This window comes from Lepisosteus oculatus, chromosome 3 (genome assembly GCF_040954835.1).
Source record: "Lepisosteus oculatus isolate fLepOcu1 chromosome 3, fLepOcu1.hap2, whole genome shotgun sequence".
Lineage (NCBI taxonomy): Eukaryota > Metazoa > Chordata > Actinopteri > Semionotiformes > Lepisosteidae > Lepisosteus > Lepisosteus oculatus.
In genome coordinates, this window is record NC_090698.1 from 39198723 (window position 1) to 39270811 (window position 72089).

Here is a 72089-nt window from a genome sequence, read left to right on the forward strand (position 1 = left end):
TTAGCAGACTCTCACAGGAAGCCTAGTAGAGAACAAATACCTTGTCCCCAGCCAGATAAACTCAGATATCTGGGGTGCTATTTACCTAATGAATATGACCCATGACCTTCTATGACAGGATCCAGCAAACAAGGAAGTAACAGGTTGGAAGCACCAGAAGGTGAAAGATTCACACAAAGATGTACATTGTAGTCAACTTGAAATGCAAAAGGTAATGTTTACTACTGGTTTTCAGTGGTACACACGTCCTACCCCCAGGTGCTGGGCTGCTGTGTGAGGTCGTAATTACCTGGTAAAGCAAGAGTGTCACCTCCCCTTCCATATACATTCTCCAGCCACAGGCAACTCATCTTCCTAATGAGTCTAAGGGGAGGGACAGCACAGTAGCATTTGGAAGAAAATGCCTCAGGCTAAACTGTTTTGTTGGTTAAACATGATGGCACAGATGATTGCATTTGATAAAAACAGCGGAGCCTATCCTGAACCTAGGCATTGTATGCAGATATGTGACTGGATTTCATCTGCCGTAAAGTCGATCTCTCAATACAGCTTGTGTGTCACTTTCTTAAATTTCAGAGGCTTTATCGTCAAGTATCTTTTACTTTTTATATGATAATTATAAATACAACAACTCATTATATTTATCAACAGATACATTCAGATACTCTGATTTTGAATGATAAAAAATAGTTTTGGTGGTTCCCGAGAGAAGTGTGAAAAGTTCATTTATCTGTTATGTACACGGGGGAGGAGATGGCTCATTTTTCTATACCTGTTTGAGATTGTTCCAGAAATACACAGAGGGAGTGGCAGGATGGTTAATTATTGTATTGATCCATAAGCTCATGTTTGAGAACTGTGAACATAGTTGTATCATGTGCTGTTGGGATGTTGTAGGAGGTATTTGTTTTACCTCATTGGTAAGACCAGCAGAACCTTGGCAACTAGAAGACTGAAGCTTAGATTACGTAACAGTGTGTGAAAAGTAATTACATGCACTTTCCAAAATCATTAGATCTATTGCTATGAAAAGACATACGTTTAAAAAAGATGTAATGGACATAAGTTATTAATCACACTGCAGAATATACATAGAAACAAATCTAAATTGTGTTCCTAATGAATTAACTGCACAGTACAATTGCAATTTTATTTTGAACACACTTTGTTGTTTTGAGTTTGTTCTCCTTTATGAGGGAAAATGACTGGTAAGTGTCCACAACATGGCTAATGTGTAGTTGATATATGTTCTCGAGTTTTGCAGTGGACCTGTGTAGCTGTTTCCATGGCAGCCACAGGCAGTGTATGTACATGTTTGTTTTTTTTATTGTGCATGCTGAAGAATGTAATCTGAACTGTAAGCCTGTCTTAAAACACATGTAAACTTAAAAGGACATCACTGGCCAGATTGTTCAGTAAAAATGCACAAATGCATTGATCAAGAAAATTAAAAACATATTTGCAGAAACTTTACAACTAAATTTCCTTATATAATTAATGTTTAAATCATACAGACATCTTGCTTTTAATATTGTTCCTTCAACATGTCAATAGAATTGTTCTCATGTCAGACTGTTTGTTCATATGTCACTGTGTTGAATTTACTTTATAAAAAATGCTATTAGTATAACGCTAAATGAATTGTAAATTATGCTCAGTGAGTTTATTAAGTTGCGTCCGACATACATTGCATAAACAGTGCTTATTTTGTTTTGTTTTTGTTTAACTAATTTGGCAAAACAGGACAAAAACAATGCAGATTTCAATGGCAATATGTGTTTTAGTAGCGTGTGCTTTTCAGTGACAATGTTGGTGTAACTGTTATGAAATATTTGGTTTCATTTCAGTTGGCTTATAAAGTTCAAAACCAAACACTTGTAAGAGTATATTTTTAAAAATCCCCTTGTCAAATTACAGATTTAAACTTTCTTTCCAGTTAAAATTTATCCACTTTAACCTAAGAAACCCACACCTTTTATTGATTTTTAAAATGTTGTCAATTTTTGTCCTCTCTGGTTATCCTTACCATGGAAACTAAATAAATATTATCTTGGAAATTACTTGTACCTATAAATTATTTTACAAAAACTGGAATATAGTGCATGAAGGGGCCATATATTACATCCATGTTCTGTGAGCAGTTTTGATATACCTTTATTCTAATACAACACCAAGATAACTGTTGAAAGCTGAAATCCTTTATTACAGGCATTCAGTATTTGTGCTAAAATTGTTCCACTTTGTAGTTTTGTGGATGATGTTCTTGAAGCTTGTTTAATAAAAATGTTGGTTGGGAATTTGATTGAAATTATGGAAACTTCTTTCCTGTATTACCACTTTTTAACGTAATCTAAAAAAATTAGCTGAAAAGTATTCCATAAAAGTAGTAAATAACTGTGCATCAGTTATTGTTTCAAAAATGGTACAATATTAATGTCTGTTATTTCAAAAGTGTAAAAGATTCTGTTATGCCAGGTTAATTGTTTTTTTTTCTTTTCAGTTCAGATATGTGATAGCAATTTATGTTCTTGTGTGACTCCACTTAAGGCTGTCAGAAAATCTTTAATGCCCGCAAGCAGTGCATTGTTGGGAATACAACCTGTGTGTTCCACTGTGGCAAATGTTAACACTTAATGGTAGTTTTTATGGGACTGAGGCTGCTTAACTATAATTTTCAACTATTAAGGTTGTCTCATTCCTTATGTCCGTTCAAATGATTTTGCTTAAATTCCTGAAACATTTTTTTTACTGTTCTAGACTTATGCAGTATATTCACAGATACAAAAATACATTGTCATAAGATAGATATATTTACAGTATATCTGTGATAGTTCAAGATAAATTGAAAGAAGTACAAAGACAAAACAATATACAGTACTGTATACATAGGAGGTGATTGTGAAAAATATTATGTTTTGTTGTTTCCAATGTTTTGTGTCTTTACTCTTAATTTGTTATCTACTGTAAAAGTAACATTTTCAGAAACATGAAGGGTTATGTGTCTTACCTTTGATAGAATCAGATTGATTCAGTCTATTATTGATTTGTCCGAAGTGTGAAACCACTTCTTATACAAATTCAGTAATTCCTTTTTGATTTCAGTCTTACAAAAAAGGACAAACGTTGTACAAAAGTATTTTAGATATGTTAAAATAATAACATGAGCAGCTGCTGTTTTACTGAACTTTTGGTTTACTTTTGAAACAGAATATACTCTTAGCACAAAATAACCTTTTTTTTCTTTTGTGAGGTTGCATAGCTAATCTCAAATAGTTGATGAACTTTGGCATGCAGAAATGAATATTGGATATGAACACTTCATCTGCATAGATAAAAAAGAAATACTTTTTCTACCTATTGCAAATGTTCTAACTGCCCCTTTGCAGGTTTTTTTTCTCCAAATATATTTCAAGTGTCTTCAAAATAAATGAGATATACTTTTGCGAGTAGTTGGTTGAATTCATTCTTTATTCATCACACTTCTAACATAAATTGTTGTTCCAATAAAAGCTGATATATATTTCCATTAAAAAGAGCCATGTCAAATTTCAGACAAAAGGCAGATTAAAAAGTGGTTATGAAAACAAGAATTATTATTAACCCCAGGGCATGATGTTGTGGTTGCATTAATGATACCTGTCAGTTTATAATATAAGTCATTTAAATGCCAAATGAAAGGCCAGCCCAGATCAAAAAAATATAATGGGTACATTAGAGAGTGAAATACTATTGCATTTTTTTATCAAAAGTTCTTTAAGCCATAAAACACAATAAATTACATCTAGATAATTAATTCTTTAATCTTTCCCAGGCTCAGTCCAATGCTTTTGTATGTCCATACCCCTCCACATAGAATCACTTCCTCACCGCTTTAATCAGATATTAAGATTAATTATATTACATACACAGTACAAAACAGTCTGAAACCACCTTTACACTTATTAGAAACAGACAAAAAAACATATGATCAAACATTTTATGAGAAATATAAAATATATTTAGATAAATATATAGAAATAAAATATATTTTAAGTATTTACATTATTGTATTACTTATTACATATGTGGCATTTATTACAAAGTATGTTAAGTATTATAAAAACATTTAATAATATTAAAACTGTAAAAATATGAAATATCTGCAAGAATATTTAGAGGTGCCTCTAAACTGGTAGTGGTTAATAAGCTTGGGGCTTGGTTTTACATAGTTCTGCAACATGAATAATTACTTACAAATGAGAATTTTGTAATTGTCTGATTTTGTAACCAGAAGAAACTTGTCAAATGCACTTTGTAACACCTAAACCAGCAGGATTGTTTTGCATAATTTACATTTTACAATTATGATTATTAATATTTTATGTATTATTCCTGTACAAAGGAGCCAACCATGTAGTTGGATTCGCAAGAGGCCTTATTCTTTGGCAGGGTATATCTGTACTGGATGATCTGTTCGCTTTTTCTGTAAGAACATTCACTCATTTTACAGTACTTCTACATTAAGTGCATTCACTTTTCTTAAATGTTTAGCATCATATTTTAATTAAAATAAACATATACATGTGGGTTTACTTGAGATTTACTTCTCTTGTGAGATTGATGGAATGTTCTATAAATTTTGCTTAATTGTTTATATAAAAAAACGGATTCACATGTTCTGCAAAGCAAAATCTAAAAATAGTTACAATTGTTTTTACAATTAGTTTTAAAGGTAGTGAAGTATGTATGTTTCTGTATCTATTCATAAACTAAAAAATGTTTATTTAAATTTTCACATAAAAGCAGAAGAAATATGCAGATTAAGTTTTCATAGTAAATAAGATATGACACCATAATGATATAATTCTCCTGGTGATTTGTACTCTACTAGTACAGTTCCTGACAAAGGGGAAAGGTTTTATCTTTGTTATGCTCAGACCTTTCACTGATGCACTAGATTTGAGTGAATGGCACCATGTCGATGGTCTTTTACTTCTAATTGTATGAATAAACAAACACTGCTGAAAGATACAACTATTGTAGTGATATCCATAGACATACAGGCTCCTCCCTAATTTTTAGACTGTTAAAATGCTATGTGAAGTTAACTCAAAGTTTATTTTTTGGTGGTGGTAGCAAATTCACATTTACAATGAAATGAAAGTAACATTATGTTTTCAATTCAATTTTAGCAATGTAGTTGCAGCCTGATGTTAGGTTTAAAATGTTATACAGGATTCAAACATAAAGAGATTTTCTATAGTAGTGAAAAGCTAAAACTTAGTCAAGCCTATGGACTATTATTCAGCCAGTGAATAGATAGCTCTCTGAGATCACTTTGAAAGCTGAGATCGTTGCAATCAAAAGCCAAATGGACAAAAAAGGAAAAAAAAAGGATTACCTCAAAAGCACAAAATCAGGATTTCAGCAGACATCTCACAAGAATGCCAAGCCAAGCTTCTGTGCTCTTAAAATAGAATGTTAATAGCTGATGTCACTCTCATGTTGACAGGCCAGGAGCGAGAGACAAGCAATCATAGTCTGGAATATCTAGAGCTTAAAAACAGTTCCTAAAAGTAAGATCAGTAATGGTCTGTCTGGAAATTTCAAAAATGCTTTAATATGATGATGAATTGTAATGGAGTTAGTGAAAACTATAAAGTACATATTAAGTATTAAATACAGTCTTTTTTATTATACAGTACATAGTTAACAAAATAATTGCACTTTAGTCCATCCAATGTATCTTATATTTGCCCTTTGGGCTAAGGAGACTTACAGGGAACTGTAAAAAATAATTTTAATTGGCATTATCAAGGTATGATGTCACCAAGGTTATCGTCTGAGGTTGACCTCGTGAATTTGGTATCTGTGACTGAGTTATAAAAGAAACTAGAAATAAGACATAAATCTGCCAAAAAGCAAGTAACTGACTGCTATGACAAATGGGACAAACTGATGTCATATGATGAAACACAAATTTCATTTTTGTACATTTTCACCAGTGGCATGATTAGCACAGAAAGGTGACACTTTTTGTTGAGAAAGAATGGCATCCTGTCTGTGACGAACATAAATTGTGCTGTTCAGCTTTAGGATTGTCTTGCATCAGCTGGCGCAAGTTATAATTTGACAACAAACAGATTGCAAAGTTTAGCCCCCCAAAAATGTGGTGGCTTCTATCAAGAAGTTCAAGCTTGATCACAAATAGACTTTACAACAGAAAACCAAAACATACATTGAACCAGGAACATACAATGCACAACTTGATAAAAGAGCATACAACAGTGCTCTTGTTTGGTCCTAATGGTTTTTGATGGATGACTTGCTTTACATTTACCTAAAGATAGCAGATCACAAGTGTAAGATGTACAACTTGGGGGAGCTGGAGGTCTAGAGGGAGGAGAGGTTGAATATAATTCATGAGAAGTTTAAGAACTAATTAAACAGCTACAGCAAGTGCCTCATCATGATTATCAAGAAAGAAGGTTTGATAAAATTCTAGCTATCTGAGTATGAAGAAATTTGAAGAGTACACATCTACAAGATTAGAAAATCTTAATTAAACCATATTTTAATTAAAATCCATCAATGGTATGGATACATTTGGACGATAATATAGGTACACTTTTTTGTAAGTGCTGTAATTAGTCATTTTTATGTTTACACTTTGTAGTATGTTTCACATTTGTTTCTTACTTATTGTTATGATTGTTTTCTTGGCCTTAGTAACTACATAATTAGAAAGTGTATTTGATTATTGATGATTAATCTTTTGGGAAACTTGTTAGTCTGTTGGGTTTAAGCTGGAAGTTGCTGAAGTGTTCTAGATAGAATACTTAAAATTTAGTAAACATTTTGTCTTTTGACTGCCTTTATTAAATTCTTTAGCTAGTACCAAGTAAATCGTCTGATTACTTGATCTATCACTGTATTCATAAAGTGCTTGTCTAAAGATAAATGGGTATCATGTAGAGTACTTCTAGTCTCTTACTTTTAATTTGTCCCATTTTAATATCTAAATGCATGTGGTCTGTAAAGAAATTGTTAAAAACTCTTATAATCGATGTTAAGAATGAGAAAAGTATGTTAATCTACTTGTAAAAATAATTTTCAAGAGTAGATTCTTTAAAGTATTTGTCCACAAATGTTCAGGTTACCTTATAGTTTACTTTAGGTTATTTTATAGTAAGAAAAAGCCTGAAGCTTTGTTTTTTTTTTCTGTCTGGAAAATCAACAGTAACATTTTAGCTCACACACAGCAGACATCATTCATACTCATGCACTGAGGCAGGTAAAATATATTCATGACTTGAAATAGTATCCTTCTATTATCATGAAAAACCCTGAATGTTTTATACAAGTGTGTAACTAATACTGTGGGGAATATTGGGAAATGAAAGAGCCAAGGTATCTTATTAGGCATAAGCATGAACTGCTGCATGTCATTGACAAATGAACAGATGATCTGTTGCACTGTCCACCAGGATTGGTTTTATCCTCATTTGTATGCTGACCGATGTCACTGCAAAGTACAAATGGATCCTTATTAGAAGCTTGGGTAACACTTTAGTTTGCGTGCATATTACAAGACACGCTTTTCATACTTACATTATAAATACAGTTATAAATATCTGGTATATGCCTTAATAGAAATGTAAAGAGAATGTAAGAATGATTAGAAATAAAAGAAGGTCTTTTGGCCCATCTATTCCACCTAATTTCTTGTAACTAATTGATCAAAGCTCTTATCCAAGCTATTCTTGAAAGAAGGCAGGGTATCACCCTCAACAAGGCTGGTTAACTTCCACCATCCTTAGTGTAAAGAAGTCATACTGTTGTGTTTCAAATGGTGTTGCATGTATTTTACATACTTGCGCCCTTTGGTTTATGTTTTGCTATTGATTCTGTGGTAGTCCACTTTGTCAATGCCTTTCAGGATTTTCAATATTTGAATCAGGTCACCTCATTTTTTTCTGTTCAAGCCACAAATATTCAGTTATTTTAACCTCCAGGTTAGGACATCCCTTTGAATCCAGGAATCTGACTAGTTGTTCTTCTCTAGGAAGAGCAAAAATATATTGTTATGGTGACCACATCTGGTTTTACACATTGATTGTACAAATTTAACATTACATCTTTTAATTTAAGCTGAAAAAATATATACATTTAAATATCCCCTTTTTTCATTGTTATTACTTCCCTGCAGGGAATATTACTTCCCTCTAGGAAATAAAATTAATATGTCAACATAAATGTAAATAAGGCTTTTTTATTAATATTATAACCTTGTAAAGCATACAGTATCTTAGTTTTAGGTACATAAAAAGAAAATGTATACATTTGCTATCCATGATGTTTTAAGTGCTACTTTAATGAACAGAAAGATTATCACATACCTAATTTAAAGTCTATAGCTTGTTCATGTAACAATCAGTTCTTTCCGGACCCTATGCGGACGACACAATCCAGAATTGTGAGGAAACACTAGGGAAAAATCATGCAGGAATATGAGAATGAAAACAGGGGGGGCGTGTCCAAAGTGCGCTGGTGCACGGGGTAAGTGTGGCCAAGGCAAACAATCCAGAAGAAATCCAAAGGGAGAATCCAAAATGAAAGCAAAGGTCCATGGCCGTGTAATCCATCCAAAAACCAGGGATTAAAAACAGGTGCCGGGTCGTGACCAGCGGGAGGAACAGGAACAGGCACAGGAAGATAAAATCATAACGGAGCCAGGCTCCGGGCTCGCACAATGCGGAGATCAGATGCAGAGCCTCTGGTAAAGTGAGCGCCTGGCTTTTAAAGCCGAACTGAAACAGGGTAGAAACAAGGAACCAGTGCGAGGAATGAGGCTAATGAGGAAGGGCTGGAGCGCCCTTAAGAGGAGGGGTTTGCGATCGTGACAGTTCACACATACCAACACCCTATGTTAAAAACAGTATAACACCTTTACTATGCAGTATATTTGTTGCTCATACTCCCAGATGCCAAAGCCTGCTTGTACTGTAGACTTAAGTCCCTGTTGTAAACACTGCTGTTAAGTGAGGGCACTTTACCCCAGTTGCTCCAGTCTACCCAGCACTGCTGGGGAGTAAAACCTATGTTAGACAAGAGTTAGCTTAAGGTGAGTGTTACATGCTCTATGGTCAGCCTAATGTTACAGAGCATTTAACTGTTGTTGTATGAACTTTGCCTTTTTTATACTTTACAATATAAGCTTGAGATAAAATTATTGCATTGTTTACAAGTGTTATAATTTATTTGGCTGACACTTTTATCCAAAGCAATGCATGTTTAAACCTATTTATTTAGTTTTATTATCCTCAAGTATTTGAGAGCCTCACCCAGAATTTAAACCCACAACCTTTCTGTTATTTTTAGAGTCCTAAAAAGTGCTGCTGTAAGTGTGTAGTACATGAAAAACTTTAACAAACAAGTCAGATAAATTTGACGATTACCTTTGTAGTCTGAACATTCACAGAAAAAAAGAGATAAGAAAAACACAACACTTAATTCATTATTTAAAATAGTATATATTTTTGTCTGCTTTCCTCCATTAACCTGAAAATAAAGCACATTTTTATGGATGGACCTCCATAACATTTCAGTAATAGACTGTGTTTAGCAGTTTGTGTAGATAAGTGTCAAAATAAAGTGATTGACAATAGTTCCAAAAACAGTGTGCTTCATACATTAAAAAAATATCGACCCCAGGTGCAAACAAAACAGGACAAAATAAATAATTGAGGGATTCTTCACAGCATTACCCTGAGGACACTGAATCATTGCACAACAGTACTTCCAACACATCCCATCCATGTTTAATGGGTCTGTAATCAGGTGGCTTCAGATGATTGATTTATGAATGAGATTCCTCAACCTCCACATTATTTAATGTAATTCTCAGTGAGAGAGTGAAAATCAATTTGAACAATGGATAGAAGGGTGCCATTCTTGTATGTAAGAGCCGACAACCTGGAGATCAATCAGGACCTCCATCCATTTTCAATCTACTTGTTCTGGTGATGGTAGCTGCTCAATCAGACTTTTCATACTGGTTTTCTGCACATGTTTTGTAGAGCAGATCTTGAAATGGTCAAACTATATCTAGTTTCTCACCATACACAAAGCACTGAAAACCTTTTTTTTAGGAAAGAATAATGATTTATTAATTAACAACGACCTAATGATTAAATATCTGACTGTTTTTTAATCACATTCTATTTACCTTCTGTCATGCATATCTTAAATGTCTGAAAAAGTCTAATCTCTAGGAATGTTCCCACAGTCACACTTTTTCCTGGGACTACAGATCTTTGGACAGTAGTTTGCTGCCCATTACAGAAATTGACAAAGTTACCCCTGACAACTAACATCTAATGTGACATCTAATACTTCTGTAACGGAACAGCTGTCTCTCTAAGCTATCTGTGGTAGATTGAGCTGCAGGTGCATGGCTTAGAAAACCTTCAGAGAAAAAATAGGCACCACAATATGAGAACTGAAGCCTGTTCCAGAAGCTCTACTGAACATATATTTCAGAAATATCTATCTGAAATGAGCTGAAAATAATCAGATCAACAGCTATAGCCTCCAACTTAGTAAAAGAAACACATGATTGTTACACTCCCTCAGCTCCAGTCCACTGTATCCGATGTATAATTGAATCTCCGGTACAGGTATGTACAGGTGGAAAAACTACTGTATCAGCTCAGCCATGCCCTTGCTGAGAGTAGAGAATCTTCACTCCAGTTTCCCTAATGAAACAAGCCAAAGGGTAGTAAAAGAAAACCAACACAAGAATCTCCAATTTAAAAGAAGAGATTAAAAGAAGAGTGTTAAAGAACCCACTTGCTGGACAAAAAGAGAGCTGAGTCAAGGAGCCTCCAAACAGCACACAGGGAATGCCCAGAGCTGCATGTTACTGAGATGGAAGGAGTGGGGCAACATGCACTTCGGGGACTAGCAGGAGGCTTTTCACAGACTTGCAGCTGAGGCGTGCAGGCAGGTGTGGTGCTAGGGAATCAGAGTTTGGGGCAGATAAACACAGTCCAGTAATCCAAAACAAGTGAGAATCGTAACTGAGAATCGCAAAGCACAAGGGATGTCTGGGAGACAGGTCGACATCCAGTCCAAGTTCAAAGCCAGGGTCGAAGCCAAGAGACACACAGGAAACAAAGCTGAGGAGAAATCTGGGAAGGGGCTGGGAGACAAAGCAGGGGTCAGAGTACAAACAAAGCTACACACAGGAATAAACACAGAGACAAAGCTCTAGGGGCTCAGTGTTCAGACTCAGTGACAGAGCCTCCAGCTTTGTCAGGTCCAAGTACTTATTCTGAAGAGCACATGGAACGAGTGTGTATGTTAACCAACTATAGGTGTTCTGAATCTCTAGACAATGAGATTCTGTGGCAATCAGCGAAGGAAGACAGGTTGACAATGACATTTCTGTCTGCTGCAGCACAGCTAACGTGCCCCACAGAGCTGCATAAACATGATTCAAAATCATGTTCTTTAGCTTGAACACCCAGAAATCAGTGAAGCACTTTTCTGAAAAATCATTGCAGGAAAAGAAGAAGTGAACTATGCTTAGACAGAGAAGGATGTTGCACAACAAAAGCTGAGGTATTCGAAGAAAGAGATGATGGAGGTGCCTCTGATGTTTTTCCCTCAGATTCCCATAGGCACTGCTCAGGAAGATCAGCTACAGTAATTCAATCAGTTAACACAAGTCATCATTGTTCAAGCTCAACAGAACAGTGGCAGAGGTTTCTCAGGACAGATTACAGATGGATTGCAAGAAGTACAAGAAGTATTCTTGGAGATACTGAAGACATTGCAGTGGCTCTATGGCTAAGGATCTGAGCCTGTGGTTGGAAGGTTCCCGGTTCGTATCCCACAGCCGGCAGAGGAATCCTACTCCGTTGGGCCCCTGAGCAAGGCCCTTAACCCCAACTGCTCCAGGAGCGCCTTATAAATGACTGACTCTGCCCTCTAACCCTAAGCTTCTCTCCCTGTCTGTGTGTCTCATGGAGAGCAAGTTGGGGTATGCGAAAAGACAAATTCCTCATATAAGAAATTATATATTATAATAATAATAATTGCTTACACTTATATAGCGCTTTTCTGGACACTCCACTCAAAGCGCTTTACAGGTAATGGGAACTCCCCTCCACCACCACCAATGTGCAGCATCCACCTGGATGATGCGACGGCAACCATAGTGCGCCAGAACGCTCACCACACATCAGGTATCAGTGGGGAGGAGAGCAGAGTAATGAAGCCAATTCATAGATGGGGATTATTAGGAGGCCATGATTGGTAAGAGCCAATGGGGAATTTGGCCACGACACCAGGGTTACACCCCTACTCTTTTCAAGAAACGCCCTAGGATTTTTAATGACCACAAAGAGTCAGGACCTCGGTTTTACATCTCATCCGAAGGACGGTGCCTGTTTACAGTATAGTGTCCCCATCACTATACTGGGGCATTAGGACCCACATGGACCACAGGGTGAGCACCCCCTGCTGGTCCCACTAACACCTCTTCCAGAAGCCTTAGTTTTCCCCAGGAGGTCTCCCATCCAGGTACTGACCAGGCTCACACCTGCTTAGCTTCAGTGGGTTGCCAGTTGTGAGTTGCAGGGTGATATGGCCAATAAAGTGATCTGATCTCATTGGAAGACCTTCAGAGAAAGGCTGAAAAGAAGAAACTGCCAGTCCTCTGAGGTGAGAAAGAAGCAAGCCCAGTCACCGGGGCCTGACGCCAAAGAATATATGCCATGGCATAAATACCGTGAGGGGAAAAGTGTTACAGGGTCTCAGGTTTCTGTAGTCCCAAAGGTAGAGTGGAAGAGCTCTAATGCTTTCCATCAGGTCTGGACTATTGATGAAGGCTTTTTTCTGGACAATGTATTTGGGGAACAGATAAAGTGTGCATCCATGCACCACATAAAGTCTCAGATGAGAAACTTACATACATGGTCCAGTCCCCAAGGGAAGGTGTTACCTTCCAACTTTTTTTGCATTGCTACTACATCTTTTGCCTGAATTTGGCTGGACTTCACGTGTAGTTTCTCTGGATTTGGTAGAAGCAGAGAGATTATAGGCAGGAATATTCTACTGTACGTGAAAAGCATGTACTATTTCATAGCTTTATAGTTTCATTTAATTATTTTATGTGTCTGGTAATTACATCTAAATTATAGATATTGCTTAGAAATCACTAGACTTAATATTATAAATACCTACCAAATAATGTTTTTAAGTAGCAAAAACAGTTTTGAAGTATTTGCAATCTAGACCAATTCCATTTTTCTTACAAGGTTAGTTCTTTCAGTTGGGAATTGAAAGTAATTATGTATAACTTTGAACAGCACACAGTACACAGAAAAATCGTATTACACATATGAATATAAATATAGATGTAAATATAGATATAGATATAGATATTAATATAGTTGTAAATGTATTGCATAGGTCCCTGGCATATATTGCACAAAAAACAGTTGTAAATGGGAAAAGAAAAAGAAACAGATGTAGCAGTAGATGTGTAGATGCGTTCAGTCCAGAAACAGGTCACTGTCAATGTTGCCTCTGCCCAGACGCAAGGTGGATGCGTTGTACAGTCTTATGGCAGAAGGCAAGAATGACCTCCTGTAGCGCTCTCTGTCGCACCGTGGATGAATCAGTCTATTGCTGAACGTGCTCTTCATTTCTGCAAGCCTGTCATAGAGGGGATGGGAGATGTTGTCCATGATGGCCTCTAGTTTGGACACCATTCTCCTCTCAGCCACTACCTCCAAGGGGTCCAGGTCAGACCCAATGACAGAGCTTGCTCTCCTGATGAGCTTGTTCAGCCTTTTAGAATCCACTGCTCTAATCCCAGAGCCCCAGCACACCACTGCGTAGAAAATGGCACTCGCTACCACCGACTGATAGAACATATATAGCATCTTACTACACACATTGAAGGACCTGAGCCTCCTCAAGAAGTTAAGTCGGCTCTGTCCCTTCTTATAGATGGCCTCGATGTTCTTAGACCATTCCAGTCTATCGTCGATGTGCACTCCCAGGAACTTGTATGAGTCCACCATCTCCACGCCACTCCCATGGATGTAGACAGGAGTAGGTTTGACCTTTTTCCTCCTGAAATCTACCACCAGTTCCTTTGTCTTTGTTACATTCAGTTCCAAGTGGTTCACCCCACACCACTCCTTGAAGCTGCTGACCAGTCCTCTGTAGTCCTCTTCTGCTCACCCTTGATACATCCCACAATTGCAGAGTCATCTGAGAACTTCTGCAGGTGGCATGACTTTGAGTTCTACTTAGTCCGAAGTATAGAGGGTGAAGAGGAATGGAGAAAGAACTGTCCCTTGAGGTGCACCTGTGTTACTCACTACCTGTTCAGACACACAGTTCTGAAGTCTCACAGACTGTGGTCTGCCTGTCAGCTAGTCAGTGATCCACGAGGTCATGGAAGCATCGACTTGCATCTCCTCCAGCTTCCTCCTTAGAAGTAAGGGCTGGATGGTATTGAAGGCACTGGAAAGTCGAAAAACATGATCCTTACATTGTTGCCAGCCCTGTCCAGGTGTGAGTAAGCCCTTTGCAGCATGTAGATGATCGCATCCTCCACACCAACACTGGGCTGGTAGGCAAACTGTAGGGTGTCCAGTGATGAGCTGACCAGGGGTCTCAGGTGGGATGACCAGCCTCTCCAGTGTCTTCATGACGTGAGAAGTCAGTGCAACTGGTCTGTAGTCGTTGAGGACAGAGGGGCGCCCTTTCTTTGGTACCGGGACCAGGCATGATGTCTTCCAGAGCACCGGGACTCTCTCCAAGCGCAGGCTCAGGTTGAACAGTCACTGGAGCACTCCGCTCAGCTGATCAGCACAGGCCCTCAGAATTCTGGGACAGATGTTATCCAGTCCTGTGGCCTTACCCTGATGCAGCCTCTTCAGCTCCTTCTTCACCTGGTCAGCCGTGATGGTCAGCCTGGCCTGGGGGATGGTGCCCATAGAGCTTTCAGTGCTGCAGGTGTTAATGGTGGAGGTGTTGGAGAGTGGCAGCTGTGGGGAATGGGGGGGTGAGTAGCTGTCGGTTTTTGTAGCTGGCGGTCATGTTTGTGGGGGGATGGAGGAGGTGTTGGGCAGTCGCAGCTGTGAAGGCTTAGGGAGCGTGTGGCTGTGGGGGGATGGGTGTTGAGCCACAGAGGGCCCTGAATCAAACCTGTTAAAGAAATGGTTCAACTCGTTGGCCATCTCCAGGTTCCCCTCTGTTGCACCCCCAGCCTGTTTGAAGCCAGAGATCTCTCTCATGCAGCTCCATACATCCCTCACCCTATTCCTTTGCAGCTTGTCCTCTACCTTCCTCCTGTAGGCGTCCTTGCTCTCTCTTAACTTCTGCTTTAGCTCCCTCTGTACACGCTTGACCCCTCCTTTATCTCCCCTCCTAAAGGCTCTCTTCTTGTCATTCAGAAGAGCTTCAGGTCGCTGGTGATCCAGGGTTTGTTATTGGAAAAGAAGTGTACGTCTTTGGTGGGGATGGTGCTGTCTATGTCGTCCCCATCTGGTTCGCACAGCACATCCCAGTCGGTGGCCTCCAAAGCACCACGTAGATCCTCCATAGCCTCCTGAGACCATCTCCTCACAGTCCTCATGGTCACAGGTTGGCGCTGGACAATAGGCGTGTATAGTGGTGTAAGCAAGACAAGGTTGTGATCTGATCTGCCAAGGGGGGGAAGGGCTGTGGAACTATATGCATCCGTAGCATTGGCATATAATAAGTCCAGTGTTTTGTTTTCTCTGGTCGGGCACTTAACAAACTGGAAATAGATTTGTGGTTAAAGTCCCCTGAAATAGCTATAAATGCGCTAGGGTGCTTTGTTTGTAGCCTGGCTGTGACTGTGTTAATGACGTCACACGCTACCTCTGCATTTGCCGTAGGTGAAATGTAAACAACAGCAAAGATGGCGCATGTAAACTCCCATGGCAGATAGTACGGACACAGTCCTATGGCTACCAGTTCGATGTCTGGGTTACAGACGCGCTCCTTAACATGAGTATGTCCAGGATTACACCATCTGTTGTTGACAAGCACCGCGAGCCCCCCTCCTTTCCTCTTACCGCTCTCGGTGTTTCTGTCCGCCCACACCGTCTGAAAGCCGCTGATGGTAACGTTCGAGTCTGGAATAAATTCCTGCAGCCACGTCTCGGTGAAACACATGATACTACATTCACGATACTCCCTCTGGCTCCTTACCAATGCTCCCAGTTCGTCCATTTTGTTCGCTAAGGACCTCACATTTCCCATGATGATCGAAGGAAGGTAGGGTTTAAATCTCCTTCTCTTCGCCTTTCGCATCGCACCAGCCCTACAGCCTCGGCTTCTCCTCCTCAGCTCCTCCGGCACCGATGGCTTCTCTCCAGTGAGTAGAGCCGGACGCGCTAGCACGATCAGCTGGTCCCGTGTGTAGACAATGCCTCTGTGGCTATCGGCATTGCAACCCGATAGAAACAGAGGTCCGAGTATCAGAAAAACAAGAAAAAGTTTCTCAGCTTCCTAGTATCCATCATGTTGCAATCGCAAATCTAGTTGCAGGCAAAGGAATGAAGAAAAAACACTAACACACTAGCATTAACTAACTGAAAGAAACAAAAAGACAACAAAAAGACACAGAGCTGCTGTAGCAGGCTGCCACTAACACAGCGCCATCTTAAATTAACGAAGGTTAAGCACATTGTGAGCAAAGTAAGCCATACCCTTTCTACTTTATAAAAAGCTATATGTTATGATCGGTTCAAGTTCTTGAGGATTTTCATGTTTCCCTGCTTGTTTGTTTTTTAGAGCTCCAATACCACTGTTATCATTCTTGTCTTTGTTTTCCATATCCTTCTCATTTCGAGCCCTGTACCTGTGCTTGCTGATGTTCTCAGCTTCTATGAGTGTTACATTTGCATTGCTTGGCATTGTCAGTTAGCTCCTATGGTACAATCTATTTGTCCCAACGTGTCCCACATGATTGTGATGTCACCCTTGATAATGACTTTTTTGGACTGTGATATGTTTCAGTACACATATCTGCCATTCTCATGACACAAAGACAAATGCAGCTACTTAATAACACTGTTCTCACAATATGTAAACTATGATGACTGAAGATCTGTGCAATCAGCTTGAGGTGTTCTTGGATTTTTATCCTTGAGAGGGCTATGTTTGTCTGATGAATAAATATAATATTAACCTTGTTCAAACTCATCCATTTAGTACTTTTATGCTGCTCAATATTATTTGATCGTGCTCAACCATTTTTCTACATTTTTTTAATCTGCAACTATATTATCGCTTCATCCAGTATCTATTCTTTTTCCAAACATAACAAGATATTCTCATTTGAGAATATTCTCAATATTCTAATTTTTCTCTCTAGGAAACCATTAGCTGTGCTGTAGTATGTCATGACATAAGCTGTGTAGACTGTTGAGCAATGACATCACTTTCATTGGTTCAGGTTGAATGACTATACTTTATACCATCTTGTATTGGCAATTCAAAGTCTAGCCAACAGTTAATATGACTTCAACCTTTATATTTCCTTCTCTGGTCCATTACCCGCATTACTTAGAGTAATTAAATAGTAGGAAAATAACCTAATCTTTGATCTGCCTGTGTTTTGTGTTTTTGTCTTGTGAATTGCTGGTGTTGACACTGAGCAGTTGTTGACATGTACCTGTAGCAGCAGACGAGCTAGGCACAGTGCTGTATTCAACAGAGCTATTTCGTTTTGATTGATCAGTAGCCAAATCTGATCTCATGATGGAGGAAACACTACTTGTTAAAACTTAAACAGGCAATGTGGCATGATCTTGCATTTAGTTGTGTATAATTGTATTTTTTATTCTTTCTTTTGTACACAGACTTGGAACCATCATTCTTTTCTTTCTCAGAGTTTCCTCTTAGGTAGTAGTGAGAAAAGGCAGAGACTTCATTTTTTCCCCAATTATTAACTTATTTGCTAAAAAGACTTAAAATGTGGAGCACAGCAAAGGTGAATCTCACCAGTTAGTTTCCTAATGTCAACAGTGATGCAAATATGTGTTTAAAAAATATTTTTTTAATTTTATTTTACAGAAATGAACATTTAAGTGCATACAAAACTTTGACAAAAAAGAGTCCTTGGCACTTTGTACTATATAAGTACTATATAATTGGAATAATGTGACATTGGTTACAGCTTGATTGTATTGTGAACAATTTTAAAACATTGTTTTTCATAAACAAGAGTTTCTTGCAACTTAATAATACTTCATTAGCATCAAACACAAAGTAAATCTGAGGAATATCAACACAGCAAATACCTACTACTTTTTTAACAAGGAATATGTTTTCTCTCTACCCTTTCCCCCAAAACATATAGATTTATTAAAGTGTTACAAAATAACATTCTCTGTAACAAAAAGTCTCCTTTGTAGAGAACAGGATAATGGATATATGAGAAACAGTATTCTATATGATAAAAGCCCACATAAGTGTATAACAAGTGTCTACAGCAGCTGGCTTTATTGAATGGCCTAATTGCTGCATCCTCAAGTGATATGTACTAGTTTTTATTGTATGCTTTATGTACCATATGAGCCAAGACTAAGTTAGTCATTGAAATAACACAACTATATGTTATAACTCAGAAAAAATAATTGATTAAAGGAAGCACTCAATCAGTTCTTTGATATGAGGCTTTTCCCATTCATGCTGAGGTGCATAAACCACCTGATGCCTGGACTTGTGACCTCTCTAAATGATCTCAAGATAATATGATGTACCTGGACTAAAGAGAGGTGGAAGAATGACAAAATGGCACCAGAGAAATACAACTGTATACTATTACTGGAAAGCAGGGATTTCAGTAAAGCAATATTGTTAAAGATGCATTCATGCAAGGTGAATCATATACAGTAAAGCACTCAAATAAACCAGAGGATTAAAAATAACTCAATATACCTGAGAACTATTAAAATAGCTGTATTCCTACAAAACTGGCATTAAGATTGCAGAATAATAGACATTTTATTTGTAATTGTTTAATATTATATTTTCCATTTATTCACATTACTAGATTACAGCAGCAATAACATAACAATAACAATAACAGCAGTGGAACATAACAAAACAGTATGTGTCTTAAAACAGCTCTTCTTACTAAATGCAATAATAACAATTGAGTTAATTATGCAGTGTTAAACTCCATTAAAGCAGATGTGGCTTTGAATAGTTACAAACAGTCCAACTTCATGAAAGTACAAATAACTTTCTGCAGATAGAGAAAAGTGTGCAAGAAACCCAAGAAACAAATTGTGCATTGATTAAAGAAGACAAGCACCCTCCTCACACTTGCCAGGTGACTTGGTGTTCACCCTTGTAAAGTGAAGAACCCATCTGGCATAGGGGTAGGGTGGGGGGCACTAGTTTTGGCATACACCACACTTGGGTTATTCATGTGCTCTGCAAATTATCACGTGCTTTTATTACACTCTGAACGTGAATAGATTCAGATTTCAGTCAGGGAGATGAGGCACTTTTATTACTACTCCATTTTAAAATGTATTTATATTTTAAAAAATAGACTGATTTTTTGTATCTTTTATTTGTTTGGTTTAATTATTTTTTTTATTTCTTAAACATGGAATTAAATATAAAGTGTATACTGTTTGCTTTATCAAGGTTAAAACATTGCATTCCATTCCTAATGTTGAGTATGTGATATCAGTAGTATACTGAGTATTGTGATTGTTACAAGCCCAAGTGTCTAGGGGTAAAGGGGTGTAACATTTAGGATAGTTTTTTGGATGCAGGTGGGTTCCGGTGAGGGACTTAGGAAGCGTGACAGCAAGTGTTAGTGATTATTTTAAGGTGAATAAGTGACTGGTATGTTATAGGACACAATAACACAATGGAAAAGGGAACAAGAGCAGTGCCAAAGAAGAGAAAGAACAAAATGGAGCTGTACCCAACAACCTAAACTAACCCTGTACACAAAAGTTCACACAAATACACAAGTGAACTACGAATACAAATAAGGGAAAACGAGAGTAGACAAGTAACAGGGTACAAAAAAACAATACATTAATACAATACATTTGGACAAGGTAATGGATAAATAAAGGATAACACAAACAAACGAAAGTACAAAGAGACAAACACAAATCAACAAAACACCAAAGCCGAAGCTTTACGAAAACACACACAAACGAAGAAAAGCAAAAACCCAAAAGCAAAACAAAAGCTGAGCCAAGCAGGACTGAAGTCAAACAAAAACATCCAACTTATATACTAAATAAGCTGCACTCTGATTGGCTGAGAAGCTGATTGATGATAACGTAATACAGGAACAATGATACAGTATAATGATGGGCCAATGGGGGAGGGAGAACAATAAAGGTCAGGAAGTGTGGAACAGCAACAAAACACACGTGGACCACAGGATGGGATGTAACAGTACTGTTATTCAATACATTACTTATGTAATTACTTTAGGTTTGTTTCTGGATATTTATCCAGATTTATTGAAGTGATTACTCATAAAATGGTTACTTATTAAGTATCATGTTGCATTTGTTAACAATTTGCAAAACAATTCTATAAACTGAAAAATATTCCCTCCAATTTGTAAGCATTCTGACATTCTTATGAAAATATCAGTAATGTCATTTGAAAGTAAAATAGACCCCTAGAATTATTCGTATCTAAGAATGATTAAATACATCTGAAGTTAAAGTTGATCAAAAGTTAGCATACAACATGTTGATTCTTTTTGTATCATACTGTAAATAGTGTTCTTATACAGAAATCTAAAATAATAATATGTTGATCTGTTATTGCTTCCAGAGTCTGTCTCCAAGAATGAAATGAATGTATTGATTGTAACTGAATCCATGGATGCTGTGCCTTAGATTAAAGCAATCATGAAATAAATATGTATCTAAAAACATTTCAATAACATCGACTTTAATCTACTCTTCTGACTAAAGGTAAATATTAAGAACCGTTGTAACATTTGTTGTGCTCTTAATACAGAGTGATGACAAATAATTCTGACCTTCTTGCTAAGCAGTGCTCACACACTTCTTATTACACAGTACCTCATTTTTCAATAATGTCAAAGTGGAACACAAGTGCAGGAATATTCTAATATTAATTTTATATGTAGAGTATTCACTCCCTTTACTACAACACTATAACACTCCCAAATAGATCTAATTTCCTTGAGAGATCTAAACCTTGAGAGAAGTATAGTTGTGGTCATTTCAACTGGAAGAAATACACCTGTCTATATAAGGTCCCTCAGAAACTCTGCCATGAACTGCAAGGAGATTTCTCTACAACTGAGATTATATGAATTTAGATAAAAATATATCTAGAGTATTGAAAGTTCCTAGGAGCACAGTCAAATCCATTATTAAGGAAACTGAAAGAAGAGGGGACTACATAGACTCTTCATTCAGCAGGCCATCCTCCCAAACTGAGCAATCAGGCAAGAAGGATCTTGGTCATAGAAGTGATTAAGAACCCAACAACCACCTTGACAAAAGTGGAGATTGGAGAACCTGCTCAAACATCCCTACAGTACTACATATATTTAGCATCTATGGGAGAGTGGCTATACGGAAGATAATAGCAGACCTGGAGTTTGGCAAGAGGCACATTGCAGACCCAGAGACCATGTGGCAAAAGATTCTCTGGTCTGATGAAACATGATTTTGGCACCACTATATGGTGATGCTTTCCAGCAGCAAGGACTGAGGCACTTGTCACGATAGATGAAATAATGAATGGAGCCCAATACAGGCAAAATCTTGAGAAGAACCTGTTTAAGTCAACAAAATACCTTAGAATGTGCTGAAGATTCACATTCGAACAGGACAGTGACACTAAGCATACAGACAAAGCAACACAGCAGTGGCTTCAGAACAAGATGATGTTCCTCAGCTGATGTCCAGAATCTGTCTGGGAATCTGTAGAAAGACTAGAAGATTGTGTTTCACCATTGCTTCTTATCCAGCTTGACAGAGCTTGAGAAGCACTTCAGCAAGAAAAAATGAGCAAAAATCCTCAAATCCAGATGTGTAAAGCTTATAAAGACAAACTAAAAAGATGTAACTAGTGCAAAAGGTGCTTCTACAATGTAATGACTCAGGGGTGTGAAGATATTTCTGATTTTCCTAATTTTTTGTTCCACTGTAAACATTTTAGCCCCCTTAAATTGGTCTGTAAATTGTGTAAATCAAAGAAAAAAAAATAATTTCAATACATTTATAAATATTGATGGTAACACTACAATACATGCAATTGTTTGGGGTGGGGTGGGGTAAATCATTTCTGAAGACACTATATATGTATAAATGTTCAAACAAAATTTAACACTCTAGTAAAATGCATTTAATTAATTTTTTAAATAATAAATATGGAACAAATGCATAGAATTTAGTGACCAAATATGAAAATCAAAGAGTTTCGATAAATTTGAATGAAATATGGTACACCTTAAAATTAAAATATTACAAAGTAGTATTAAATACTGTACAAGCACCTTAACCTTAAGGATTAACACAGTCTTGGTGTATGAATACAGTTGCACAGATGGATCAGATGAATGTGACTCTCCTAGACTGCCTTTTGACACTCTGGCTTTCAGGTTGTAGCCTGTCAGTTTCCAGGTTTCTGTTGATTATACAGACCTCCACACTGATAGCTACTAGGTGACCATTACTGTTCAAGCAGGACAGACTTTAAAATGAAATATACTGTACAAATGTGTTTTAGCTTATATAGATCTTTTTAAAGAAATCTTTTATATCTGTTTTACAAAACATGAAAAGCCAAAAATAAAAAAACAAGTGCTGTTGATACAAGCCAGCAGCCATCATCCTCCAACTCACAACTGGTAACCCACTGAAGCTAAGCAGGTGTGAGCCTGGTCAGTACCTGGATGGGAGACCTCCTGGGAAAAAGGTTGCTGAAACAGGTGTTAGCGAGGCCTGCAGGGGGCGCTCACCCTGTGGTCTGTGTGGGTCCTAATGCCCCAGTACAGTGATGGGGACACAATACTGTAAACAGGTGCCGTCCTTCGGATGAGATGTCACCGAGGTCCTGACTCTCTGTGGTCATTAAAAATCCCAGGGTGTTTCTTGAAAGAGTAGGGGTGTAACCCTGGCATCCTGGCCAAATTTCCCATTGGCCCTTACCAATTATGGTTATCCTAATAATCCCCATCTATGAATTGGCTACATTACTCTGCTCTCCTCCCCAATACTAGCTGATGTGTGGTGAGCGTTCTGGCGCACTACATCCACCTGCACCACTGTGGTGGAGGGGAGTCCCCATTACCTGTAAATTTGAGTGGAGTGTCCAGAAAAGTGCTATATAAGTGTAAGCAATTATGATTATTATTATGATGTAATACAGATAAAGCTGTATCTGAAAAAGTAAGTTTTTAGGCTAGTCTTAAAAGTACCTTGCTGATCTGTGGAGCACACCGGCACCCACAGAAGGCAGAGAAACAGTAAGAATACATAGTAAACCAGAGTCAGCATAGCAAAAGTTGATTGGAGGGGAGTAAACAGATAACATATCAACTAGATACAGAGAGTCAAGACATAAACGGCCTTTAAGCAGAAGGATTTTAAAATCAACTCAAAACTTAAGGGGAAGCCAGTGCAAGAATTTAAAGACAGTGATGTGTTACCTGTTTACAATTTCTATCTACGGAATTCTCATATTGCAAGCTTGTTGAGTCTTCAAAAATCAATCTTTAAAAAACCTGGCAACATTTCTCTTTGAAAATAACAAGCATTAATAATGGAACTGGTAGGAGGAACTCAATAACACGAGTTCAGTCTTGTTAAGACCTAAGACGCAAAACATTGTGTGTCATCCAATCTTGTATATCACGGGTTTAATCAAAATATTGAAACCAATACCATGTCAGTTTTATTGTGGATGTAGATTTGATAATAACATGCATCTAAATGGTTATTTAGACCAGATGCTGTTTTGCATTTAAGGAAGCAGAAATTTGTCTATTTTAAAAGCATAAGGCCTAGTACTGAGCTGCATGGAACACCATACAACAGCATTTAGTTTAACCCATTTGCTTGTTCCTTCTAAATAGTATTCAACATTAACCATAATCTTCAAGCTTTATATGAACTATAGAATTGTACAAAGTATCAACCAAACAGTAATAGTGAGTAATTGTAAGTAATAATTATTTAAATATCTTATATAAATGCTAACACATTTTCAGTGAAAGGAACTGTAGCTAGCAAGTATCTGTAGTTTTTATTTGTATCCTGCAGCCATATCACACTGCAACTCCCAAGTGGCAACCCACTGAAACTAAGCAGGTATGAGCCTGGTCAGTACCTGGATGGGAGACCTCCTGGGAAAAACTAAGGTTGCTGCTGGAAGAGGTGTTAGTGGGGCCAGCAGGGGATGCTCACTCTGTGGCCTATGTGGGTCCTAATACCCCAGTATAGTGACAGGGACACTATACTGTAAAAAAAAAAAAAAAAAAAAAGGCACCCTCCTTTGGATGAGACATAAATCTGAGGTCCTGACTCTGCGGTCATTAAAAATCTAAAGGTGTTTCTCGAAAAGAGCAGGGGTGTTGCCCTGGCACCCTGGCCAAATTTCCCATTGGCCCTTACCAATCATGTCCTCCTAATAATCCCCATCTATAAATTTGCTTCATTATTCTGTTCTCCTCCCTACTAATAACTTTCTGGAGCACTATGGCTGCCGTTGCATCATCCAGGTGCACATTGGTGGTGGTGGAGGGTAGTCCACATTACCTGTAAAGTGCTTTGAGTGGAGTGTCCAGAAAAGTGCTATATAAGTGTAAGCATTTAATGTCATTATTATTATTTGTAGGATCTGTAGCTTTTGTATTTAGAGAATACAAAAGCTGTAAATTTAAATCCACATCATTGAAGTACAAAAATGAGATATTGCAGGATCAGTGTCATTATTTGGTTTTCTTTTCACATCAAAGGAAGTAAATCATTTTTATAATGGCAATACATATAAAGTATTGTAATACATAATACTGCTATAATATAATCTATAAATAATATAAAAATAATCTATTTCTGTTTCTAAAATATTATTATACAATTTAACAATTATAACCAAAAATAATTTTCAAAACAGATTGCCACTCAAATTTATGCACTGAGCAGGCTGCAGTCATTAAAGTGATTATATACATTATGAATTTTGAATGAAATCGTGATATTTATGATAAATCATCAAATAATCAAATTTCTCTCAAAGGAAGTGAAAATGTTCTTTAGAAGCCAAAAATATGTTTTCTTTAGTTTGTCAAAAGCTGTGTTGTGTAATTATGACAGCAAATACCTTGCATTGAAAAGTAAATAAAATGTGTACAAATGAAGTACAGTCAAGAGTAAAAGGGTTTGCATAGAGTGTGCAAAATAAACATTAATACATTTAAATAAAAACACTAATAACAGTGCTTGTTAAAGGGTTGTCTATGGAAGCCCGTTTCCGCCAGGGAGTAAAAAAAAAACGCGCTATGGTATCTCAGAATTACGACTTAGTAAGTCAGAATTCCGACTTAGTATCTCAGAATTGCGACTTAGTAACTCAGAATTCCGACTTAGTAAGTCAGAATTCCGACTTAGTATCTCAGAATTGCGACTTAGCAACTCAGAATTCCGACTTAGCAACTCAGAATTCCGATTTAGTATCTCAGAATTGCGACTTAGTAAGTCAGAATTCCGACTTAGCATCTCAGAATTGCGACTTAGTAAGTCAGAATTCTGACTTAGTATCTCAGAATTCCGACTTAGTAACTCAGAATTGCGACTTAGCATCTCAGAATTCCGACTTAGTAAGTCAGAATTCTGACTTAGTATCTCAGAATTGCGACTTAGTAAGTCAGAATTCCGACATAGTATCTCAGAATTGCGACTTAGCAACTCAGAATTCCGACTTAGTAACTCAGAATTGCGACTTAGCATCTCAGAATTCCGACTTAGTAAGTCAGAATTCTGACTTAGTATCTCAGAATTGCGACTTAGTAAGTCAGAATTCCGACATAGTATCTCAGAATTGCGACTTAGCAACTCAGAATTCCGACTTAGTATCTCAGAATTCCGACTTAGTAACTCAGAATTGCGACTTAAAATCATTCATAAATCGTACAAGATCTAAAGGCATGGAGAGTTGTATTGTCAAGTGCCCTGATAAAAATCAAATTAATGCAGGTCTACAATAGTTTTGCTCGTTATAATCCCTACACGGTTTGCAAGATGGACACCATTATAGAGGACTTATTTTGTCGTGGTTACACAAACCATGAAATTTTGGTGTTATTGGAGGAATCACACAATGTAAAACTGAGTCTTCGGACCTTGGAAAGAATGCTGTGTAAGAATCAGCTCTGGCGAAGGCGAAACAAGACAGATGAAGCGGAGGTCGCCTCATTCATACACCAACAGCTACAGACTTCTGGCAGACATCATGGCTATCGGTGGATGCACCAAAAATGCTGGATGGCAGGGATAATAACGGATAGAGAGACTGTCCGTCAGTTACTGCGCCTTATGGACGGGCGAGGAGTAGATCTGCGTGCGCAAAATCGCCTGAGGCGCCGGCAGTATTACAGCCGCGGACCAAACTATGTGTGGCATATTGATGGGTATGACAAATTAAAACCTTACGGGATATGCATCAACGGGTGCATTGATGGCTTCTCGAGAAAAATGATCTGGTTAGAAGCATACAAAACCAATAATGACCCACGAATTATTGCGGGTTATTTTATAGACGCTGTCTATAAAAACAACGGTCTTCCACAAAGAGTACGACTTGATCATGGAACCGAAAACACCCACGTTGCTGTAATGCAAAGGTTTCTGCGCGAAATGAATGAGGATAGCACAGAATGTGTCACTCTTGGCCCAAGCACTGGGAATCAGAGAATTGAACGCTGGTGGGCTACACTAAGAGCACAGTGCAGTCAGTTTTGGATGGACCATTTTGAACAGCTGAGAGAAGATGGGCATTTTGTTGACACCTTCATCGACAAATCACTCATTCAGTTTTGTTTCCAAAACACCATACAGGTAAATGTAACATACCTGTCATTACAGATTTTGATATGAATAGTAAAACATAACATTCTACTATGTTTCATACTATTATACTTATTAAAGATCTCTTCTTTGAGTTCCATAAAGTGATTTAACAAACCTTATTTCAAAACAATTGATTTCTATTGTGTAGGAGGAGCTCAATGAAGTGCTGACTGCCTGGAATAATCACAGAATAAGGCCAACCCACAACCCTCGCGCTCCCAGTGGACGACCTTCAGTGATGTATGCTGCCCCAAGTTTATATGGCGCACAGAACTATTTGCAGGCAGTTGACCAAATCAAAGTCGATATCTGTCGAGAAGACTGTTGTGTAAAGGACTACCCCTGTGATGAGGATGTCTTCCATCTTTGTGTTGAACTGATGGCTGAACAGAACCTTGCAATGCCAGATGATGTGTTTGAAATCACTGACCTTTACTTAAGACTACGTGAAATGGTCCTCAATGGGCTGGACCTTGAGTAGGAATAGGAGAATAGGGGACTTTGCACTCTCTGGATAAGATAAACTGCTTACAAATGTGGGATCTAGGTATAAGGGTGTTTTGTTTTTCTCAAATGCCACAGCATTTGATGTTACACATTAAAAGTGGTAAAGATGTTACCACTTTTAATGTGTTGTCTTTAGATCTGATTTAACATTGAGTGTGAAATAGGATGAAACAAGGAACAAATGAAAGTAAATGTGCCAAAAGATGCAAACAGTGTAAACAATCTTTAATGGACTATAGATAATGTTCACACATAAAAGCAACCCAACTTTGATTTGACAATAACATTATCTAACATTATATGAAATGTTTGACAATAACATTACCTCACCTCTCTCATTTCCTTTCACCAAATGCAATGTAAATATAGTACAAATAATATTCACTAAATGCAAGGCATTTGAACTCATCTGCAATCTTGATGTTTCATAAAAATGTCAGACAAAATCCACAAATAGCCAAACTAGTCAAACACAAATAAAAAAATTCAGATTCTGCAAAGTTACCGCTACCCCAAGAAACATCTAACTGAAGAGTTAATGACAAAGATTCATTCTAAATCAAGTGTTGACCAAAGTGAGCACTTAGAATTCATCTTTGCCATGAACTGTCCAGTTATTGTGCAAATAAACTCTGCTGCCATATTGTGACTAAATTACATAAAACGCAAAAGTTGTAACATTATTAGACACTACATGGCACCAGAGTTTATTGGCACCAAAGTGTTTGGTAGCTTAGAGAATGCACATCACTCAAAAAAGAACTTTTATTAAACTGCATCACCATATTTTTTTAAAGTGAAAAAACATCCATTAGTTTCTCACTCAATATACTGTATGAACAATCAGTCTAAAAGAAATTCTTGTACCAAAATGACAAAAATAAAAGTGCAATTTAACCTGAGACTTTTTAATTTCTTCAGTGAAATTATGAACATTCTATCATAAGTACACTCAAAACTCAGTATATCTTATATGCTTATATGTGTAAAGGTACAGACTTGGTCAGATGGCCTTTAAATGTGAATAAGTATACTTTACCAAAAGTTTTGAATGGTGAAAGATGCACATATTTCTAATCTGTTTAGTCTGTAGGTCGACAGACTAAAATACTAAACTATGTCCATTACCCATATATTACTTTCCAAAATTTTGTTCATTTCACACCTGAAGTCAGGATAGCTATCATAATGAATAGACACTCTCAAATAACAGCCACATGTATGTGCCATAGGTCTTCTCTCAAATCCTTGCATGTGTGTGAAGTCAACAGTTACAGTCTTGCCGAGAAAAAGATCTGAGCCTGTGCAGAACCTCAGGAACAGAGACTGTTTCCTTCCATCACACTCTCGCAGGTATGTTGTAATATGCTTTGATATTTCCTTTTCCTGTGCATTCATTGTGCAGGGAAACTTCAGTGACCGTATGATTTTCCTTGCCGTTGGCTGCAAGTTTTCATACACAGTTTCAATTTCCTCAAGGGCTTTGCTGAGGGGAGCGAGTACACTTTCCCACTGTTCGATAACATAAGCAGGCTCTTGAATAAGGGTTTTGTGAGCCAGTTCTTGCAGAATTTGTTCAATGTTGTGTGCATTTGGCATTCTTCGGCAGCTGTAGTTGTCCAAGATTTCCAGTAATTCATCTTGGTCAGAACTGTTGAAGTCTCTGCGACAACATTCCAAGGTATAACGGTCAGATTCTGAGACATACTTTAGAAAATTGTCAACAAGATCACTCTTCACATATCCAAGAGCTGCCTGTTCCAAGATTACAGGAGCAAGCTTGATGGGCAAATACTTCTGTTTCTGCCAACCAAAAGAAATAATTTTACCTATACTCTGCCACTTTTTTTTGCCATAGTCATGTCGGAGAAATGGTATCTTGAAAGTGCTGCCTGTTGTACATTGTTCGTAGAATTCATGCCAGAATTCAGAGAGGCAATCTCTGAGAACACCTCCATCATCGTATCCATTCTCATACTGCCCATTTGGTAGTAGAAGCTTTACTTGAATTTCTGATTGAGTATATGAAAGGCGTTCATCAGTGAAATGTTCAATAAGCTCAGATAGTATCTGGCTGCGATGGACAACAAGGATTTTTTTGTCTGGTTCCCTGAGTTCTTGTGCCAGAGGCAAAGTGTCTTCTAGACTTTGTTCTCCCATCTCAGAGAGGTCTCCATTGAAAATTGTAATAATATTGCTATCCTCCACATTTTCCCCAGTAAATATGGTAGAACTTTGCTGAGCTAAACTGGAATCGTCTGTGACATCTGCAGGATAAAATTGTGCCACGTCATCACTGCCTAAGTTCAAATCATTTCCAGTATTTCCAACATAGATGACATCTAATGTTTCTAATTCCAATGGTGGATCAATTTGTGAGTCTGTAGAGGGAAAATCCTGTGTGTTTTCCTGTGAGTGATCTGCAGTGTTTGATTCTTGCTGTGTCTCCACACCACCACTGTCATGTTTCTTTTTGGTTGACAGATAGAACCTCATGATAGTTAACTTTGAGGCTTCATATAGAGCTCCCACTGTACTGTCCTCATCTAAGGAAACTTCTTGATAATTTGTCAGATCCACCTCAAACTCAGAAATATTTCCATGTGCATTCTTTCCATCTGGGAAAAACAAACGTATTGCCTCCGTTATGAGGTCTTTTTTTTCCCAGTCCTTTGAAACACTTAACTTTCGTGTTCCACCACCCTTTTTGGTTCTCACCTGGATAAAGCCTCCTTTTCCTTCATCATACAGCATCCAGCCCAACTCCACTTTCCTTACTTTCCTCTGTGTGTTCACCTCTTGATGATGAGTGATGTTTTCTGGATGCTTACACTTTTTTCTTTTATTCAGTTTTGACTTCAGTCTATCAAAAAGCTTTGATTTCCTACTGTTGGGCTCTTTTTCGTGTCTCCTACAATATCCCATCACTGCCAATCTGTCTCCATAAGATGGCAAATAATCCCTCATCTGTTCATCTGTCATTAACATCAGGACACTGGCATCAATCTAAAAATGAATAGTGAATTATCAATTTTCAGTTTCAAAATACCATACTTAAAGCATCATTTTATGTGGATCAATATGCTGATACTGGTTTAAGGAAATAGTCCATTCGGGATTGTGGAGGTACTGTATGCAGTGAAAAAATCTACTATACGTGAAAATATCAATATACTGTACAGTACTGTGCAGAAGTCAGAGACCACCCTTGCATTTATTTAATTTCCAGTTCAAACAGCCATTCAGTGCAAATTATTTAGTTTTTGGTGTCAGAAAATAATGCAAGAAACATATATTTGACAGAAGAGTACACTAAATATAATATCAAATCTATCAGTATTTAATTTGCCCACTCTTTACTTTTGTGCACCCTTCAGGCACTTTAAGTCTTCCATCCTTCCAATCAAACAAGTTACAACTGTGTCCTCCCAACACAAGTTGATCCCAAAACTGTCACTGACATTATATTAGAACACTTTCCATTAAAAGTGACACTAACATTCAAACAACTACCCAAACACACCGTAGCTGCCTTGCACATGTCTTTGTCATGTCCATCTGAAATGGCAAGAGGCGATATTTCTGATAAGATTAGCTATAAAGATAGTTCAGTTCAGTTGAGAACATCACCATCACATAGACAGAAGTTAACGTTTTGATCACTCTTGCATCAGATCTGAAAAAAATCCACAAGTGTTTCTGTCAATACTTCCATTGTAAGAAGACAACACAATGCTATGGGTCTGAAGGGATGCGTATCTGTCAAAAAGTCACTATTTGAAAAGGAAATAGACAAAAGAGAAGTAAATTTGCCCTAGAACACCAAAACTGGACACTTGAGATAAGTAAGGTTTTATAGATGATGAGTTACAGAGTGGATTTGGATTTGAACCAGCAGAAGCAGAAAATACAACCAACTTCTAAGACTGAAATTTGGAGGTGTTTACAAGAAGCATGAAAAAATATCCCAGTGGATTTATTTGAAAAACTCAAAGAAAGTCTCCTGTAAATAATGGAAGCTGTAATAAAGGCAAAGGGTGGACACGCTAAACAATGAAAGATCTGACATTATATTTAGTTGTGGATGCTTTTGTGTAATTTTGTGTTAAATATATGTTTCCTGGAATAATTCCTGACATTGAAAAATAAATTAATTGCACTTAATGACCGTTTTGACTGGAAATGAAATAAGTGAAAGGGTGGTCTCTGACTTTTCACAGTACTTAAAGTGCTGTTAATATCTACAGTAGGTCAGTGGGAGTTAGTTATAATAAACATGAACACATTCATTCTGTTAACTACCTTTTCTTCCTTCATTTTTTCGATAGTGGACTCTGGAATGTCCCTCTCCCTGAGGAAATCGATAAGATCTTCCATCCTGGAATTGTGGCCTAGGAAGCACACATGGGACAGTGGTGCAGCATTGATTAGTTAGCATAGTGTAATTACCTAGCCTCCTGTTTGCCCAGACTCCAACAGTATGCATTATAGTACATTTAGAAGTAGTCCAGGACAGGCAACGATGACCAACACTCGCCACACATTTGCATTCACAGGGTGCACATACAGTAGGTCACACCCCAAGGGTATGTGAATGACAAATGTAGAGTAGGCTTTTCAATTTAATCTGACTTGTCACACACAGTATGCATTCACAGGCAGCACCTCACTCAACTAATCACTGTCTATAGAACACCCGGTTAGCTTGAGCTCAAAGATACAGATTTGATACAGTCTAAACTCTGCAGAAAGTTATATCTCTTGAAAGAGGGTTGGTCAATACTAACCTAGTGACTAGTTTTAACCTACTGTACTTTACCTTGTAATCATCTTAAGAGCAGCTAACTTATCAAAAAGTTACAGAAAGCTGAATTAAACCACAGCTGTAAAAACATGTTCTGTAAACCAAAAATTGATATAACTAAGTTTTGGAATTGTTACTAAACACACACGAATGTCTTCATTATGATAACGGTTGTTTTGTGCGTGTCACTTGGTAATTTACAGCCTTAGGAAGCCGAAAAGACCGGATGGAGGGTTTGTAAAAATTAGACCGTTGTGCCTATCAAAGTCCGGCTCGGGAGACACACGGGCCGCTCCCATGGCAAGACGTTTGCGACAGTTTAATGTAGCCTGATCATGTTTAGTAAACATAAACATGCTTGTGATCCTGGTATGTTTCTGAGAGATACGCAATCACAGAATTGTATCTGAGCAATTAGACGGAGAGATACTGGGGTTTGTCCAAGTACATTATTGGAAGGATATTGAAAATAAATAAGCATATCAAATCTCTTAACGTACAAAGGGGGAGAGTAAACAAAAATAATAAAAGACGTTCCCTTTAATGTATGTCTGTATTGTTACGGGTTTCATTAATTGTATCGAAGCAAATTTATGTTTTGATCGTGAATAGGCGACCCCAGATTGACTCGCGTAGAAGCTCATAGCACCATCCTCGCTCATATGGGTCCAAAGCTAGCTATGTTACTGTGCTGAAATAGCTGCTGGTAAAGTGTTTGCAGGAGCTGCCTTGTACTAACGGACGAAACCCCCACAAGTGTATAGGCCTACTGTTAGTTTTGCCTCATTAATTAGGTCGCACTTGAAAAGGTTAAATCGATCAACCAAAACCATCCAAGTAGCTCTTGCATATGATTTTTTTTTACTTAGCTACGTTAGTCTATGTACAATTTACGCAGACGTTATTTAAGTCTGTGAATTGTATGAAGATATCAGTAGAATGTGGCACTGTACCTGGATTCAATTGTGAACAGTAGATTTCCTATGCCAGATGAGCAACCTACTGTACTTTCATTGCTGGCGCCAGAAGTGACGTCAAAACTGTGAGACTTGAAGTCGGAATTCTGAGTTGCTAAATCGCAATTCTGAGATACTAAGTCGGAATTCCGAGTTGCTAAGTCGCAATTCTGAGATACTAAGTCGGAATTCTGAGTTACTAAGTCGGAATTCTGAGATGCTAAGTCGCAATTCTGAGTTGCTAAGTCGGAATTCTGACTTACTAAGTCGCAATTCTGAGATACTAAGTCGGAATTCTGACTTACTAAGTCGCAATTCTGAGATACTAAGTCGGAATTCTGAGTTGCTAAGTCGCAATTCTGAGATACTAAGTCGGAATTCTGACTTACTAAGTCGCAATTCTGAGATACTAAGTCGGAATTCTGACTTATTAAGTCGCAATTCTGACTTACTAAGTCGGAATTCTGAGATACTAAGTCGGAATTCTGACTTACTAAGTCGGAATTCTGACTTACTAAGTCGCAATTCTGAGATACTAAGTCGGAATTCTGACTTACTAAGTCGGAATTCTGAGATACCATAGCGCGTTTTTTTTTACTCCCTGGCGGAAACGGGCTTCCATAGTTGTCAGTGTGCACCGATGAGTTGAACAGTACTGTTTAACTGTTAGTGAAATATCTCTGGATTTCACAAAACATATAGCAGTATTGCAGGCCTAAAAAGTGTTAAAAAATCACATCCATAGGGGATAACTAGTTGCACGCAGGCTTTTGTTGTGAGTTCCCAGTTGTGTTACTATGTATTTAATAAAATAACCAATCAACAAATTATAGTACAAAGCCACTTTTGCTGGATTTTGTCTTGTTCCCAGAGAAAAATTGAATAATGCTTAATGTAAACATCAAATACTGTGTAGTAGGAGAATAATAGCTTCTGAAGGCATCCAAATTGGTGGACCTTGACATGTGAGAACATTTCAAAATGTATGGTGCATATGCCGAATATCATAATCATAGATCAGCCCCTACCTTTTTGAGACCAGGAAATATGAAGAGGTTTTTTTCTGGGTACCCATGGAAATTTCAATATCTAAATATGCTATCACAGCAGGATGGAGAATTTACAGTAGTTACGTAACATCATGACATTAGAACGAGCCCTAATGATTCGATTCTGGCTAGGCTATCTTGAAATTGCTTCAGGTGAGCTCTATATTTTTCCATCTTATACTTTAGCATCAGTGGTATTCTTCAGGTGAAAGGAAAAATCTTAATTGAAGGTCAAATATGAAATTATTTGTCCTTCATTGAAGCAAACACTATACTTCCTAAATTTGAACATAAAAATACATGTGAAAGTGGACTGTCCATCATCAGGAAGCTGCTCTTTCTTGTCAAGAGTAAAGAAAACCAGGAGCCTATCGTGGAAGGTAGGACTACACCTTGAACAGGATGGCAATGAGTATGAGCTATTGAATTTTTTTTATTATTATTCTGTCATGCATTGTAAAATGTTACAACACTGCACTATTGTAAAAAAAAAGTAATGTATAAAAAATAAAATCTCATTTTACCAGAAATATGAAATATGTAGTTCTTAAAGACAGATAGTGTGTTCACATTGATTTTTACACCTTGATAAGTGCAATTATTTAAACTGTGCTTGGTATTAATGTAAATTATGCAACCTTCTTGGCCAAAGACTTTGGATTTTGTAACAAACATCTTACAATTCTTCCATCAGAAAATCAATACTGAAACTGAGCAAATAAGAAACAGTTAAATTTTAGAACAGTGCAAATGATATACTGGCAGGTCATTTATTGGCACAGGGCATGGAGTTTGCTTTATATTAAAGGCAGTCCACCAACATCCTCTTACAACAAGAAACACAAACCTTTATTCTGAGATACTAACCATGTGATTTTTAAAATAGTATTTTTAACAAATAAAAACCTGTAGCCAGACTCATGTGTTGAACACATTTGACAGTCAAATTTCCTTTTAAGACAGTAAAATAGTGAATGGTACAGTCTTTCCTAACATAATCCCAGGATATTTTTTATTTTCTTAATTTCTGCTTAAATCTGCTGAAATAAACAGAGATCAAGGAACAAGTAATAGGTTTATTCCATGCTGAAAAAAGAAGAAAGAAAACACAGTGTTTTGGCCATGGAGCCTTCTTCAGGTATTGCTGCTTAGTATAGTTGACACCTGAAGAAGGCTCCACGGCCGAAACACTGTGTTTTCTTTCTTCTTTTTTCAGCATGGAATAAACCTATTACTTGTTCCTTTGCAGCCTACGCATGCTGACGCAGCTACCCACCTGAACTATTAGAGAATAATCAATACATGCAGTTATGGAGTTTATTACCAGAGTGTGTAATGGACATAGAAATGTTGGGATGTTTCAAAACGTTTGAAAAAAGAATTATCAAGATCTGATTAAGCACCGATCAACTGAACTGATGGAGTAAACTGTTTTTTACAGTACAACTGCAATAATGTTTATTAATTTGTTTAAAATGCTATAGAGTAACAACTTTTTTCATAAATCCTACAATAAATATGATCGTTATTCATAAGCTAAAGGGGTTTACTAACAGATAGTACATTGCACTAAAATGCACATTGGATTAAAATTCAGGATAAATCCTAAATTAAATAAGCAATCTGAGGTTTTTTAACATTGTCTATTTTAGCTGACTAAGTTGGTGTTCATTGGATGTAGACTAAAACTTATTTGGTTGGAGACGTGCAATTAAAGTACACTAAGGTAGTCATCCATCCTTTGTGTTAATCCAAACCTTTACTACAGAAAGAATATGATTTAGATTTTTATTTAGATGTGTGCATATTACACTATAAAAAGGATCTGAACAAATGTTGTATGTACCACAGCCATAGTTCGTTCAGAGCTTCCATGCGGGACTTCAAGGTTTGTTTAACTGTGTTTTCTAATAAAAATGTCCTGCTTGTGTTTTCTTTTCTAATAGAAGATGACTTGATTAAGGGAATGGTGCATTTTGATTAGGCTGCTCATTCTGGATCAGTACAGTCAAGTACAACTGGAAGAGGCCATATGGAAGTAGACGTGTGTCCTGTCTAATTACATGCATTATCTCATTTGCCATTGTAAGGGACTGTTGTGCCATCTTCCATTTATTTAATTATGCTTTTCACATATTGGCAGGGACCATTTGGTCTAAAAATCCACATGGGGCTTTTGCAAGAATAAAAAATGTTCTGCCTTTTCAGTAATGCGGAGCAATTTGTCAAGTAATTAGCCACACTAATTAAATTTTTGTAGCTCTAATCAAACGAATATGCTAAAACATTCTTTCTGCCGCCAGTTCTCTGTCTGTTCACATTTAACTTGATGGTTTAAAAGAGGCTCCTACTCTGGCTTCCACTCCACTTAATCACCTCATTTGCATTTTATATTGGTAAATCAAATTAAGCACCAGTAGCTTTTAGCGTGATTGACTGTGGTCAGGGCTGCTCAGATGGGACTTTTTTCACAGAAAATTAGACCAATTTTAATGTGAGCAAGGCCCAGCTTTCCTGTATTCAGCAAAATGCATTCACTCAGCTAATTAAAAGCATTTTTTGTGTTTGCCAGTGTTTGATAGATTTACCCAGCTGGTGTTGTCCATTCCCATTCTATAATTTTGTGATGGAGATTTCGCTTTATTTTTCAGCTTTTCTACTGGGTTATATAAAATGAAAACGCGATTAGTAGATCAGGGACAACATTGGATGAAACACTGTTCTGTGTTTGTTTCTGTGCTTGTTTGTATTTTATTTCAAAGATACTGAAAAAAGAAAGTCAGAAGAAAGTAAGCAATTCTTGGTAGTATATTTCACAATTGTGTATACAATTTGGAGATTAATGACACAATAACAAGCTGATACAAATCAATGTAGAATGTGTCACAATACTTCAATCTAATATATTTATGAATGTGTGAAAAATATCCAATAATCTTATGTATATTATAATCAATAAATGATAGTGACATCAATGACTAAATAAAAGGGTAAGAAAGCACCACTCAATGCTTTAACACGATATTGTTTTATACCCTTGATTTCTTCTGTTACAAACATACAATATCAGTGTAAATTTTCTTTATTATTATCATTTAATCAAGTAATGTTCTAGTTTGCTTGCCAAGGTATGTTTCACACATGGGTTAGGTTGTATACCGATAGTGTAAGTCATCTGCCATATTTCACACATTTCTTTCAAAACTACAAGTATAAATAAATGCACTTCAAATTTAGAAAACAAAACCAAATGCAATTAAGAAACATGCTGTAAGAAGCCAAATCATTATCTTAATGTTTTCCCCCCAAAACAATACAGGTACCAAAGTACTATAGCTGTGAAATTGGAACGGACTTGATAAGCACCAGAGTAAATTAAACGTGCCTAATGTGATCTTTGTAAAATTGCATAGTATTTTCCAGATAACTATTACATAACGATCTACATTTATATTCATTTTTTATTTTGACTTTAAAAAATAAGCATGTGAAAAGAGAATTTGAGGGATACAGCACTACCAGAGAGCTAGATTTTATCAATAGACTTATAGTCAATCAAAGGGAGAAAAAACACACCTGAACATCTTTTTAAAAACATTCCTGTACTTTTACATGCTTAGCAGAAGAAACACAACCTACATTTTCAAAGCTTTAAAATAGCTTTGTTGAGCATTATCTTCTTTTAAAAGTAATAAGGTTTAGGTTTTATTTCAGAATGCAAGAACACAAATCAGATAGTTTACTATATGTTTCATTAGCTCTTCTGATGATATGAGAGCAATCTTCAGTGAATACTTACAAGCTAATTTGCTACTAAATCTATCCTAATAAATTGTAGGGACCAACAGGTTGGGTAAATCATCTACTGTATATCAGAAACCTGTTCTATCACTTATAACACATTCATATGCACTGGCTGAATACTTGTAATTAAAGAGCTATTGGATCTCTTAAATTGATATGCTTTTCTACATTTTTACATTAGCTCAATTCTATGTATGTAAAACAGACATAATCAAAGAATTACGTGGTTTTATATGATGATCTGAAAGCTTGCTGCAACACATCAAAATCTGCCTCTTAATTTTTAGAGTTAATTATATTTGTTCTAAGATTGTGTAAATCATGTGAGCAAACCTTTCTTCAAATATGTTTTGAAAACTTTTTGGAAATCAGTTAATTTGGTATTAGAAACAAGAGAGCAAATTTTGTACTGGAGCACAAAGATTTGAAAGTTTTTGTGTCATGTTTTAGTTCATGATATTAGGTGATTAAGATAAGATCACTTTATTAGCCATATACAATTTCTTGCATTAGGATTCTCACGTACCCCAACTTGCTCTCTATGAGACACACAGATAATGACAAGCTTGGGGTCAGCCATTGTACAGCACCCCTGGAGCAGTTGGGGTTAAGGGCCTTGCGCAGGAGTAGGATTCCTCTTCCAGCTGTGGGATTTGAACCAGCAATCTTCCAGCCACAGCCACAGAGCCACCACTCCATCCTTTATATGGTAGCTTATAAATTCCTAGTATTATAAAAATGATACATCTCAGTGAAAGCTTTTAATAATTCATACCATATAAATGTACATATTTTGTGTGTGAACTACATACACTGTAACGGAGGGTAGTGTCCACTCCATCTTCACTTTGACACTAAGTGTCACAGAAAAATAAAATAGTAATAGTTATTACTTGATTAATTAGTAATTAATAGATATACAATGCAAGACTGAGTATTAATTTATCAACAATACAATATGCATCTATCAAATAATAAAAATAAGACCAGGTGAAAAGAGCATTATGTAGCACACCGTAAATAAGACATCAAGGAATATCATTGGTGATAGTATTGTTTTTATTTAGTATTTTGCACTGGATTCATCAAAGATTGTGAATCAACAACAATATGAGGTTTATTTATTTAAATGTAATATAAGATTCCTTGTGTTATTTTTCCTGTGTTTCTTCACTTCCGTTATTGGCCCTTCATATCTACATTTACTGTATTGGTAAAATGTTTTTATTATTGTTGTTTTTTCCTGTTTGTCACACACGAACACAGAAACAGAAGATTAAAAAAAAGTGGCATTATTACTTTTGGTTGCAGTAGAAATACTTTTAGCAACTGTAGGTTTTGTAATAGCATGTCACCCAAAGTAATAGCAATAAGAAAGTCATTAAAGGGGATTAGCAGTAGAACTGGCATTTTAAAAATAAAAACTGCTAAGATTTCTGACAAGGGTACATGAATTCTCCTGGGAATAAACCCAACAGGAATTAATGGGTGCACTGCTTTACAGAGAAAGTGGTGTCTGCAGTGCTATTCCCTAGGATGTGACAGTCAAGTTAATTGCAGCTTTTAGGATCATTACTGTTAGCATGTGAAATTCACAATGGACCAGACTCCCAGTCTCTTGACAATCAGGCTCCTACCAGTAGCGTGGAGCTGAAGTAAAAAGTGGGAAAATCCTGTTTAGTGTTTTGTTCTTACTGAACATGACCATGAAGCAAAAAGAAAAACATCTGATTTACGCTGAAATAAATATAGTTGATTAAATTGTTGACAACATTTTTGGATCCATCTAGTTATGAAATATTGTACTGCCTAAAATTGAATATTTCAAATAAACTGGGGCTTTTGCCTTAACATCTGAGGAAAAAAGCAGACATCATTCTCATTCTGACAATTCTCAAATGCTAAGAACAGATATGTCTTGTTGGGAATGCTAAAATATTTAAATCTTTTAAAAAGAGATTTGTAATTTGTGTTTGTTAAAGTAAAATATAAAGAAAGATATAAATAATATACCCACAACCCTGTATTGGATAAATTGGTAGATATGCATGGATAAATAATCTAAATGTATTTACATGTTATAAATAAGGAAGCTACTAAGGTGGTACAGATCTATTTAACACTTTACTGCCGTTTGTGATAAATATTTTTTTTATATTTAATATAAAATGTTGTGTGTTTAATCACTCAGGTAATGTGAAACTCTTATATTTAAAAGATTTCTTGGTTTAGACCAAGTCACAAGAAGATATACTAATTTCTGTCAAAATTCCTTTAATTCTTGCATTTCCCTCCCCTGGGTTCAGAGCTGGATTGTCATATCTTTATTGCTAGCAGAAACTGTTATGACTGCTGAGAGGTCATAGGGGAACTGGCACCAAGTTAGCCATTTTTGTTTTTCCCCCAGGAAGGGTCTACCAAAGTGATATTCCAATGGGATGAGTGGCAGAAATGCATCATCAGCTCTTGGTTTTGCAGTATAAGCTCTGGCTGATCACATACTCCCTATTTAATTTACAGTTTATATATAATGCAGATAATATTATATACATTATACACACATAACAGTGTAAACATTTGCCTATTTTCATAAGGAAGTACTGTGTGGAAATTACCACACAAGAAAAAGAAAAAACAATAATTACATTGTTTATTTTTTGATTATGTTGATGACTGACGTACGTGATGCTCACACTTTCCTTCACAAACACTTCCCTTCACAAGTTTACTCTTTTGTTTCATTTTCCTGTATTTGAAAATATGTTAGAAGATGTCTATGTGACAGGAGATGCCCTTCTACCATCACAAAAATGACGGGAGCAAGAATTCAATTTCATAGTACAAATGCACAACTGGTAAGTACCTGTTCAGTGATTTGCAGTCAAGTTTTGTTGTCTTGTTTTACATAAACTGTAGTGTTTGGAAAATAGATATTCGGAACAACGTATTAGTAACAGAGGTGAAAACTCTCAGAAGCTTTGTGTATTTAGAAGAGTACAATGGCCAAGTACATTTCAAATTTGTGCACCAGGAGAGCTATGATATGATCTCACTTGAATGTAATGATAAACACATATTAATGAATGACAGCTAGTAATTTTGAGTTTTAATGACCAAGTGTAACATTCTAGGGGGGAGGGGTGGGCTACCGGTCTGTAGTGCTGTTGTTTATTATTAAGAGAGGAAGATGGGTATGATCTTTCAGGGGCCAGCTTTTTTATTTTGCCGAGCAAAACAACACAGCTTTTAAAAGAAATGCTGCATAAATTGGTACTGTTGAACTTCAAAATGTCCTTTTTTTAGTGGTTAAGTAAATTCTGGGGGTTGGGAAAACATGTTAGCGTGTGTTTTGGGAATAGTATATTAGATTGGATTACTAATTAGGATATCATCTAAGTATTAGAATTTATGGCCAAGCCTACATAGGAGTGCACTGTGACCGCCATCCAACACTAAATGTTATAGACCTCTCAAACTCTGCAAGTGCAAGTTGTGTATCCAGCTATTTTCGATAACCACATGAATAAACCAGAAATGAATAAATACCTGGTGGCACATTGGTACAGTTATTAGCATTGCTGCCTCATGGTTTCCTCCCACCATCCAAAGACAAACTGGTAGGTTACTTGGTTTCTAGGAGAATTGGCCCTGGTGTGAATTTGTACGTGTTTGTGACTGTGTGTGCCCTACGATGGACTAGTGTCCCATCCAGGGTCCTGCCTTGAGCCCGTTGTTTGTTGGGATAGGCTTTGGCACCCCCATGATCCTGAACTGGATTAAGAGGTTAGAAAATGGATGGATGATAAGTACCTCTCCTGTAGAATCTTTACAAAAAGTTAATGACAACACAACAATCTTAACTTCAGCAAAACGTTTTTCTCTGTGTCTTATTCTGTGCTCCTCCACTGACTTTTTTGTGTTACTACGGCCATGATTCAAGCAATAAATCCTAACCTTTACAAATGGAAATAAAACACAATTTTACGTTTTTTTAATAGAACCTACTGTATAAGGCCACTTAAGGTGGCTCTTCTTTATGTAAAATGCAGGCATAAAGATTATACATATGACCACTATTTAAATCATGTGATCTTTACAAAGGTTTAATTCACATTTCTTTCTACCTGGTGCTGTATCTGTAGATGGCAGCTAGATCAATCAGTAAGGGATATGTCTGGACTCCTTGTGTGGTATTTATAGTGGGATCTGGTAAATATCAGTCTTCACTCAATTGTTTTTGACTCTGTAGGGTTTTAATTTTCTCTATTCAGTAGTAATAAATGTTGTCCTCTAGCAGAAACTGTATATACTGTCGATTTGCATAAGGTTAAAAGGTAGAAAGGTAACTTTAAGATGTTTTGAGGTATTTTACATTCTTTTAAGTCATTATCTCTGTGTGTGGCCCAATGATAATATAACCTCCTTATTTAATGAGGACAAGCAGCCAGTCAGTTTTGTTTTGTTTTTTTTGTGAGAAGTGAGCCCTTGACTATTATTGCACAAATGGAATTACATACAGTATGTTAGTCTTCTCCCTAGAATTCCATGTAGAATGCAAAATTTGCTATTTGTCTTTTTAATTCAGTCTAAGGTCATAAGTTTATACACTCATTTAAATATATTGTACATAGTTTTACTCCATATTAGAAGTCTTTGTACAGCTCATGTTAGTAAGTTACAGATATATATTGCAACACAAAGATATCGATTGTAAAATGGGGCTAATTACAAAATATTCTACAATAATATGGAGAACAGAATCACATTATGAAGTTTAATTTTTTATATTGGTCCTATAATGGTACTTCATAACAAAAGAAAATTGTAAAGATATCTCTGAGTACTGCAAAGTTTTCTTTGCTTTTCCCAATGAAAAAATAACACCAAATTCAATACCAGAACTTGGTGGAGTTAGTGGAGATTACATTGGTGATTGGTGCTCAATTTCGAGTAGCAGTATGGAGATACTGGCTAGAGCTGCAAAATTCAGACTCCGGGGGCTTGTGAGTTTGAATTCCATGTGGGCTGCGAATATTGCAGCCTTGGGCAAAGCACTTGACTGAATAGGTCCAGCTGTTTAAAGCCATTTTCTCCAAGTTATTGCTGCAAACAACAATTTGTTTTCAGTTGATTTATCTCTTTAAAAAGCCTATAAATAACCTGCTTTCACAACAAGCAAAATGCATTGCATTACTTATATGCTTATATGCTTGCATTACTGGACAGCCTACTAAGTAGTGCTGGTGTGTTTGTCATGTAAGTGTTGAATTCAGGTCCAAAATATTGAGCTGAGTTTGAAATGAACAAAAATGTACAAAAAAAATGTACCCCATCCCCTACATACCATACACCTAAAACTTTGTAAAAAGGTGTTCAGCATTACAAACATTGTATTCATCTTCTCCGGAAGAAAATTATGTTTTAATTGATTTTTTTTCTTTGTGTCAATAGAAATATTTTGTCATTTAACAGATATAAAAAATAGTTGTTGATGACTAACACTGAGCAGCAGTATGGCACCTTGTGGGTCCTGATCTCTGAAGAGATGCAGCAAACGATAAGCCTCTACAACACATTCTGCAAACAAGCCAGACCCATCTGTACTGTAGTTGAAAGACTGACTATGGAAACACAGTAATATGGGTTATTTTCCATTGCCGTGATATTAGTTGCCAAGGTAATGAGAACTGCTGCTTGGGCTTAGCATACTGTACATGCAGGTTACCCAAGAAATGGTGGAACACATCTGGACCCAGGGGAGGTATTTATTAAGCTGTGAACACAAAACATTAATTATAAAGTTCAACCGTTTATCGCTGCAAAAAATTAACAAAGATGTCTTTATAACAGGGAATCTAATCTCTTGTTTCAAGTCCTTATACATTGTTATCGTATTTAAATGCCTTCTTTTTATGGGATTTCTTTTTTATCCATCTGTATGCCTGGCTTCTTTTTGTCTTCATTATGCTGCTCTCATATTTAGATCTATTTATTTGAAACAATGTTTCTATCAAACATGGTGATGATGCCCATATGCTACTGAAGGAAAACTGCCAGCAACAAAAAACTACAGTATGTCCTGTGTAGTAATCGCAATTAGCTTTTTTATATCATCGTTCAGATTACAAGCATACTGTATTGAACATTAAAAATAGATATCAAAAAGAATACACTGGTGGTTTGCTCTGCAAAGAACAGTCATATGCTGTAAGTTCTGCCTTGCTCTCTGTGCTTTTGGGATCGCTGTGACCTTCAACAGGAATTGTTAATGGAAGGTTACAAGACAGTATATAATAATTGCAGAATAAATTTAAGTCCTAACACTAAACCAAAACCACAGGCTTCTATATTTTTCTTGCTTTACTTTTTATGATTGATAGATGAAAGGACTACTATTAACATTTGCTCTGTAAAACTAGCGTATTCATTTACATTATCACAAAAGTATAGTTAGAAAGTTTTACTTTCATGCTTACATACAAAATTATAGCATTTAATAAGAAAAAAACATTGACATTTTGACATTTTTGTTTTGTTGTATGCCACCAATTTGGTGTCATCAATTTTGTTTTTCATCTTTTGGTTCATGACTCCTCTGAACTGCCCACCTTTGATATCCTTTTTCTTTAACATCTCACAGGTGGTTTAGAGACAGTTTGAGGAGAGGTTTGTCCTGGTTTATGTACAACACCTCAAGTGTCTGTAAATCCGCGGAAGTCGCTGAGAGCCTAGAAAGTCTTGCTCTTCTAATCCCTCCCACGGTCAGTGGTACTCGGCCAATCAGATGCTCTCAGTCTCAATCAGCTAATGATGCAAGCTAGTTAAGAACCACACCCTAGGAAGCCTGTGCTCAGATAAGCTTCTTTACAGCTGAGCCATTCCTGAGGCTTTGGAACAGTCATTTTAATTAAAGTATTTGCTAATAGAAATGTCAATATCACAAGAGTAAATACATTCCAATAAGGAGTGTAATGAAAAATATAAGAAGAGAAAAGTGTTGTCCTCAAGTTTTTCTAGCAGAGCCATTTTCGATTAATGCGTCCGGGTCAAAAGGTTTGGTTTATTTTTATGATTTTCAGCATTGTTCATGGCATGGCTACTTAACCTGCTGCTCAATCCACCCCACTGTGCACTCCTCTCATTTCTTCAGTTGACAGTTAACAGGCCTAGCACAACAATTATGGTGAATGAATTGCAATAGGGTGGCATGGAAGGGCCGCATATTGAGTAACCACGTTTGACCTGCAACAGCCAAATTATCTCAGGTACTGTGTTATGACTTGTGAATTCATTTAACATTGTCTATAAGTAACTGCAAAAACAAAAATTAGTGATATTTTCTGTAATGTTAAGCTTGACTTACATCTATTTGTAGGTATTATAACTTCTTTATGTGTTACAAAGACACCGTATCTGTTACTTCTGTGATTGTTATACTTAAAGTAACATAAAGTTTTGAACTACTCAGTTTTCCTAATATTGTACATATTTCATTTTTTATGGTTTGTTGAGCAAATCAAATGTCCTCCTACATTAACAGTAGCAATAAAATTTAGTAATAACAAATGACAATTACTTTTTGCTGTTAATGTTTTCAAATACACAGCAGTGCACGGAAAGAACTCATCAGTAGTAAATTAAACATGTTCTGATTTACATAATAGACTTGAAAGATAAATGAAACTACCTGTTGATTATTCATTATTCGGAGGGATTTAAGTAAATTAAGTGGGGAAAGTCAGGTTAATATTCCACCCGTGTTGTTCTGCATTAAACTAATGAAGAGTTGTTATCATCTAATTCAAATCATATCATGAAATTAAACTAATAGATATGTTGTGTACTGTGTGCCTTAAATCAAAATATATTAAGAACTAATGCATTAAATATAAAATATTCTTTTGGAGTGAAGTGTAAGATAAGAAGACATGCTACAGATGAGGTTTAAAATTTAATTTATACATAACAGAGATAATGGACTGTGTTTGTATTGAATGCCAAAGAAAGTAGCCTTTGCTGCTTGTAACCAAGCCCTGTCTGAACTGAGTCATATTCTGATGATGTTGAACATAGTGTAACTGGATAGCAATTGACGGAACTGATATGGAAGAAGTGAACTGGCAGATAATACATCAATGTGATGAAACTAGTGTTGGTCAGTCAAAGTCTCCTGTAGACCCACAGACCTAATTTTATGTGCAGCAGTCATAGAATCAGAGCTATTGAGCTTCTTATCATGGTCACCTGCCTATAAGCATCATTATCAGCACAAATGGTTGAAGAGGAATAATGGAGAGGCCTATTGAGCCTGAAAGCATTAGTGCATAGCTGTCCCGGTTGACTGGTTCCATGAACAAATGATTAAGGTGTACCCTTGTTTAATTTTTTATAAGAGCTATCTGTGTTGGACATCAGCCAAAAGGGTAAAAGTAGAATGGGGTCTTTCCACTGCTTTTAAAATAGATCCCTTATTTAACAACCCTAGAATGCCAACTATAAACAAATGATTTTCAGTCTTATTTGGGAGGTTTCTTTTCAGATATCCAAGGGTCTTCACAAAAAATGGTTAAAATTTCCTATTTTTAGGACATTAGAAAATATGCTTAAATTGGACTAAAGTTATTATTTCCTGTATGAAAAGGCATCAAAGAAAAAAATAATATACGTGTTGTTTTTCCTCTTTGTTATGTTTATACATAATTCAGTATTAGAAGCAGCTCTAGTTCTAATAAAAACTTTTTTCTAGAGGAAAAAAATAATTAATCCCCAAAATAGTGGCTTCACATAAATTCCATGTTTTCTAAAGATACAAAACTGCAGAGCGTGGTGTGCTGTGTTGAACATTGACCACCATATTCCTCTGTTTATCATTATGTGACATCTAACTTTAGATTTGAAGGGTTTTGCTCTGGCACCTGTGCAGTTTTAAGTGTACTTGTACTTTTTATCAAGGCTGAAAAATCACTTCAATGCTTTTTTACAAAACAGGTGACAACTTTTAAAAATAAATAATTGTGACAGTATGCCTAATTATTTTGAAGGTTTTTAAGCTACATTAAGTAGAACCTGTAATTTTGTAGGAGTAAATTAAAACCCACTTTTCAACAAGAATTCATCAGTTGTATGAGTATTTATACACACACTTGTCTTTTGTCCACCATGGTGCTATTGTTACAAAACAATTAGTGTTGTGTTACAGCCTGCATCCCCTCCTAAGAAAGAAGGTAATGTTCAGTTAGAACAACGAATACGAGTGTGTATCCTAATTGAATTGTCCACTTCATTTTACCTATTCAGCAGTGAAACAAATAAGGTAAATCCTGTTTTCATGTGGTTGGTAAGATGAAAGTTTATTTAAAGTCATAGTCTGCCACTGTCTTTTCACAGTAAATTGACCTTGTTGAGCGCAACCAATGTCATAATGCTCAGCTTTATCTGATGAGAGACACAGAGGCAGTGAGAGAGAGAGGAACAGGGGAAGAAAAAAATCACACATTTCTTCTGCATGATTAGTTTTGTATCTTATTTTGAGCTGGAGTCCAGGTGTTCTCTGCCAGGTATGTATACCATTGGCAAACCTTAGTCCAAGCTGTGGTTCTAAAATCTAAAAAAAAAAATTATGAGTGTAACTGGAGAAGTTCTTCTTCATTAGTATGGACCTACTTCTATCTAAACTATGAAGAGGAGACCTGAATTAAGTGGAATATTGTACAATTGTAATTGATTACACATGATAGGCAGGTAGCAGGTGGGGAGAGTGTGAAGGTTTTCAACATGAACACACCTTTTTTGATAGTGCATTGCTGGGTAAACTAAAGCACGTCTCCAGTGTGCCTCTAGTTGTGTCTCAGGGGGATCCAGGGTGTCTACCACTAATAAAAAGTAATTAAATCGTATCATGACACCATTAAAAGCTCAGTTTACACTTGTTTAAAAATGTAAGATTAATGAAAGGCTTCTAATATAGCACTTTTGGCTATGCCCTAAAATGTATAGGTTCAGGTTAAAAAATGTCTTACACAGAGATAGGGATCAAAATGATATATCTTTATTCAAGTGGTCATGAAGAGATTTGATAAGTTTTATTAAAGGCTTACATTGACTAATTTAATACTCTGCGTGGATACACTTTATAAATGAACTGTGTACATTTACTACCTGCCATGAAAAATATTTAAACTTTGTTGTGGATATTGTTTGTGATTTATATGTTTACATTTATTCAACCATATGTATAAAAATCACAACAGTGAAGGTGAGGAATAAGATGCTGACTAAATGGGCATCTACTAGATTATGTGTTAGGTATAGACTATGTGAAGTGTAACTGAATGAAACCAAGCAAGAACAGAATACTTTAAAGTTTCAAAAGACTGTAGTAACAGCAGCAACAAAAAATAGAACTGTAATACTAATCCAGGATTTTCTATGTGATGAAGGACACAACACTGACTGGAATCTTTCCATGACAACAAAGACATAAAAACTTGGAAGATAAGATGCATTTGGCTGTGTTTTCATTATATAGAAATAACATATCTCTAAGTATAACATAATTAGTGCAATAAGAGCACATATTTTTTTAAGTGTCTATACTTTTACTGTGTAAAGGCCACTGTCATGTAATAATAAAAGCACAATTTTAGTTTAAAAGAAGTATACAGTATATAACCATATAAATATGGTTGCTTAAAATAGAAACTGAAATATGTAAACATATAAATGTGCATTATGAGCATGAATATTAATAAGCTCTTTAATTTTCACCATGTTTATAAGTGTATCTGTCTAAACAGGCTTCTAATTCCATTTTGGTCACAGAAAGCCAGTTACCAAACACAGGCAGCTGTTTTAACCTTATTAGGGCTGATCAGAGTGTATAGCTAATTGTGACCAGTGAAATGGGCATATGTGTATGTCTTACAAGGAGTGCTTTTTATTCCCAAAATTCATATTCCTCCCCAAAGTTCATAGCAACAGCTTGATCCTACTGTATTTACAATAAACCAGAATATGTTTATAAAATCAGATGCTGGGGTAATGGGTACCATCCATCCATTTTCAGTAATTTCTTCAACCAGTACAGTGTCACAGTGATCCAGAGTCTTACCAGCAGAGAAAGGGCACTAGCCAGGACAAACCCTGATATCATAGGGCAGGACTATACAGTATTATGTCATATATTTGTAGATATATTGTATATCTGTAGTTAGAAAAACATCCAGACAAGAAACACCATTTCTGTTGTTTCATTAGCTTTAATGTGGTTGAGACTTTTATTATAAAATTATGTGAATAACAAGCACTCCATGACATAAAAATGCCATTAACGATTGATTTAATTAATGGTGTAAAAATAAATTCATATTTGCTTAATATTGATCTCACTGTGTATCATGTTTTGTACCATTAATATAAATTATGCATATATTATGCATTTATTTATAGGGATCTAATTTGTGTCACAAGTACATTGACTGGTACAGAGGGAAGTTGAGTAATCAGTTATGTGAATCATTAGTTACACAACTGATTCTTCCAGTTTACTTCCAAGTAAAAAATGCAATGTCAAGCCAACTACATGACAATTACAGTGGGCAAGAATAACGAGTGTGAAAACAAAGCACAAAAATCACCTTAAAAATATTGGTACATGAAGGGAGAATAAATGTATGTTTTTTTAAATATAACAAGATGAATTCTAAAAGGAATTCCATCCATTGGGAACAACTTCAAAGACTTTTTGGTGGGATCAAGAACTGCATTTCATAAGATAATGCAATACTTGAAGGATCAGGGCATAAATGGATATACACTTTTTTTGGTACGAGTTCTAAAATTGTATTTATAATGTGCTATGTATACTGATGGAAAAAAGAAACGCAACATTTTCTGGAATGAGAATACTGTAGTATTAGCTAATTTACTTTCACAAAAAGTTGTCAATTTGTTTTAAGCCCTCTGACAGCGATACAGCTTGTGCAGTGAGGCATTGCAACTTGCCAATCGCATGAAAGCTCGTTAAGTACACTTTTACCCAACTAGGTCCAGGTGGAACAATGCCTGATCAGATCACCTTAAAAAAGGACTTAATTCAAAGCTTAAGTCACTGCAAGAAAAAGGCCACACTCAGTCAGTTTTCTGTGCATTCCATAATGCCTTGAATGTCACCAGAAACAAGGGAGAGGGCCATTGGTATGCTGCAGGCAGGCATGTCATGTGTCAGCGTTGCCAGACACTATGGAGTAAGCCGCTCCACTGTGTCACAACTGCAGAGAAGGTTTTAGCAGACCGGCAGGACAGATGACTGTCCAAGATCCAGTCGCCCTCGAGTGACCACACCAGAGCAGAACCAACACATCAGACTGGTCCATCTGAGAGATCGTTTCAGATCTGCCACCCATACTGCTTGCTGAAACTGCTGGTAGACACAGTGCCTGGATCAGTGACAGGACAGTGAGGCTCCATGCTTCTGGCCTTAGAGCAAGGCGACCTGTCAGAGGCCCTCTGCTCACACCTCCTAGAGGTCACACCCGACTGGCTTGGGCCAGACAGAGGCTACGACGGACTCATCAGCAGTGGCATCAGGTCCTCTTCATGGATGACTCACTCTTCAGTCTGTTCCACGCAGACGGGACGGCAAGAGTGTGGAGAAGGAGGTGTTGCGCTTCTTTTTTCTATCAGTATAGTTTTATTATAAAACTCTCCTGCTTCACTTCTATTTTCTAAAGCTTTCTGTTGTTCCATGATCCTGATAGGAGGCCAAACAGGGTTAGTTTTTTTTGCTGCACTCTATCTTACTAATCAACAAAAAACACATTGCTTTTGGTTTGGGTTTATACTGTTGTCAGTATTGCATCAATTGAGCTTCCTCTCTGGGTTTTTGTTGTTCCTTTCCTGATGTTGTTCTGAAGCAGATTTTCGTTGCCTTGGTTCCCAAGATGCTATCATGAAGATTACAAGCTACATGACTCACTTAATACCTGCGGATTACACACAGGTGCAAGGAACCATCCAATCATGTATTTTATTTCTTTAATGCATCTAAGTTAAAAAAGAACATAAAATGCAAACTAATTAAAATGACATGAAAGCACAGCAACACACAATAAAAATGCAAAGGATGTGTAATGTTATATTCATAACCAGTTTCTTAATATGATGGAAAATACTTCACATTGGAAGTGTACAGTAGCACTCTTTTAATTGCATTATAATAATAATAATTGCTTACACTTATATAGCGCTTTTCTGGACACTCCACTCAAAGCGCTTTACAGGTAATGGGGACTCCCCTCCATCACCACCAATGTGCAGCATCCACCTGGATTATGTTTTGTAAATACAAGTAAGAATATCCTATGGCATGAGTAAGACATTATTAGTTTCCCATATTTTACGTTTTTATTTTCTAAATTTTGTTTTCGGCACATTGAGTGCACTTGTTTTTATTTTCCTATATCTTCCCAATGATAATAAAAAATGTTCTTTGACGGGAACAAGATTATCTTTTTCAAATGATTTAATTTATGTATCTATGAAAAATTAGGTTAAACTCTACGTTGTATAGCCTACTGTATGTAAAACAGTATATTGAGTTTTTAATAGTAAACAAAACTCAATACCTGTTGTAAAAAGGCAATGTTTTTACAAAGCGGGATTTGCTCCATATAAAGTACTCAGTGTCAAGAAAGGATTGAATTGGAGAAAATGCAGTCCAACCAATAACCTTTCATGATTTACTGTATATTCAATCCAATAAATTGAAGCTATTACAAGTTATTTGTTTTTGCATTACAGTTCCTGCATTGTCTGTTTATATCCACAGCTTTTATTTTTGGAATTAAAAAATAATTTACAAAGCAATGTGAAAAATAGACATTGATTTAGCATATCTATAATTGTTAAAACATACAAAAATGTAATCATAGAACAGAACTAGAATATAATTATTAGAATAAGCAACAGCAGATACAAATAGTCCATCACCATTTTTCACAGAAATTTGCCATTTGGAATATACATATATACATACATTTTATATTATCGTGTGTGTGCAGGGATTGGACCACATTCACTATCTCAGGGCATGCCTCTCCAATTAATTTGGGTATAACTTGAACAGATCAAAAGACACTACTAAATTTGTTCCTCCTGTACTGTGGTTTGTGCACTTTGTGTTCTCAAGTGTGATTATTATATCTTCAGGGTGATTTACTTTAATTTAATAACACACAGAGACAGACCATCACCTTCACAGGGTGTGGTGCAGAGAGACATGGTAACAGTGAGGCTGAAAGGTCGACTGAAGTGAAGCAGAATAAAAAGGAGTAATGCTGAAGAGAATGAGGTTGATGAACAAGAAATGCACCCTGTAAACTTCATTAAAAAAAATTATAATAAAAAAGTCAAATTAATTTCTTCTCCTAGTCCCTTTTATTTCTTTTATCTATCATTTACAACTATAATTTCTTACCCTGTGATGGTGACTGTCTTTCTCAGTACGGCTCTGGACCCTCTTACCTAACATCTATCAATTCTTCCCTTTCATATTCTTCATAGCTGACATTTTCACATGTATTTCCCCATAGTAGCCCTTTATAAAGATGTTATTATTTATGATTTCTATGTCCTTCATGACCTAATGCTGTTCAGTTATGTTGTAATTGTCATCTTTATACGCAACACAAAATCTATTATATCTTCATTGTTTAATATGTTTTAAAATATTTCCTTCAATGAACTCACCTGCATGTACCTAGAGGTCTGCTGTATTACCATCTTATCTGTTGTTCTGAAGAATTATGACCAGATCTCCTTCAGTCCATGGTCAGCAGAATATTTCTGACTTTCAGCTAAAATACCATCTGTCTTTGGTATTTGAAAGATATCCACGCTTTAGCTGCTCACCAGTTGCAAAATTTTTATTTGAAATCTTTTGAACTATAAATATAAATACATCAAATGACAAATTCCCTTTACAAACTTTTAGCTTTTTGCAGCAACGTTTAGCTAACTACTCCAATACAGATAAACACTCCTTATTCCTTTGCTATTGGCTAAGCTACAGATAACACCTAAAACAATTGTTTCTTAACTAACGTCTGATTGTTACTATCAACAGATGCTTCAATTTTAATTAATTTCCTACTTTGGTAAAACTTGCTGATATCATATGAAACAAATGACACAATTATGTTGAGAGATCCTTTTCAGAATCTGCAAGGATGTCTCAACAAGCAACTTCCAATAGTACCATCTTGTGAGCCTTTGTCTGTTTTGGTTCCTCCTTCTTCAAGATAAGTTCTTCAAAAGCATCAAGCAGTTGTTCCTACGTCCCCTCCACCAATCCACTATTTCACCAAAGTTCCATGCTTGCATCAAGATCCAAAACTGCACGTACAGTATAAAGAACTGGACTATGGCTTATTGTCAGAAGGTTCTGCATGACCGGTGATACTCCTTTTCCTGTACATTAACAAGGTGTTTTCTTTGTACCATTTTACTTTGCATCATAAATGAAAGCAATCAAAGGACCCAGCCATCTTCACGAAGCCACAGAGACAACCAATGCCAACTCAGTCTCTCATCTACAGTCGGCAAGGACCTACAAGCAGAAGTCTACTTCACTGCCTACAACAACCTGGAATATCTCAACCATTTCTGTTTTCTCAATTTTCCTTTAAATCCCTGACTCTCAAAGTGCTTCATTCACAAAATACTGAAGTCCCAAATGCTACACAATCAGTCTGCCCCTGCCAGTAATGATAATTGTCCCTGCACTGTTTTGGATGCAAACATTAATTTCTCTCCAGGATCAAATCATATCTCTGGCAGGAGAAATCCAGTATTTGATTCCCCCTTATTCTGTATGCACATGTTGGATTCTCTTCCACCCTCTTTAAACCTCCACTTTTTCATAACCTGATCCTACTTCATTCTCTGTAGCTTGTTTACTTGTTACTTTTTTACTATCAGAGCATGTTTCTATGTTTTGGCGATAACATTTGCTCTTAAGTCTCATCTACCGTAACTTGTATATTTAGCCCCTTTAAATTATTTTTTTGTTTTTAAAAGGGATTTTCTTTAATTTAAGAAAAGCATTTTAGACATTTCTGTACATATTTTATGTAAATATGTACAGAAAGATCTAAAATGTGTGTCTTAAATTTGCTGAACTCATTGCATAACTCTTCCTAAGAATGAGTAATAATCTGCACATCTGTCACACCCTATAGACAGTGCCATTCCTAAACAAAAACCTGCAAATGTCACTCATACAATCCTGCCTCTCCCCAGGTGTCTGTAACACTTTTGTTCCACTACCTACTATTTCTTCAACTTCCTTGTTTGCTGTCTTTTTATCTCTTTGCAAATCTCTGATCTTGGTTCTCAGCCAATGGTCATCCTCAATTTCCAGCACACTGTTGTGTTCAGTACTTACTTTCTCTTCTTTCTTTTATCCCTTCTGCATCCAGTCCTCACACAGGTCCAGCAAAGCTGCCTGTATGTATCCTACACATGTATCTCTTATCCAATATCATACATGGTTGGCCCCAGCTTCTATCTTTGAAGTTTTTTCCTTTGACCCTTTTCTACTCGTATCCTGCATGGCACAATATCAGCCCCAATTCCCACCTTTCACTATATCAGGCCTTGTCCTCTACTAATGGTTACTCTTGGTCCTGCTCCAGCAAGCGTACTATTGTGAACCCAGCTACAGGCATCCTGTCCGGGCAATATTTTCAGCCTCCTTCTTTGACGTCTAATGATTCGTCCCTCATAGACTCTTGTTCCAATATTTTTCTATTCTCATTTCCATGTTAGAACCTTTCTCTGCCTTTTCCAAATTGTGTTACTTCTGCTAGAGACATGCGCCAGGACCATGGTGCAAAACCTTCAGTTCAAAACTGTTCATGTGTTTCTTAGGGTCTACAACAGGGTTGTGCATGTACAGTAGTTAATCTGTGCTGTCCTTATTTCATGTCATTCAGACAATAGTGCTTATTGCAATTGACTGATATTTACAAGCATTTTTATTATTGTATTGCCTTACCTAAGAACACAGTTTGTTTTTTATTCCCTTTCTTAGATGTTTTTTTTTTCATAAATATACACTTGCACTGCTGATAACATTGAAAAGATTGTATAATTACCAATTACGTTGGTGTAATAGATTCCTCCTTTAAACAAGCAAGACCTCCTCAGCAGCCTCACCTTCCCAGCAAACCACCTCCAAAAGGCACCAGCCATCACAATGAGATTCCCTTTACCTTTATATACCCAAACTTTCAGTTTATTACACAAACATGTGTGCCCTCTAAACCCTTCATCAATTATTTTATTAGCTAATTATCCCCTGTGATCCCTCTTAACTATGGCCACACTGCAATTTAGGAACTCACAGCTTGATTTATCCAAATAGCTAGAAAATAGAACTGTGCAGTTTGTAAAGAGTTTTTTCATTATAAACTAATCATTTAAGTGAATCTAATGAGCGAATTCACAAGTCTGTGGATAATTCATTTCATTCACCAAGTCTTTTGGCTCAGCGAGATTAACTGAGTATGAAGTCTAGTAAATCAACACAGGAGATGATACAGTTCCAGTCTCAGAGTTCAAAGAAAGAAGGGAGGAACTTGGAAACTCGAGTTGAATGTGATACAGTAAACATTCAGCAATTATAAAAACTGAAAGCTTAAGTACAAGGGGGTTGGTTTAAGAACATCTTCTGGATTGCTGGGGTTTTTTGGCATTATTTCTATTAATCCTTAAAAACAGGTTTAGATATTTTAGATAGTAGAAACTCTTTATTACAACAAATTGTTAAATTATTGTACCTTACTGAGTTCTTTGAATAATGTCATACATCTAAGAAGTATTTAATCTAAATACAAATATAATCTGTATATGAAAAAATACAGTAAAAACACAGTCATTTACTGTACCTCAGCTAGTTCTGAAGCCTCCATGTCTGTAATATTTGCTTTTTGTTTATGAATTAGTAAACTTATGGATATTATTAGGAAGATATGTTGAAATATTCAAAAATGCCACGTGATTCATAGTTAACTGGTAATGTTATCAAACTTTAAATGTTGGAAAATATTTGTTAATAAATAGGTATTCACTAAACTTTTATTAAAAATAGATATTTTAGATCCAGTTACCATACTACTTATAACTACAAATTAAAACTTAGAATCAATGTCATTAATGTTATATATTAGTATTACATGCAGTGATACAGGGAATGTCCAAGTTATTATTTCTACTTTTCCAAAGGAGACATAATCAAATATTCCTTGAGAGTACAATCTGGAGTAAAACTGCTTTGACTACTTAGATTCATTCTTTAAGAAATCCTACAGGAGAATTGTTTATTTCTATTGTGCTTGGACCCAGGATAAAATGCAATAAATTACTGAAGACAGCTCCAGTTATTTCTGTCTTGGTGATGGTGCCATGTAAACTGTAGGTTATTATAGTGACTCAGCAGTTCAGCATTACACTATATATCTATGCTAAATGTGTACTGTCTCTAGACCATTAGGCATAGTTTGGTCAGAAGTAACATTAGTTCTCACAGTATGTCTACAGTAACAGAGACTGTGTGAGAGCAATTGACAAAAAGCTACACTTTTTTATTCCTTTATTATTAAGTCAAATGAGAACAAATTATCATTTACCACAGAGACCTGCAGCCCAATTTCCATGGCAGGTCATCTTCTAGAACAAGTAGAAGTGCCTTGTGAAGAATACAACAACAGCATCTCAATCAGAATTTTTCCCCACAAGTCCAGAGACTTGACCTACCATAGTTCTATCCTTAGCCTACAATCCTAACTCCATCTACCTACCCCTTACCACTGTTGCTATACTGAGCAGAGCTAAGGATTCTCACAGTGACATATCTGTTTTCCATTCAGATACAATATCATAGATTCAGATAAATACAGCACTACTACTGGTGTTCAATACGAGGCTGTAAGATTCCAGTTTTTGCAAACATTAAGGACTATCTTCTTAAACCCACCATATTATCCATCAGACGTCTTCCTAAAAAACTATCTGGACTAAAGTGAAAGGAAATATTGTTTAGGTACAGATTAGTGTCTGAAATTATTGCAATGAGGGGTTAGATGTTGAACTTTAGATATGATATTGGTTTATATGTTGCTACAGGTAATTATTACAGGCAATTTCTTTAGATTTTTTTTTAGAATTCACCACCAGATTTCTATGCAGCAACATAAAATTATAATGTGATTAAAGAGTCACATTGGTTACTAGTTGTTAGCACTCCTGCCTCACAAATTTTGGCTTCTGTATTTTATTGTAGCACCTTCTCTGTGGAGTTTGTATGTCTTTCCCATGATGCATCAGTTTTCTTCAGGTATTCTCATTCCCTCCTATTTTATGACATGCTAGATTTGTCAGTTGTTACCAAAAATTGTCCATGTGTGTTTATGCACTGGGATGGTCAAACATACTGTCAATTGTACACTCCTGCCTGACTTCTGTTTTTTTCAGGATATAGCCAGGTTGCTTCATATCTTGTAAGGATTTAAAGGGATTTCTTATACTGCACAGATAATGTGTTAGTTTATCTAAATGTATATCCTAATACTAATATCCGCCACTCACAACTGGTAAGATATAGCCCTTAGTAAGCATTTAGTAAATATGTTAAAGATCATGTTTTTTTCTTATTCTTGTTCATTTGTTGGCTAGAAATCATCACTTCTGTTTCCAGTTTTAAAATGTGGTGAACAACTTTACTAATAAGTTAAACCGCATTTGAGTAAAACATTCCAAATTATGAATATCTATGTTTAATTCTAACTTTCTTTTGAGATAAACTGTTGTATTTTTCATTTTAGAAAGTAGAAATACCTGGATCTAGTTACAACTTTTCTCATCATTATTTTTAAAGTATTTTCCAACTAAACGGCCATGCATACAGTTTTCAGCTTATTGAAATAGCCATTAAGCCATGCCTTAGGGGAAAAGTACAAGCCCTTACAGCTACAGTATTTGTATCATAACATATAAATTCAGATGTATGTATACGTTATAGATATGTATAAAAGTTAAAAGGAAGAATTGTGGTCTAAAAAGTCAAAAGTATTGTATGTGAAGGCACCCTTAAAAATGTAAACATAAACAATTTGTTTTTTACTATTTTTGTAACTTAATTTTTATTGTGTTTTTACATCTTTCCATACAGAAGCTCACCCATCAAAACAACAAGCTGCAAGGGATTCTCAAAAATTCTTTGTGTACATATACATATGTGGATATCTCATCACAAATGGTTTCTTTCATTTTTACTATATCGGTAGATAAAAATATTTTTGCTTTTTGAAGGTTTTTTGAGCGACTTTGTGAAATTGTGGGAGAAACCTTAAGGCACTGGAAAAAAGCCTTTATTTTATTTCAGCTCTAAACATCAGTTACATTTAGGAAATAACTATTCATCATATTTGAAAAAAAAAGTTAAAATAGAACATATACTGATAGTTGATACATTTAGCGTGTGAAGCATAGCTTTGGAAAATGCTGCTGAAAGACCCCATGTTGTTGTATAAATCAAAGGAATACACATGAGAAAGTTGAGAGCGGCATTTTCAGTAAAGAATGAATATTTGATTTACTCATATTTTCATCATTTTTTTTCTTTGAATTATATTATTGCTTGATGCCTGCACTTTCAAACACTTCTGTGTTTATGTGGAGTATTAACATCTGTTGACATATTAGGAAAAAAAAAGATTATTAATCGTCAGATGCAGCATTTATTTTCTAAAGCAGGATAAGATGGCAAAGTGAGGGGCGCTGCTAAATAGAATTGTTTGTGTGTCTACCTACTGGTTAATGCAAATGAAAGAGCTTCTGTAAATCAACACTAAAGCCTATGTCTGCTGTCTTTCATGAAGTGCCTTTCTGTAAAATATTAAGTCCTATAAGTAAGGGTATCCTGAATGACCTGACTTCTACTTATGAATTGAGAATTTGCTATAAGATGCCTATTACTAGATAGCCCTACGGCTTTAAGCCTTGTGCACAAACTGAAAGATTGAAGTGTACCCTTTCAGCACCAGAAGTCATTCCCCATGGATCCAGCAGCCTGCCTTTTGAGCCACACTATGGAAAGCAATATTGCTACAGGCTCTTAGCATTCTTTTTCACACTCATTCTGCTGACAAGTAGCACTTGGAGTGTCCTCTTCATCGTCACATTCCAAGCTGCTTTAGCTAGGCAACGTCTTCCCTGTGTCTGATGACAGACAACTGAAAGCCCTGTAAGGGCTTATTTTTAAAACAGTGTCATCTCACACTGTGCTTGGTTTTGCAAAGTTTTGCACAGAGCAAATTCCATGATAGCTTTATCAAAGAGAGATATCAGTTCAGAAAGTTATGTCGCTTTTAAGGAGTAACCTTTGTCTTTTTTCACTGAACTTTTAGCTGTGACGGCTTTTGCTGTCACAAAACAGATCACACTTAAGTTAAGTTCTCAGTTATTTAACTTTATAGTGATTTTGTTAATACTCTCTCTCCCCTGTATTCACCCTACCACTACACATAGACAAAAGATTATGAATACAATTGCAATTTACATTTCTTTATTCAGTACTTACATAATAATACTGATTTCTTGTTTAACTCACAAGAGAATAATGAACGGAAAAAAAAGTACCAAAGGACATTGTTAGTGCTCTCATACCTGTATATCGAAATTAGATTGCATTTTCATGTTTAGTTTGTTTCTTAATTATTAGCTTGATTTCATGCATCACGTACATGCATAAGACAAAGCAAAGTAAATGTGCTGCTTCTGAGCACTAATTATTCAATCTAATTAGCACTAATCATCTTCAAATTAATTGCACTATAATGGTGTTGTTTAGCGTACCCCAAATAGTATACATTATTAAACCACACAAGGAACTTTAAAGCTCAACTGCTTATTTTAAAACAAAGCTTTAGATAAAACGTTTAATTATTTGTTTTTTTCTAAACTTGTGATGAATGTTTAAACATTGTGATTTTATAAATATAGCTTTTGCTTTTGTATTTTGTGAAAATATTTTTTTGTCTTGAAAATATATATGAACACAATTGAAAAAACTGAATAATCAGTGAATACTCAGTGAATGTGCATTTATAAGATATTTTGTGTGCATATTGGACCGTTTTAGCCTTAAATGTGGGGTAATTGGTTTATATTTTACCTATCCCATTTGAGTAAGAATTAATTGAGAGAAGATTTCATTACCACAAATGTATTTGATATTTTCAATTATTGAATTCACAAGAGGTTTAAACATTTAAGGAAGAAAAAAACGGCTGTGCAGTACACCTTTGCAATCATTTTTGTAAAATGCTGAAACATCATGGACTGTAACTTTTGATTTAAACTATATGTATAATATTCTTATAATTAAGTGTGTAAATCCTGGCAGATTCTCAGATGTTTGGCTGTGGTTACTAATTTTTTAACAGATCTATGATATATATGATCAGAAACAGGACCACTGGGAGGGATGCTTCATCCCAGCTGCATTCAGAATTAAATCTAATCTTATCTCGCAGGTTGTCATTGTTTCTCAATGCCTCCAACAGGTACAGTGCTGCTTTTGTTCCTGTCAGTTGCTGAGTTGAATGTAGTTGTAGAGATAGCCAAACCTGAGTAGTACTCTTTGAAGATCCTTTGTCCTGCTCCTTTTCCCTTTTCTACAGTGATCTCGTCAGAGAAATAATGATTGCATTTAAAGCTTAAGTACTCTGCTTTTCATCTCTTCAGACTGGATCTACTATAGGTTTGTTCAATGTGCTTTCACCCCCTTTTTAAAAACTTAAACATATGTTTGATATTTATACAAATAGGAAGTGGAGTTGTGCATGTCTTATTATCATCTTCCTTAATGAATATGATATGCTTTATTGGATTTTTTGGTTATTTAGAACGTTATCAAGTTTTTTAGTATATGATATTCAAATAAATTATGTACAGTACAATGATATTAAACTTATTTAAAACATTATTTGACATATTCACTGTTTTCTCTTTTTACTATTAAGATCTGCAGAAAACTTGTTTCATTTTTGTGGTAACAGTAAATCCTGAGATCCATATTTTTCTGTACATATAATAGCCTTTTGTATAAAAACTTGATGATTATCATTTAAAGACTTAAATGACAACTTTGATTTCTTCACACCCAAACTAATCTCTGTTAATATTAAAGTTATTATAATAGTAAAAAAACACTAGTGGAGGCTTTAATCTAATTACTGGTATTTATGTACGACAAGTAGATGTATGGTTATTTTCTGCCAAAAACTGAACTTTCTTCTTCAGATTTTTATTTACTTTTCTATTGCTTACATGATTCAGTATGAAGAACAAAAAAAAACGTTTCCTTTTTGAAGAAGAATGAACTAGATAGGCCAATAGGTCATTTGGCCTATATAGTTCATTCAGTTTAGTACCTTTGGGATAATGTAAGGACAACCACATTAGTACAATGGCTGTATGTGCTGATGTGTTAGCTGACTCCACTGTAGAATATGCAAGTAGATGAAGTAATATCCACCAATATAAAATCCTCATTTTTCATCAGCTCTTTAAGCTCTTTAAGTTATTTCTTTCTTGCAGAACTTTAAGAGAAAGACATTTGTTTTTACTTAAAAGCATAGCAAATCTTATTTTATGTTTTCTTGCTCAACTAACTGGAAGAAAAGATTATACTTAGTGCAACACATGTAAATTTGTATTTGATGCCTTTATAAATGAATGCATTTTCATTAATTTTGAGACTTCATTGTATAGCAACATTTATTTCACAATACTGAAAGATTTTAATCTTACAAATTAAGGATTGATACATTGTGTTATTATTATCTTTAAATAGCTATATTATTGTCCTAAACTTTAAAAAATAATGTTTAAGGAGGTAGGTTTTATATCATTTGCTAGAAATTACCATATAAGGAATAACAGAAGTGAATAATTCAGATGCAGGATTTCAACAAATGTGAAAAAATTAATCTCAGAGACAATATTCTGGAACATTACATCATGTGTGCTCAGGATTAACAGCAAGGGTCACCAACTTTTATACATGTTTTTGTTTTGAGTGATCACACAGCTTTTGAAATTGCAAAATATAAACCCTCCTTTTCTAGCACATGTGCTAAAACAAACCATGAGTACAGATATGCTCAAGATAGTATATTGTTTATCTAACAAATAATCTGTGGATAGAACCAACTGCATGAAAATAAAAAGATTGACATATTTAAACAAAAAGAGATCAGAAGTGAAATTGTGCACCCTACCACTGTCCATTGATTTGTCTAATGAAGGGAAATATTGTAATAATTATTTTTATTGCTGTGAGATATATATATATGTGAAATGTTTCAACAAAAGTGCATGCTGGTAGACTGATGTGTTTCAAAACTATACAATTTTTACCACAATTTCCTCAGGCAATCAGCTTTAAACCACATCCACAAGCAAACAAAACAAAACACTTCACAATTATATTTGCTGAGGTCAAGAGTTTATAGCATTTGACTTAGGAATTTCTAAGCGCAAGAAATAATTTTATACCTTTAAGCCTTTTATTGCACTCTTTATTCTTGTCAGATTCATTTTTCCATGCCAGTATAAAACAACCTTTTTGATTCTCTTATCAGACTTGAAAACACAAAGAACCTTAGACATTGAGTGAAATAGACAAAAATGCATAAGCAAATAGATAAAACTAACAATGCCTAGTTCCAACATGCTTTGTTGAAAATTCTTAAGCCTTAGACACACAAAGCTCAACTTCTGCACACAACCTGTCAAAAGAAGACAATGGGTACAGTAAAAGGATACCCAAGAGCAAAATGAACTACTGGACACATGGCTCATAAACGTACACACATTCTTTGAGCTTATCCAGTGAGTGTTCAATTTCATATTACAGCAGGACAAGCCATGACAAAATCAATGATGTAAAGGAATAGTCACCTATAGGGTGGAGAAGTCATGAATTACATTGATAAATACATATAAAACCAAAACAGCACCAAACACAGACAAGATTTGCCAGGTTAAATGGTACAACACACACAAAAAAGACAGTATGTGTAGGAATGGAGGAGCAAGAATGAGAAACAACACCCTACCTTTATGCATTTGTTTCATTATTATCTAAAGCAGTCATGCTCTCTATAGAGCTCAGTATTTCACACTCATCAGGGCTATAACTCTTAATGTGTTGATGTGCAGTCATATAACTGCCTATGTGACTTAATAAATTTGTTTCACAACAGAAACCTTTTTAACACTACAAAAAACAAATAGGTCAAATACAGTTGTAAAATACAAAAGAAGACGTTTTTGTCAAGATTAACTGTAAATACTATATTCTTCAAGACAGCAATGAAACAATGTTATAAGAGTAACATGTTTTTACCAAATTGAAACAATTCTTTATCAAGTTTGGGACAATCTCCTATGACTATGATAAATAGGTTTTGCTTTATTAGTTCTGCTTAAACAGAACTACAAGAGCTACAACTACAATTGCTACTATGATTACATCCACTGCCAATACTATTTCTCAATAAATTCTCAACAGTACATATGCTTTCTTTCCAGATTAATTGTAAATTATCAGTGTTCGTTTAAACGATAATTCCTCAATACGCAAAATCAGACGACGAGACGAAGATTATCGTTGATGTAAGTTAATTTTTGCTATAAATCTGGACTAATGTGCAGGAATAACTCTGGAGTATAAGAACAAGTTGTAAAGCTGTAGAATCATCAATTTGTCTTTACTATTTTTGTTCGAGAGACCAACCCTAATAATCTTTTTGTGCGCTAGTTGCTTGTAGGTATTACAGGAAAAAAAGAAACGTTGACCTAGCAGCATTACCTGTAAACTACATCATTATGGAAATCATTTTTTGTGACATTGTGAATAATTACATTACGTTAAATCACGCAAAATTCCCTTTATCATTGTGAGGTCACTGCGCTATGGGCATTATTCATTTGGTTTTCCCACTTGTATTGAGTAAGCCTTGTGTTACTACAAAAATAAGATTCTGACGTATCTGTTCATTGTGCAGTACTCTTTCCGTCTGTCTCTGCTCATATGATGTGAAAGGTTTTAGTGGAGCCTACTGTTAAAAACACACCGTTTGAATAATGGATTTACGCTAGTATTTAGAGAAACCTTGTGCCTTGCAAAGGACAAACTCTGTAAGCAAGTCTAGGGCACTTGACCTCCCACAGCTTTCTGTATACGTTACCATACGCAGAATGTGATTGTAAAATATTATACAGCACTTGAGAATGTTACGAGGTGCCAGCGCGCCTATAATGTATAAAATGGCTGTTGTAGCAACACTGTAAAATGTTTCCCCTTTAAGAAATTAAAGTATGTCTATATATGAAGCAGAAGTCGTTGAGGTCCCACTGCCAGTATTAATTAAGTCATGTCATTGTCATCACCATCATCATCATCGTTGTTGTTGTTGCTATTGGTGTTGTAGATGCTAACATAAAAATATTAATCTTCCTTACAAAACAGCTACAGCTATGATCCATCTCGTGAAAGGGCAAATTATGAATTTTGTAGAATTTTCAAACAAAATACGTCCTTTGGTTAGAAAATTATTTACCAAAGTTTGTATTTTTTGCTTTGTTGTGTTTCCTAAATATCGTGATCGTTCTTCTTTGTGTGCCACGGCCCCTGCACTATACATTTTAAATAGCCAATGTAAAGAAATGTTCCTGATTAGCTGATGCACAGATTAAGTGTGATACAGACAAATAGAAGTTTCTGCATAAAAACATGAAAAGAAGTAGTAGCGGCAGTGTTGATTTAGTCATGCCCAAGTTATACACTTACAGTACAACATACTCAGGGCCATTTTAATTGTTTAGGGACGCTGAAGGAAGGGCTAATGCTAGCATACTAGACCTCACATCATTAAGGAATCTATACATCATCTACGTTTACCTCAGAAAACATTTTTATTCCTTGTTTTACCATCTTACATTAAAAATTCATTCGAGAGAACCTTAAACATTTATTCACATGGCACATTTGTTAGAGGTCCGAAGATTAATGTATTCATTTTTGTGGAGTATCTACACCTTCAGTGGCTGTCAATTCCACCCCCAAAGCGACTACAGAAAACTAAAATGTATATCTAATCCTCTACTGCTTTAGCTAGCGCGCAAACCACTGTCGAACGAAGCTATTCGTAAGGATAAAAGTATATTTCTCGTCAAACCGATACCAAAAAACATGTGTGTGAAAGGACTTTTTAAAAAGTTTTTTAACGAGTGGATTGGCTGAGGTGTGATAGCCCGATCGTTCTTCTTTTTTTCGGGTCCTTTAGCTCGGGGGCTTTTAGAATCTTTCAGCTGATTCCGGAGAGAGATAAGGAGCCGCCGAGCCACCACTTCTGTCTAGACTAAGGACCCCACAATCATACTTGTTTGGATTAGTCTTCAAGATCCACCGATCTGATCAGCTTCTATAGGAAAGAGAAAGGTACAACAACACCCCGTCTTCCTCTTCCGAGGTGCTGGGCACCTCCCTAGAGGCAAAGCTATCTTGGCAAACATTGCTAAGCTTCCAAAACTGTCTGTGGCCTCAAGGCCGGTAACCTGAATAACAGATTAAATAGAATAACATTTAAAAAATTTAGAGTTTAGAAACTATAGATTGAATAAATACATGAATCCATGGAACGATTATTATTATTATTATTATTATTATTATTATTATTATTATTATTATTATTATTATTATTATTATTATTATTGCTACATAGACACAGCTTCTTTAAATAAACATATCACGTGTAACACTGTCTATTTCTTCTTTCCTCTGGACAAAAGTCCCTCTGTATTTATAAAACGTTTGTTTGAATTCCCCTAGTTACAGTGTCTTAAGGTCATCTACTACGAAGCCTATAAATTTCGTGCTGATGACGTTTAGACATCAGAAAGCATGGTGTATTTGTCTCCTCTTACCAAGGGGAAAGAAATGAAACGAAAAGACGATCAGAATAAGTCCGCTGGTGCTACATGGAGATGTGTGCAGTTAAATTACAGTAGGGTCTTTATTGTAATGGTCACTTGAGATGCATCGTTGCGACGCTGTTAACTTCTATTTCTAGAACAGCGATAAACCCTCTGTATTGTATTGTAATGTATTTTAAGATTCTATTACCCTGTTGTGATTTCAAGTGCACGGTTTCAGAGAAGCAGTCTATGTAAAACAGGTAACTATACTTCTATACAGGTAGGCCAACTGTAAATATCCTAGTGCCTTTGAAGGATTTTTTTTTATGTCTAGAACTATAGCTACACTCCCCATTGATATTAACGGTATTATGTTTTATTGCTTTTTTGGGGGTTTTGTAATACACAGACAATATTTCCAAAGATGAATCAAACTGAGACACGCTACAGTGTTTGCACTTTTCATTGCTATTTCTTGCACCTTCAGGGCTTAGGATGTCGTACTTAATGTGGTAGTCTAATGACGTTCCTGTCCAATCGATTTCATATTACGACTAAAATGAGCAAACCATAGTTGTTGTTTTTTTTCGCAAAGTCGTATTACAAACCTGTAGTGACATTGACAGTTACAGTATTTGATAGACTGTGCTCTCAGACACAGTCCAATTAACTAAACAAAAGGTACTGGGAGGCCAGGCCTCTTCATAATTTCCTGTTATTATCTTGACCAATCTCATAAGTTCAGAATTTACACATTAAATCAACATTACAAGACAAAGAGTAATATCAAGAGTTTAACTTTCAAATTGTTTCTATAGCGCGGTTTGATTTTTTCAGATAGTCAACTTCTGTTAAAGATTATTTTAAAGCATTTTCCTTTAGACTGTTTTTTTATATTCTGAAATGCATTGTGTAAAACGTGCTCATTTCAATTAGAGTTCAGCTATATAAATGCACAGCATTTTAACTAGTCTTTATACTAGGTCCGTCAATTGCCTTTTCGGTATTATATGTATTTTATTACTATTGTAAAGACTAGGCGAAAAAAAAACCTCTAAATACAAAAGGCCTGCAGCGAATGTTTGTACAAATATAAGTATATAGTTTTTTATTGGAAGAGGTCAATAGATGCCAACTATTCTCGTTGCAAAATTATTTTGTTACATTTTATATCCTAACGGGTGTTGCAACGATAGTTTATTTTCAATGGTTTTACTTTAAGCTGAATATATTATCGTACGCTAGCTCTTAATTGAAGTAAAGTCTTATTCTCCAGCGTCTACACTGTATACTTAAAAGTCAAGTCTCGATATTACAAAAATAGCAATATATGTAACAAAGGCTAATATTAAAATCTCGACTATCATAAAATCCAATGACAAATGGTATTCAATTACGACAAATTTACTTTTTAATCCAACATGTATCATCAAAAGCAGTTGTTTTATGCAGAGCACACAGGCCAATTTACTACATTATAAAAGTGCATTCTGCTTAGAAGAAAACAGCTCAAAAATTATTGCACTTTTTGACTTATGTCAAACCTTTTATTAGTGAAATAGTCCTGAAGATATATTTCTACATATGGCGTTGTTTTACATAATCTTCAAGAAAAGACGGACACATAAAATCTGACGGATAATTCAAAGACCACAGTACAATCTTTTCTTTTTTTACTTCAGCAAACAAAAGTACAGGAATAGTGGCAAGTCTTTCGACAATAAATAATAAATTATAATTTTTTTGCAGTACAAGAACAAACAAAAATCTTTTTTCCAGAGCTAACCAACGGTTGTTTTAACCAATAACTATACACATCTTTGGGAAAAAAGTTCTTGGACGGACACAAATTCACACACAAAATTCCCACGAAGCTTGTGGCAAAATAGAGGTATACCTTGTTGCAATGCTTTAGTACTTGGGCTTTTAAGGAGAGAATTCAACTAAAATGGAAAAGCAGTATCTGCAGTCCCCTTCTGACCATCAGCAGGGGGATTTGAAAATCAAGAACCAGCTATGTAATAGAACCAGGATCAACGAGTCATTGGGTTACAAGTCAACCACTGCACATTGCAATGAGCATATGAAATTCAAATTTGATCCTCTTCAGAATTCAGATTCATTCTGTGGGTCTCGCTTGCCCTTGGGGTCCACTGAATTGCAGAACTTATGTTGCTCTTCCAGGTTTTTGGCAAGGCTGTAACCAACTTCATTTCCAACAGAGGCAGCACCATTTAAACATGATGAGACCATAGGTCTTTCCATTTGTTAACGTCAAAGTTATGCAGACAGCATGAATCCCTTTCCCTGCAACTCACAGAATTTACATCATGGTTGTCTTCTCTTAAGTAATTTTGCAAGAAGTCTTGGATGTATATTGAAGTATATTTCAGCTTCTAGGCAATTCCCATGATTGTCTTCACAGTGTACAAATACAACCAGGGGTTGTTTGGATAAAGAGGCTTCGTGCAGTTTAATGGAGGGTGTTTTTTTTCTAATGGACCAACCAGTGAACAAACTGGTTGTAAACCACAGTCCTTAAGAGTCTGGAGGTTCCAACACCTCGTCAGCTCATCACTGTAAATATTAAATAGTCCATTCCTCATGCCTCTATAGGACTCGATACCATGCTGTTCGGTGTATCTGGTAGTTGCGAGGACATGGATGCAACTTCACTCCCTGTTGAGTTAGAACCTGGTCCTCCTTCTGAAAAACTTACCTAAAAAAGAAAATGAAATTGTCATTCCCATTGCAATCACGAGTATGTCTTAGTTGCATTATCTTTAAGATAGACCACCTTATTATGTAAACATGAGAACATATGTGATTAAGAAAAATATTTTGTATCATTCTCTAATTAATACAACTTAAACAATTATTTTTTTACAAATTGTCCAACAGTCATATATGTAGGACGCTAATTGAAGCAGTAAATGACGAAAAAGACATTCAGAGAGGACATATTAAACAGTGACACTTACATAATCAATATCTATCGATCAGCTAGGCTCTTCTAATGACTCACCCATGACATCATACCATTATCTCGTGTAAAGGAAAAAATTGAACAAAAAAATCAAGATTGTATCATTATTGATGTTGTAATGGTTATTCATTTGTAACTGATGTGCTTTATACAATCATGTGATCTTTAAATTGTAATATAAGAGAGAGGCTATGAGAAAGATTTTTTTTTATATATAACAGCATAACCGCAATAACAATGACGACTCCTCTTTTAATTAGTGGTAAAATTAAGTTCTTTGATAAAAAGGCAAGTTTAGTCAGTTTAAAAATATTATGTTCTGCTCTAGTGTAATGTATGGTATGCGGTTTGATAACAGAGAGGCGTTTTCTGTGGTGCAGTATGACAGAATATACAGTGTGCGCTTTGTGCTTGGTGTTGGCACTCACCAGTTGCTGAAATGCGGGCTGGTCTATGTCACTCTGCAGTGCGAAGTCGCTCAGTACTTTCCAAGGCGGCTGGTAACTCTGCACCTCCACTGGGTTTGCCTGCAAACCACCGTCGTGTCTCTCTGGACTAGCAGCCACCATAGGAGTCCCCGTCATTCCCTGGATGTTCTGCAGACAAGTCCCAAGAAAGTGTTTTGAGTTTACAGAGTTGAGATCGTACTCGTTTATGAACACAGTCATGTAATCGTGTATTAGGTTTCGGCACATCTAATGTTGTGACACTTTTAAGACTTAAAAAGAGCATTCTCTTAGCATATGTTTCAATATTGTAGAAAATATAAGAATTTGATATTTGATATTATAAAGACATCGAATTCGTGTTTTGTGTTATGTATATTTCTTTAAACCACTGCCAATTAAAAATATGCATTGTATATTAGTCATAGGCTGTAACCTAGACTAATTCTGTTAGTTTGTGCACATAGAATTTCTGCAGCTGTTTGCAGCCACAAAAGCTACATTAAAGTGCTGTGATTTTTTGCATCATTTGATTTTACATAAATAAACCGTGATTTATACTATGATATTTGTAGGATTTACTTTAACCCACATTATGTTATAACCAGTTTTTGGATAAATTCAAGGATTTGCATCACTTCATTTTGCCCCCTACTTTTGTGCCTAAAAGCACACTTAACAAGTACTCGAACAGACATAATTGTCTCAAACGTTCTTTCGGAATGTAGGCTAAATTTAAATGATTAAATTATTCCTCAGCTTCTTAAAGAAACAGCATTAACGATATGAATTGTATAATCCCAAATTAACGTTTAACCCTTGACAAATAGTGCTTAAATAAATATATTGATAAAAACTATATAAATGATAAAAACCCATTTTACAAAAAGGATGATATTCAATAATGTGCTGTCTGGAAGCACTTTTTCGGTCTAGGAAGGTTGCTTTCAGATAGATCCGCCCAAATTCTCTTCATTTTGTACTAATCCAACGCCTTCATTTTTTTCTGTAAACGAAGGGTTAAAATAAAAAAAAATCATTGTTCAATGTCTGGATTTTAATGTTAGCTGCTAATAAACTTTTTTTTTTTCAAAAATGAAAACGATCGCGATTGAAGTAGGCCAATACATTACAATTACTTCAGGTATGCGATGGAATATCTCGCTTTTACCACAAAACCGTTATAATTGATTCAAAACCTAAACATACATGTTTTGTGTTCTTCAGTTAAACACTTTGTTTGTGACAGTTGCAGGAAAGATTTACAATAAAGCCTTATTTTTTATCCATTGTGGTTGCGGCAAGATCAAACTGCTGTCCAGTTAAGTTTAGTCTCCAATGCTGCTTTAACACGGAGCTGTAGACAAAAATACTTGGCGTTTACAGCACAGTGAAACGCTTTATTGATATAGCGAGAGTACTACAGTAGGTCTCCATGATAATAATAAGATTAGATGTATATTGTGCAGATTTCCTTGGGTCTTTAATAGTTTCACTCGGAGAGCAGTGTCTTAAAACGCTCGGATCCTCACCGTTTTGTCATTAGGCTGTTGTTGTTGAAGTTGCTTCATTAAGATGCTCCTCTTTTTGTCCTTGCAGCGCTTGTTTTGAAACCACACCCGGATGACTCTCGGACTAAGGCCCGTCATTTCTACCAGTTGCTCCTTCATAAGGGCATCTGGTCTTGGGTTGGCAGCGTAGCAAGTTCTCAAGGTGTGAAGCTGCTTCTCGTTGAGTACAGTTCTGACTCGAGTGGTTTTTTCCGGTTGTTTGTGAACATGGGGTCGAAGCGCAGGCTGTCTGGCAGATATGGGTTCTGCTGTAAGAACGAATAGTTCAAAGAAATAAGAACTTGATAACTGATAATATATTTTATATTAATTGTAAAATATGAAATTACACTTATTTTGAAATAAGTATTTTATTAAAATATACTTCCTGATATGTCGGTATATTACAAGTACAAATGTATATACCTATACATAAAACATAGTATATAATCAAAAGAGCGATTCAATTAACAGTAAGAATGACTGACATTTTCTGCAAATTGAAGCCTTGCGCCTTAGAGAAAACTAGAAGGACCTTTACACAGAAAAAAAAAAACATGTGAGTTTCCAGTTCCAACTACAGACATATCAGACCATCTGTGGCCCACGGCTATACGGAATTCAAGCCTTGAATGGAAAGGTGACTGTAATTAATTGCCATGCACAGTCCTTTTACATTTTAGCAAGCGTACGGTCTTTGAAATCAAACATAAAGCTGTACAAGACATTAACAATATTATTCAAAACCGTGAACAGCGAGATGTTTTGTAGGAGACTGCTTTGTCGATAAAACTACAATGACG

General features: G+C 35.9%; 3 protein-coding genes across 6 annotated transcripts in view; 1 reads left to right on the top strand and 2 right to left on the bottom strand.

Moving 5' to 3' along the window:
- Positions 1-26189: 26189 nt before the first annotated feature.
- Positions 26190-27998, top strand: LOC138237717 (uncharacterized). Its single transcript, XM_069187154.1, has 2 exons — positions 26190-27125; positions 27286-27998. Exons 1-2 carry the CDS (start codon positions 26259-26261, stop codon positions 27616-27618), a joined length of 1200 nt encoding a protein of 399 aa, XP_069043255.1. The 5' UTR covers positions 26190-26258; the 3' UTR covers positions 27619-27998.
- Positions 27999-28451: 453 nt separating this feature from the next.
- Positions 28452-33539, bottom strand: LOC138237718 (uncharacterized). Of its 2 annotated transcripts, XM_069187155.1 has the most exons (3): positions 33402-33539; positions 31947-32035; positions 28452-30650 (listed from the first exon to the last, which is right to left on the bottom strand). In XM_069187155.1, exons 2-3 carry the CDS (start codon positions 32019-32021, stop codon positions 28755-28757), a joined length of 1971 nt encoding a protein of 656 aa, XP_069043256.1. In that variant the 5' UTR covers positions 32022-32035; positions 33402-33539; the 3' UTR covers positions 28452-28754. The 2 variants fall into 2 exon arrangements, with proteins under 2 accessions (XP_069043256.1, XP_069043257.1); XM_069187156.1 differs by lacking the exon at positions 33402-33539 and having other exon boundaries at positions 31947-33322.
- A 34421-nt stretch (positions 33540-67960) lies between these two features.
- isl1a (ISL LIM homeobox 1a) overlaps positions 67961-72089 on the bottom strand; it is a 9807-nt gene continuing 5678 nt past the window's right edge. Inside the window, exons 5-8 of one of the 3 annotated variants that reach the window (XR_001480439.2) lie at positions 71269-71555; positions 69719-69886; positions 69286-69349; positions 68934-69023 (exon numbers count right to left, since the gene is read on the bottom strand). Coding sequence is in view for 2 of the 3 variants with exons in the window: in XM_015364175.2 (XP_015219661.1) it covers positions 68907-69023; positions 69719-69886; positions 71269-71555 (572 nt within the window). In the remaining variant the exon portion in view is untranslated. Of the gene's footprint in view, positions 69024-69285; positions 69350-69718; positions 69887-71268; positions 71556-72089 lie in introns of all 3 variants that reach the window. The other 2 variants (XM_015364186.2, XM_015364175.2) reach the window with 2 other exon arrangements.

Bases quoted from the DNA above. Each gene is read 5' to 3' on its own strand.
- LOC138237717 (XM_069187154.1), top strand. From the start codon at position 26,259: ATGCAGGTCTACAATAGTTTTGCTCGTTATAATCCCTACACGGTTTGC. The intron at 27,126-27,285 runs GTAAATGTAACA...TCTATTGTGTAG, and splicing joins GTTTCCAAAACACCATACAG to GAGGAGCTCAATGAAGTGCT.
- LOC138237718 (XM_069187155.1), bottom strand. From the start codon at position 32,021: ATGGAAGATCTTATCGATTTCCTCAGGGAGAGGGACATTCCAGAGTCC. The intron at 30,651-31,946 runs GTAGTTAACAGA...ATTCATTTTTAG, and splicing joins AAAAAATGAAGGAAGAAAAG to ATTGATGCCAGTGTCCTGAT.